Source organism: Lycium barbarum, chromosome 10 (genome assembly GCF_019175385.1).
Source record: "Lycium barbarum isolate Lr01 chromosome 10, ASM1917538v2, whole genome shotgun sequence".
Classification (NCBI taxonomy): domain Eukaryota; kingdom Viridiplantae; phylum Streptophyta; class Magnoliopsida; order Solanales; family Solanaceae; genus Lycium; species Lycium barbarum.
The window spans coordinates 18,371,407-18,443,495 of NC_083346.1; the positions used below are offsets into that span (position 1 = coordinate 18,371,407).

Sequence of the window (72,089 nt, forward strand, 5' to 3'; positions counted from 1 at the left end):
TCACCCCTACCCCGTGAGCAGAAAAACAAAGCTATCTATGATCGATTGTGAGGTTCATCTCTCAGAGCCAAGTCTCTAGCAGCTTTATTGGCTTCTTCATACACATAGTAAATGGCACAAGTTATACGTTCCAGCAGGTCGGAAATTTCTTTCAACTTGTACGTGGTTATTTCATTTGGCTCAGGGTGACCATTAACATATTGGACAAGTATAACATTATCGGACTCCACAATCAACTTCTGTGCATTCGGTTTTCCTTCCACGCATCTGACTAACCCATTCCTCAAGGCCTCCAGTCCAGCAATCACATTGTCTTCAACATCAATGGTACCACTATACCTGCCTAAACACATTCCAGTATCATCTTGGAAGATGCCACTATATCGTCCTGACTGGTCACCTTCTTTACCAATCCCACAAACGTTTAGCTTAATCCAAGCTGGTGGAGGAGGAACTGCGCTGCATCTTAAACGACGAGGCCCACGATATTCACCAAAATATTCTGCAAATCCCTCACTAGACCTATCACTTTGCATAGCTTCCAAAAATGATTCTTCAAGATACCTGCAACACTGAAGTTAAAAGTTACATCTTTAGGATGACGTACACCTTACCCTCGTATGATTCCTTCAGCTCACTTCTACAGTTGTTGTAAGCAAATAATTTTGAAGTACTCTGAATAATGCAACCACAAAGATCTAGATTCTCCAACTAGCACTTAAATAATTCACATGTATAAAACACATCTTATCATGAGGGGAAAGAAAGGAAACAAGCATACAGAGAGAGAGAGAGAGAGTGAGAAAGTAAAGGGGTAATGACTTAACGATCTGCTAAGTTGAAACACCTTTGTTTCCAGGAATCAACAATTGACAGAATGAGCTAGCTCTGCCTAAGAGAACTGTATTCAATAATAAATGGAAAGTTTGGTATCTAGTCTCACATCTAATTACCTTTGCCAATCCAACCAATGTCGATCTCCGTCTTCTCTTTCATGTTCTGTGATCTTAGTCACTGAATCAACAAAATAAAAACATCTGGTCAGTGCAAGTGTCGTAAGAGCAACCAATAAATTCTCCAACTTGAATCAAGATTAGAAGGAAATTCAGTACCAGGGAGTGATGCTTCCATGTCCATGTTGGGACCCACGTCAAAGAAATGCCAAGCAAATCTTGAAAATACACTAATATAGATCTCCTCATGGCTAACTTTTATGTCAATCTGTGTAGTGAAGGGGAGAATTCTCTTTAGGCGTTGCAGTGTTTCTCCATCCTGATTACGTGTTGAAATACGGGTCGCCAAACAGCGTAATGAGTTTGTCAATAGGAAAATCTGGTTAATACAAGATGAAGACCAGTTCGCTCCCAACAGATTTCCGATAAGATAACTATATGGAACAGGCATATAGAACATTGTTGGTCTTCGAACTAGCCTCTTACAATTTTCATTAATGGTCAAAACCTCAACACCCAGTTTTCTGAAAACTAGCATATCAGCTGGAGACATTACAGGATCGTATACTTCTATATTGTCAATCCAATTGGGAAAATCTCTCTTTAGTAGGAGAACTACAGCAAGCTGAAACTGTGCATCAAAACTGGATTCCATGCTTCCCAAAGCATAGATGACCACCTGAACATGTGAATGAGAGCCTAAAAGGCGAAACAAATGTTGTTGAAAAGTTTCATTCCGTTCGAGATCCAAGCGCATTCCAGCATACAATTTAGAGTTCTCAACATTCTTCATCATCAGTTCAATCTCTTTAAGCAGCCTTTCTGCCTCATCTTGTATGTGAAAATAAACATTGGACTCCATATTCTCACCGCAATACATCTTTGCACCCCAAGTCCAGCTTGATGTTGGTCTCTAGCAATTAAAACACTATTGAAACAGCTAACAATGCAGCCACTCTCTTGTGTTTTGGAGTTTAATATAAACCTGTATGTAGAAAAGAATATTACTCCAAATCGTTAAGAGTATACTTCCAGCACATTAAATGCTGCATGTTTGAAGCCACGTAGATATTTCAAGAAGCAACTCAGTTGAAATGAACATGCCCCTCCCTTTCTTTAACCCATAATTAAGTCAAAAACCAAGTTCTTCTAAACTCAATTTCTTCGATTTAGATGTGTCTACAAATTCACAAAAGAACCTTGTACTAATGCGAATCTAATGCAAAGGAAAAAAATGGAATTTTTCTTTTAGGATTTTCCTTTCAGTCTAAAGTATTACGGAGTCCGTAATTCAGCTGGATACTTCTACTAATTAACAAGCAATTCAGCCGCAGAAAAACAGTTTCTCTACAATAAAGAATTTCTTCTTACACTATAATAAGGATATGTAAGATGTGGCCTTATTTGGCATGTGCCAATTTACTTGGTCACAAGTGTTTCTTGGAGCAAAAGTTTGGTGATGTGGAGGAGAAAACTTTGGTCATTTCTCTTTCCTTTTTTACCCAACTTGGAGGCCAAGTTTTGTCCCTATAAAGGAGGGTACTTGTCCAACACACCAATTTGAAAAAGAACAATTAGTTGAGTTTGTTTTCTTCTTTATAGAGAGTTGTGTTGGAAAACACTTGTGTGAACCCTTTCTCTTGGGGTTTTTGGATATTAGTGTATTCTAATTTTGTACTTTCTTTTCTGTTGTGTACTATCCGTTGGTGTTAGTAAATTTGCTCCTCTTTTGGTTGTGGATGTAGGTCAAGTTGACCGACCCACGTTAAATCTTTATCTCCTATTATCCTTGTTATTTTCTTTAATTGACTGCTTTGTCTAATTCGCAGTATCCCGGACACCCGATCCTAACAAGATAGACATAATGCTTTGACCTTCCTACAAGTAAATTCGTAGGCGTCAATTTTGCTGAGGAATATTTTTATGCCCGAAACTTGGGTTACCGAATTTTCCAGCTGGGCTACTAGTATCAAATGACAAATTTGGTTTCTACATAGACAAATATATGAAAAACGAACTATTAAACAGAGATGAGTATAGGGTGATGGAAACATACAGGGAAATGGTAGATCCTTCAGTGGAATTCAAACAATCACTATTTTGAATGCAAATTAATGGAATCCTCACAGAACATATACGATTTAACTTTACAATCAAACTTCTTTATTTTGACCATAAATTTGGACATATAGTCTTAGTTTTTAGAAAAAAATAATTTACATATTTAGAAACTATACAAGAGATACTATAAATCAGAATAATTAATAATTTAAAATATTTATACAACAAACATACATTTTCTTATTTGACTCTCCAAAAGCGAAAAGTATCACACAAATACAGACATAGTGTCCAGTAAAAGTAAGAAATATGAGAGTAAAAGAGGAGATAATCACCGGAAGTGTGGGAGTGTGCCTCGAGTCGTGATTGAAGTAATTGCTTTCTCTGACCACATCCACCAACACCGTAGCGATATGAATCTATGCGAAGGCTTCAAATCAACGACAACTTTTGGAATTGTAGTTGTCGTCAGCTTCCACAAAATTCAATCAAACAAAATCTATACAAAAGACTTCCCACGAGGTCTTTTTTTTTTTTTTTTTTAAAAAACAAAAAAGAAACCCCAAAAATTTGAGGAAATCCGCAGGAGAGGGGATAGAGAGAGCTCTATCGGGAAAGAAGAAATATATAAGAGAGCAAGGCGTCCAGTAGAGTAGGCGGCGAGATGGCTAAGTGTTGGGCATAGGAGGTGGTGGGAAAATAACGCGCTAAAGAAGAACCAAAGTAGTGCAAGTCCTCGATGGGTGCCATAGCGGCACACCCCTCGATGTCTCTTTTTACACCGGCAGCAAATAGGATTATGAAAAACCCTCTTCCTCACATTGGTCTGAGCTGGGATGTTAGTGGTACTTGAAGCAGGGCTTGATGAACTACAGTCGAAGAATTGAAAAATTAAAACTCTCGGAGTCTGAGAGTTCGTCTCTGGGGTCCCATCAATGGTATCCCTCGGGCCTGAAGTTGTATTTCTCTTAGTAGACATTTTCTGAAAGAATGCAATGCGCATGAGTCAGAATAACTCCTGATAACTCTATCTGAAAGCAACACACCGATAATGATTAAATTCACATCTTCTTCATACCCTGAGATGAGGCGTATTTGGTAGATTGGGAAAGAACACATGAGTTCGAGTGATTTCTGAGAACACAGCTCTAATGCACGATCTAGAGTTGAAAGAAGTGGGACAAACTTAAATGTCTTGGTGGTCAACTATTTATATGTGTGGCGCGCACACACATATAAAAGTGACCCCACTGGACACGGTTTCATAGACTCCCTAAGACACTTGAACCTAGGCTCTAATACCAAGTTTTATCACGCCCCGAACCATGGCCTGGACGTAACACGACACTCGATGCCTGACTGCATGTGACCGAGCGAACCACATGGCTTGCTGAACTATCATGAGGCATAACATAAGCGGAATATAACGTGAATGCATAATGAGCCTTTATAAAATATGGTAAGTCATAATACTTAATAAAATACTTGTTTAAACATGAGTGAGCCAAAATGGCTATACGACTCCAAATGTCTGACGTGACATAACTGACTTGTCTAGTCTATGAAACCTCTATCATGATCCAACTGGAAAACATACTTACTGGGACAAGGCCCCCAGCATACCTTTAGATGCATAATTAATCATAAAGCAAAATTTGACTAAACCCCGAATGAGATGGGGCTCACTAATAAGCTGATACGAATGTTGTCCTACTGAGCAGATATGTCGTCCTGTATATCAGTACCTGCATCGTGAAATGCAGGCCCCCGGGCAATAAAAGGGGACGTCAGCACATTGAATGTACTGGTATGTAAAGCAACTGAAAGAAATAACATGGGACATGGAATAACATGATAAGAACTGAAACTGAAAACCTGGAGATGAACATGAGCATGAGTACATATGTATATATATATATATATAACATCAGTAAAAACATGATAAGTAGGGAGAGCATTTCATAAACCGACATATGATAAAACCACGTGGATACGTGGAGTCTGGTACCTCGCCGGACCAGTTGAGCCCCTATACCTTGCCAGGGTATAAGGTAGTAAAGTACCTGATGGAACCATTCAGTGTAAAATTAAGGTATCGTCCTAACTAGGCGGAGCGATCCTTGTCCTATGGTGGCTACATAGTTTCAGGCTATCTGAGCCTTCTCGGTAATGCGTGCAACTCCCAAAAACATAAACATAATATAGTTGGCTAAGAAGCCATGACTTTCGTGAATTAGCTTGTAAATATGGTTTCATGAAATAGCTTGTAAACATGTTCTTGATTTATAAGTAATACAATAGTTCATAATCATATATTTGTAATTGACTTGAAAACATGCTTGTAACTTGCAAAATAAAATCATAAAGTTTCATATGAACATAATGAGAACACATGAGGAAGAATTCAGGATTCATGGATTAAGCTAGGGTTCCTAATAACCGTAATGGAAGATTAGGAATACAACAACGAATATAGATACAAACTTCATGTACATAAATACGTAAATACGGGCTACCAATATGTTGGGTTTAATGCCCTAAGATTTGAATTTCATGATTTTCAAGGTAACGAAGCATGGGGAAGAACATAGAGATTCCCACATGTGGATGGAAGTTCTACATACCTTAATTGTTCCAAAACTTGAATTAAAGACTTGGATTTTGAAGAAGATTTCCTAAATCTTGATTCTTGAATCTTGAGATGGGTTTTCTTGAAAACCCTAGATTAGGAATGATGATTTCTTGTTTAGATTACAAGGATATATGTTAGAATTGAGTTGGAATAATTAGAATGGACTTACCTTGGTGTTCTTGATGTTGGAAGAGAGTAGGAAGTCGTTTTAGGGTTTGAGGGAGTGAAAAATAATGAGTTGAACTGATATGGACGAATATATAGTGTTCTGGAACATTGCAATTTACGTCCAGCAAAATACTGGCCGTATTTCAGTTTACGGGCCGTATTTTGCCCCATGGACTGCACTGCATCTCTTCAGTAAAATGGCCATAACTTTTTGTACAAATGTCCGTTTGACCCCCGTAAGATACCGTTGGAAAGGTATTTCAATGCTCTACAACTTTCATCAAGGAAGTTTTCCCAAATTCCAAACACGGTTTGAAATACGGGCCGTAAAGTGAAATACGTCCGTATTTAACCCTATGACCTCAAAATGTCAAATTCCAGAATGTTCAGAAATTCTTGGTTTCAGTTCACGACTTGGTTTACGGCCCGTAAAGTGAAATACGATCACTGTTCATGGGCGTAAACCACCATATCACAACTGAACGGAAAACATTCAATTCCCACATTCTTTATCTGATTTTCTAAGTTTAGGATCGTGGTCAAAACTTTCGTTAAAGGCACGGGGTGTTACATTACATTACTATTCATGTTAAATTTTCGTTTTAAGTTTAATTAATTGATGTTGCATTTTTTAGAAAGGACTTTTAGTAGTGTACTAATTTTGTTGTAAACTCTTATTTGCTCATTTAGTAAGATTGTATAAGAATTGAGAATGTTTTTATAGTTTTCACAATTTGTGGGTTTTTTATGTCTATAAGAGAAAATACAACTTAAAATATCCAAATTGCATGTCCAAACATGCTTTGAAACCATGGTTTGAAACCGTGTTTCAAACCATGTCCAAATGGAGCCTTAGAAAGTTGACAATTCAAACATTCAACGTGTTAAATTTAAAATCACAAGATTCAACGTATTTTTTGCTACTTTACCCATCTTTAATTTAAGACCACAATATTTAAAAGTTTCTTTATTTTTTAGATTCCGTGTCAAGTCAAACTAAGAAACACATAAGGAACTCAAACTAGAAACACAAAAGGAAATGGTAGATCCTTGAGTCGAATTCAAACCATCACTATTTTGAAAGCAATTTAACGGAATCTTCACGGAACATATACGATTTAACTTTATGATCAAACTTCTTTTATCTTGACTGTAAATTTGGACATATAGTCTTTGTTTTTGAAAATATAATTTATATATTTAGAAACTATACAAGAGATACTATAAATTAAAATAATTAATAATTTAAAATATTTAAAGGGCAAACATACATTTTCTTGTTTGACTCTCCAAAAAGCGAAAAATATCACATAAATATAGACAAAGTATATAGTAAAAGTAAGAAATATGAGAGTAAAAATCACCGGAAGTGTGGGAGTGTCGCAATACCCGGCACAAGGTCTACTTAAAAGACAAAAATTTGAGGAAATCCGTAGGAAAGGGAATCCGCGACTTAAATAGGACAAAAAAAAGTTGAATTAAACTAGTACAATAAAAAAACACATTAATAGGTTTCACGCACGAAATTCGTGCGTGAATGTTATGATGTCATTATCCTTTTCTTTTTCTTCTTTATAATACACTTCTACATTTAATAATAAGTGATCCATAGGTTATTCATACATCCATTCTTCTTCATTATGCCATTTTTATTACACCTTTTTTATTAGACTCTTAAGTTTTAATTTAACAAGTATCTTTTTATTTTTTGGGGATTGAATAAGCATCTTAACTATAATTAAAAGGCTAAATTATTGAGAAGCACTTTTAACTTTTGTTATTAAAAAAAGAAAAAGCTATCTCTTCACAATGAAGTAATTGCTTTCTCTGACCACATCCACCAACACCGTAGCGATATGGATCTATGTGAAGGCTTCAAATCAACGACAACTTTTGGAATTGTAGTTGCCGTCAGCTTCCACAAAATTCAATCAAACAAAATCTATACAAAAGACTTCCCACGAGGTCTTTTTCTTTTTTTTTTTTTAAAAAAAACAAAAAAGAAACCCCAAATATTTGAGGAAATCCGCAGGAGAGGGGATATAGAGCTCTATCGGGAAAGAGGAAATATATAAGAGAGCACGGCGTCCAGTAAAGTAGGCGGCGAGATGGCTAAGTGTTGGGCATAGGAGGTGGTGGGAAAATAACGCGCTAAAGAAGAACCAAAGTAGTGCAAGTCCAAAACTTTAGTACTCCCTCCGTCCCATTTTAGTTTCTTTACGTGATATAATTTGATTAGACATAAAATTTAAAAATAAAAATAGAATTTTTAAAATTTGTGATCTAAAATAAACTATAAATATTTGTGTAATTATCAATTAAAGGAGAAGTTTTCAGTTAAATTATTTTTAAATATAGAAATATATCATTTTTTTTTAAACAGACTAAAAAAAAGTGTATCACATAAATTTGAACAGAGAGAGTATCTTACTTTCCTCTTTAGTCCATTTCAAAAACAGTTTCTCTTTCTATATTTAGTAGGCGTTTGGCCATGCGTTTTCACTCATGATTTGAAACCATGGTTTTAACGCTTTAAAATATAAAATTTAACCTATAAGTTTATATTTTATAAAAAAACTCATAAGTTGGTAGATATTTTTAACAATTACCCCCATAAATCATTTACCAATCTCATTAACTTCCACCAACCTTTATTTATATCTACTAACCTTTAATTTATGTGGGATGATTATATTAAATAGTAGTTACATTACTATTCATGTTAAATTTTCGTTTTAAGTTTAATTAATTGATGTTGCATTTTTTAGAAAGGTCTTTTAGTAGTGTACTAATTTTGTTGTAAACTCTGATTTGCTCATTTAGTAAGATTGTATAAGAATTGAGAATGTTTTTATAGTTTTCACAATTTGTAGGGTTTTTATGTCTATAAGAGAAAATACAACTTAAAATATTCAAATTGCATGTCCAAACATGCTTTGAAACCATGGTTTGAAACCGTGTTTCAAACCATGTCCAAATGGAGCCTTAGAAAGTTGACAATTCAAACATTCAACGTGTTAAATTTAAAATCACAAGATTCAACGTATTTTTTGCTACTTTACCCATCTTTAATTTAAGACCACAATATTTAAAAGTTTCTTTATTTTTTAGATTCCGTGTCAAGTCAAACTAAGAAACACATAAGGAACTCAAACTAGAAACACAAAAGGAAATGGTAGATCCTTGAGTCGAATTCAAACCATCACTATTTTGAAAGCAATTTAACGGAATCTTCACGGAACATATACGATTTAACTTTATGATCAAACTTCTTTTATCTTGACTGTAAATTTGGACATATAGTCTTTGTTTTTGAAAAAATAATTTATATATTTAGAAACTATACAAGAGATACTATAAATTAAAATAATTAATAATTTAAAATATTTAAAGGGCAAACATACATTTTCTTGTTTGACTCTCCAAAAAGCGAAAAATATCACATAAATATAGACAAAGTATATAGTAAAAGTAAGAAATATGAGAGTAAAAATCACCGGAAGTGTGGGAGTGTCGCAATACCCGGCACAAGGTCTACTTAAAAGACAAAAATTTGAGGAAATCCGTAGGAAAGGGAATCCGCGACTTAAATAGGACAAAAAAAAGTTGAATTAAACTAGTACAATAAAAAAACACATTAATAGGTTTCACGCACGAAATTCGTGCGTGAATGTTATGATGCCATTATCCTTTTCTTTTTCTTCAGTATAATACACTTCTACATTTAATAATAAGTGATCCATAGGTTATGCATACATCCATTCTTCTTCATTATGCCATTTTTATTACACTTTTTTTATTAGACACTTAAGTTTTAATTTAGCAAGTATCTTTTTATTTTTTGGGGATTGAATAAGCATTTTAACTATAGTTAAAAGGGTAAATTATTTAGAAGTACTTTTAACTTTTGTTATTAAAAAAAGAAGAAGCTATCTCTTCACAATGAAGTAATTGCTTTCTCTGACCACATCCACCAACACCGTAGCGATATGAATCTATGCGAAGGCTTCAAATCAACGACAACTTTTGGAATTGTAGTTGCCGTCAGCTTCCACAAAATTCAATCAAACAAAATCTATACAAAAGACTTCCCACGAGGTCTTTTTTTTTTTTTTTTAAAAAAAAAAACAAAAAAGAAACCCCAAATATTTGAGGAAATCCGCAGGAGAGGGGATATAGAGCTCTATCGGGAAAGAGGAAATATATAAGAGAGCACGGCGTCCAGTAAAGTAGGCGGCGAGATGGCTAAGTGTTGGGCATAGGAGGTGGTGGGAAAATAACGCGCTACAGAAGAACCAAAGTAGTGCAAGTCCAAAACTTTAGTACTCCCTCCGTCCCATTTTAGTTATATAATTTGATTAGACATAAAATTTAAAAATAAAAATAGAATTTTTAAAATTTGTGATCTAAAATAAACTATAAATATTTGTGTAATTATCAATTAAAGGAGAAGTTTTCAGTTAAATTATTTTTAAATATAGAAATATATCATTTTTTTTTAAACAGACTAAAAAAAAGTGTATCACATAAATTTGAACAGAGAGAGTATCTTACTTTCCTCTTTAGTCCATTTCAAAAACAGTTTCTCTTTCTATATTTAGTAGGCGTTTGGCCATGCGTTTTCACTCATGATTTGAAACCATGGTTTTAACGCTTTAAAATATAAAATTTAACCTATAAGTTTATATTTTATAAAAAAACTCATAAGTTGGTAGATATTTTTAACAATTACCCCCATAAATCATTTACCAATCTCATTAACTTCCACCAACCTTTATTTATATCTACTAACCTTTAATTTATGTGGGATGATTATATTAAATAGTAGTTACATTACTATTCATGTTAAATTTTCGTTTTAAGTTTAATTAATTGATGTTGCATTTTTTAGAAAGGTCTTTTAGTAGTGTACTAATTTTGTTGTAAACTCTGATTTGCTCATTTAGTAAGATTGTATAAGAATTGAGAATGTTTTTATAGTTTTCACAATTTGTAGGGTTTTTATGTCTATAAGAGAAAATACAACTTAAAATATTCAAATTGCATGTCCAAACATGCTTTGAAACCATGGTTTGAAACCGTGTTTCAAACCATGTCCAAATGGAGCCTTAGAAAGTTGACAATTCAAACATTCAACGTGTTAAATTTAAAATCACAAGATTCAACGTATTTTTTGCTACTTTACCCATCTTTAATTTAAGACCACAATATTTAAAAGTTTCTTTATTTTTTAGATTCCGTGTCAAGTCAAACTAAGAAACACATAAGGAACTCAAACTAGAAACACAAAAGGAAATGGTAGATCCTTGAGTCGAATTCAAACCATCACTATTTTGAAAGCAATTTAACGGAATCTTCACGGAACATATACGATTTAACTTTATGATCAAACTTCTTTTATCTTGACTGTAAATTTGGACATATAGTCTTTGTTTTTGAAAAAATAATTTATATATTTAGAAACTATACAAGAGATACTATAAATTAAAATAATTAATAATTTAAAATATTTAAAGGGCAAACATACATTTTCTTGTTTGACTCTCCAAAAAGCGAAAAATATCACATAAATATAGACAAAGTATATAGTAAAAGTAAGAAATATGAGAGTAAAAATCACCGGAAGTGTGGGAGTGTCGCAATACCCGGCACAAGGTCTACTTAAAAGACAAAAATTTGAGGAAATCCGTAGGAAAGGGAATCCGCGACTTAAATAGGACAAAAAAAAGTTGAATTAAACTAGTACAATAAAAAAACACATTAATAGGTTTCACGCACGAAATTCGTGCGTGAATGTTATGATGCCATTATCCTTTTCTTTTTCTTCAGTATAATACACTTCTACATTTAATAATAAGTGATCCATAGGTTATGCATACATCCATTCTTCTTCATTATGCCATTTTTATTACACTTTTTTTATTAGACACTTAAGTTTTAATTTAGCAAGTATCTTTTTATTTTTTGGGGATTGAATAAGCATTTTAACTATAGTTAAAAGGGTAAATTATTTAGAAGTACTTTTAACTTTTGTTATTAAAAAAAGAAGAAGCTATCTCTTCACAATGAAGTAATTGCTTTCTCTGACCACATCCACCAACACCGTAGCGATATGAATCTATGCGAAGGCTTCAAATCAACGACAACTTTTGGAATTGTAGTTGCCGTCAGCTTCCACAAAATTCAATCAAACAAAATCTATACAAAAGACTTCCCACGAGGTCTTTTTTTTTTTTTTTTTAAAAAAAAAACAAAAAAGAAACCCCAAATATTTGAGGAAATCCGCAGGAGAGGGGATATAGAGCTCTATCGGGAAAGAGGAAATATATAAGAGAGCACGGCGTCCAGTAAAGTAGGCGGCGAGATGGCTAAGTGTTGGGCATAGGAGGTGGTGGGAAAATAACGCGCTACAGAAGAACCAAAGTAGTGCAAGTCCAAAACTTTAGTACTCCCTCCGTCCCATTTTAGTTATATAATTTGATTAGACATAAAATTTAAAAATAAAAATAGAATTTTTAAAATTTGTGATCTAAAATAAACTATAAATATTTGTGTAATTATCAATTAAAGGAGAAGTTTTCAGTTAAATTATTTTTAAATATAGAAATATATCATTTTTTTTTAAACAGACTAAAAAAAAGTGTATCACATAAATTTGAACAGAGAGAGTATCTTACTTTCCTCTTTAGTCCATTTCAAAAACAGTTTCTCTTTCTATATTTAGTAGGCGTTTGGCCATGCGTTTTCACTCATGATTTGAAACCATGGTTTTAACGCTTTAAAATATAAAATTTAACCTATAAGTTTATATTTTATAAAAAAACTCATAAGTTGGTAGATATTTTTAACAATTACCCCCATAAATCATTTACCAATCTCATTAACTTCCACCAACCTTTATTTATATCTACTAACCTTTAATTTATGTGGGATGATTATATTAAATAGTAGTTACATTACTATTCATGTTAAATTTTCGTTTTAAGTTTAATTAATTGATGTTGCATTTTTTAGAAAGGTCTTTTAGTAGTGTACTAATTTTGTTGTAAACTCTGATTTGCTCATTTAGTAAGATTGTATAAGAATTGAGAATGTTTTTATAGTTTTCACAATTTGTAGGGTTTTTATGTCTATAAGAGAAAATACAACTTAAAATATTCAAATTGCATGTCCAAACATGCTTTGAAACCATGGTTTGAAACCGTGTTTCAAACCATGTCCAAATGGAGCCTTAGAAAGTTGACAATTCAAACATTCAACGTGTTAAATTTAAAATCACAAGATTCAACGTATTTTTTGCTACTTTACCCATCTTTAATTTAAGACCACAATATTTAAAAGTTTCTTTATTTTTTAGATTCCGTGTCAAGTCAAACTAAGAAACACATAAGGAACTCAAACTAGAAACACAAAAGGAAATGGTAGATCCTTGAGTCGAATTCAAACCATCACTATTTTGAAAGCAATTTAACGGAATCTTCACGGAACATATACGATTTAACTTTATGATCAAACTTCTTTTATCTTGACTGTAAATTTGGACATATAGTCTTTGTTTTTGAAAAAATAATTTATATATTTAGAAACTATACAAGAGATACTATAAATTAAAATAATTAATAATTTAAAATATTTAAAGGGCAAACATACATTTTCTTGTTTGACTCTCCAAAAAGCGAAAAATATCACATAAATATAGACAAAGTATATAGTAAAAGTAAGAAATATGAGAGTAAAAATCACCGGAAGTGTGGGAGTGTCGCAATACCCGGCACAAGGTCTACTTAAAAGACAAAAATTTGAGGAAATCCGTAGGAAAGGGAATCCGCGACTTAAATAGGACAAAAAAAAGTTGAATTAAACTAGTACAATAAAAAAACACATTAATAGGTTTCACGCACGAAATTCGTGCGTGAATGTTATGATGCCATTATCCTTTTCTTTTTCTTCTGTATAATACACTTCTACATTTAATAATAAGTGATCCATAGGTTATGCATACATCCATTCTTCTTCATTATGCCATTTTTATTACACTTTTTTTATTAGACACTTAAGTTTTAATTTAACAAGTATCTTTTTATTTTTTGGGGATTGAATAAGCATTTTAACTATAGTTAAAAGGGTAAATTATTTAGAAGTACTTTTAACTTTTGTTATTAAAAAAAGAAGAAGCTATCTCTTCACAATGAAGTAATTGCTTTCTCTGACCACATCCACCAACACCGTAGCGATATGAATCTATGCGAAGGCTTCAAATCAACGACAACTTTTGGAATTGTAGTTGCCGTCAGCTTCCACAAAATTCAATCAAACAAAATCTATACAAAAGACTTCCCACGAGGTCTTTTTTTTTTAAAAAAAAAAAAAACAAAAAACAAAAACAAAAAAGAAACCCCAAAAATTAATGACATAATACCAAACATTGTGGAGAGATAGCTTCTTCTTTTTTTAATAACAAAAGTTAAAAGTACTTCTCAATAATTTAGCCTTTTAACTATAGTTAAAATGCTTATTCAATCCCCAAAAAATAAAAAGATACTTGTTAAATTAAAACTTAAGTGTCTAAATAAAAAAGGTGTAATAAAAATGACATAATGAAGAAGAATGGATGTATGCATAACCAATGGACAACTTATTATTAAATGTAGAAGTGTATTACACAGAAGAAAAAGAACAGGATAATGGCATCATTACATTCACGCACGAATTTCGTGCGTAAAACCTATTAATGTGTTTTTTTTTTTTTTTTACTAATTTGGTTCAATTTTTTTTTTATCCTACTTAAGTCGCGAATTCGTAGGGAAGGGTATAGAGAGCTCTAAGTACACTTCACATATCGAGAGTTTAGGAGGTTGTCGAAATAAACGCGCTAAAGAAGAACCAAAGGAGTGCAAGTCAAAGCCTATAAAATAATAAAACGCGCTAAAGAAAACTAGAGTGCAAGTCCAAAACAGATTTACTTAATTGATTTGGATATACACCAACAACAACAACAACTCAGTGAAATCTCACATCGTGGGGTCTGGGAAGGGTAGAGTGTACGTAGACCTTACTCCTATCAAGGTGGGACGGCTGTTTCCGAAAGACCCTCGGCTCAATAAAAGCATAAAAAGAAGTCAGATAAGGCTAAAAGATTCAAAGCGATAAGGAAATGAAATGAAATAATGCAAGCGACACAGATACCACAAGATAATCAAAGCACGGGAAATAGCATATAATAGCAGAAATCGAAACACAAGAAATTATATTGCGATAATGCGACTACTAATAAGAACGGATAACGAGACTATCTACTAGTCTTCTACCCTAATTTGGGTCATCCAAACCCTCTTATCTAAGGTCATGTCCTCAGTAAGCTGTAATTGCTCTATGTCGTATCTAATTACCTCTCCCCAATACTTCTTCGGCCTACCCCTACCTCGTCTGAAACCATCTATGGCTAACCTCTCAAACCTCCGCACTGGGGCATCTGTGTCTCTCCTCTTCACATGCCCAAACCATCTCAATCTCGCTTCTCGCATCTTGTCTTCCACGAAGGCCACTCCCACCTTATCCCGAATATCCTCATTCCTAATCCTGTCACTCCTGGTGTGGCCACACATCCATCTCAACATTCTCACCTCGATTTAAAAAAAAAAAGAATAATTCTCATGGTCAACCAGGTCCTTAGCTCCACCTCATATTTGACATTAAGGGGTATTCACGGGTCTGTTTGGGTCCGTTTTTGGTTAAAACCAAAACTAAATCAATTTAGTCAGTTTTTTAATTAGTAAAATCAAACCAAACAAAATATAATAAATATCCATCAGTTTGGTTATTTTCGGTTTGGGTTAGTTTTTAAGAAGCCTAATGGTATTTCTCTCTTCCATTATTTTTCCTACGATTAGGAAAGATTTTTCCATCCTTTTCTTTTAATCTGTTATTACCCTTTTATTGTGGAAGCTATAATTTTCTTAAATTATGGAGAAAATGTCCTAAGATCTATAATTTTTAATCAAGTGAATCTAGTTTATAAGAAATACAACTTCTTTTTAGGTAAATCTCATAAATGAGTTTGGATCATGAATTTTTACTAAGAAATGAGCTTATGGTGGTGTAAAGTTCTTTAACCTAAAGAGATAAAGAAAATTGTGAAGAAAAAATAAACAAAGCATTTAAAATTATTTATAAAACTAATATATTACATAGATATAATTATAAAAAATTGTGTATATTATTTTATAGGTTTGGTTCAGTTTTTTCTTCAGGTTGTTTCTAATAAAACCAAACCAAACTAAATATTATCGATTTTTTAAAATTTAAAACCAAACCCAAACAACTATCGGTTTATTTAATCGATTTGGTTCGGTTTTGCGGTTCGGATCGGTTTTTAACCAAACCGTGAACACCATATTTGATAGTATTAAACATAAAAATTTGCTGAAATGGAGCTCCAACTCGTTCAAACCCCCTCCCCGTATCTTCTCCTTTCTTACCAGAGCCACAACAAGAAAGAAGCCCGATTCACTTAATAAACTCACAAATAAAGAACCCACCTTAAGCACAAGTCTCTAGCAGCTTTATTGGCTTCTTCATACACATGGTAAATTGCACAAGTGATACGTTCCAGCAAGTCAAAAATTTCTTTTAACTTGTAGATGGTTATTTCATTTGGCTCAGTGTGACCATTAACATATTGGACAAGTATAACATTATCGGACTCCACAATCAACTTCTGTGCATTTGAGTTTCCTTCCATGCATTTGACTAACACATTCTTCAAGGCCTCCAGTCCAGCAATCACATTGTCTTCAACATCAATGGTACCACTTTCCACTATACCTACCTAAACACATTCCAGTATCATCTTGAAAAATGCCACTAAATCGTCCGGGTTGATCACCTTCTGTACCGATCCCATAGATGTTTAGCTTAATCCAACCTAGAGGAGGAGGAACAGAGTTGCATCTCAAACGACGAGTTCCGTTCTTCAAGGAGTTTCACTATACCTACCTAAACACATTCCAGTATCCTCTATCGTCTAAAGTATTAAGGAGTCTGTATTTCTGCTAATCCCTCTTCCTTTTTAGTCCGTTTAAAAAAGAATGTCTCTTTACTTTTTTGGCAGCTCTTTAGTTTCAACTTTCCACATGACATGTTTAAGATCACAAGATTAAAGAGCATTTTAGTACATTGTACATATCTTTAGTTTAACACCAGAAGATTCAAATGTCTTCTTTACTTTCTTAAACTCAATGCCAAATCCAAATCAAACAAACAAATTGAAACGGAGGAGTAATTAACAAGCAATTCAACTGCAGCAAAAGAGTTACTCTACTGGACTTTAAATGAAGTGACAATAAAAGAACTTGGGAGTCCACCTCTCCACAATACAAAATTTCTTCTTACCCAATAATAAAGAGAGATATAATTCTTTGACCTTCCTAACAGGTAAATTCATAGGCATCTAATTCTATTCTGGCGAAGAATATTTTTATGCCCGAAACTTGGGTTATAGAATTTTCCTACTAGAGGGCTTTTAATGTGTGTTTGGTATGGAGGAAAACATTCCAATTTTCTCATGTTCATTTGCTCAAAAATTTTGGAAAACATTTTCCTTAAGAAAATACCTTGGTAGGAGTAAGGTCTGCGTACATTATACCCTCCCCAGACCCCAAGATGTGGGATTTCACTGGGCTGTTGTTGTTGTATTTTCCTTAAGAAAATAAGTTTCTTAAAAATAGGGAAAATGACTTCCCTAATTAAAGTAAGAAAAACAAGTTCACAAATGACATTTCTCCAACCACCCAATGCACCCCCAACGACTCCCACAACCCCACGCACCATCCCTCCCCCCCCCCCCCCCAAAGCTCCCCCCACCTCCTCAAAAAAAAAAAATAGTAGGGTAAACAAACTTATCAAATGACAAATTTGGTTTCTACTACCTTTTCGATAAAGTAGGGCAAATCAGGGGCGGAGCTAGGGTACGGTAAGAGGTTCATCCCAGCCCCCTAAAAAATTACACTATATAAATATATAGAATCAGAACTATTTTTTACACAGGGGTGGACCCACGTCTATCATGCTGGTGGCTCTAGCACCCCTTGAACCTGACGCAAGCTATGTATATTTTTGTAGAAATTTCTTTGAAAGTAGACAAAATAAATTAGCAGCACCCACTATCAAAAGTAACTCGTGGGTGCGTTGGTCTGGAGCCCAGTGCAAAAAGTGGCATTTTGCAGCAGTAGAACGGTTCGATTCCAGATAAAACCTTTTTAAAATGATTTTCTTCCTTTTCTCCAAAACACTCTTTCTTGTTTTATAGTATTATATTATATTTTCTTTGTTGACTTGTCCTTTTAGTTTGCTTGACTTCTCCTTTTTTTTTTTTAGCTCTTTTATTCAATTTGTTGTGGTAAAGAAAGAGAAAAGAAATAGCCTTTAAACCCTTTTATTCCCCAAACAAAAACACAGAAGTTCTGCTTCATCGTCTTTTGCCTTCTCTGTCTACTGTGTTGCTTTCCAATTGGAGTATTAAACATTAACTGTAATATTTCCATTAATTTTTCATTTTTGTGTTCAAATAGTTGTGCACTCATACTTTGTGATGGATAGCAATTTTGTATTCAAGGAAGGCCATTAAATGTAGATTTATATTTAAATTTGATAGCTAGGGCCGCCAATGAAGCTTTGAGGTATCTGATTCATTTGAAGCTGATACTTTGGACGTAGAACACACATTTTTGTGTAAAAATCTCTAAAATTATAATACTATGAACCCATATATATATATATATATATAGACACGGTTGGGTTGAACTGCGAGCTGCAATATGAAGCCTGCATTTGTCACTTCCTTAAATTTCTGGATCCGCCACTGTTTTTACATCTATATAGCATGTGTTGAATCTCCTTAGCTTCACTAGTATCAAATGACAAATCTGGTTTCTACGTAGAAAAATATTTGGAAAAATGAACTATTAAACAGAGATGAGTATAGGGCGATGGAGACACAAAAAGAAATGGTCGGTCGAATTCAGAAATCACTTTTTCGAATGCAATTTAACAGAATCCTCACAAAACACACATGACTTAATTTTACAACCTATGAGGAATAAATAAATAAATAAAAATAAGAAAAATGGGAGTAAAAAAGGAGATACTGCAGTAATAGAAATCTGGTAGAGTAGGCGGCGAGATGGTGGAAAACGCGCGCAAAAGAAGAAGGAAAAGAGTGCTAAGTCCAAAACTAAAATATAAACTATTTCCTCTCATTTTTTATTAGGTGACACATAATGGTGGCAAAATTTTGCCCATAAAATCATAACCCGTCCAACCCGCTGAAGATTGGGCTGGTTATTGACCCGCTCACTTTTTAGCTCATACCACTTCAGCCATTAAAATTGGGAAAAATACGTATATATTGATATTAAGGAGAAGTATTTACGAAAAGTGATGATAGTTTTCTATTTATAAAAAATAACATTACAAACCCTATATAAAACATACTTTTAAAAAAAAAAAAATCTTAATTTAAAAAAAAACGATTTTTTTTTTAAATTATATTATATTTTATTTTAAAAATTATGTTTTTTATTTTTTAAAAATTATATTTTTTAAATTTTTTTTTCGCTCAAAAATTTATGTATGAAATATGTATATCTCGCTCAAGGCTTAAAAAGTTCGCTCAAAATTTAGTGTATGAAAACGGTATGAAAAATGTATAAAATGTATATATCTAGTTTAAGGCTTAAAAATCCCTTTCAAAATTGTGTGTATGAAAACAATATGAAATTTGTATCTCGCTCGAGGCTTAGAATTTCGCTCACATTTTCGTGTATAAAGTTCATGTTAGATTTCTGTAAAATTAATATAACAATAACAACATTGTATACAACTTTGATACAACATTCAAGACTTAAAATAATCGTTCAAATATTGGTGTATGAAATGTGTATGTCTTGCTCAAGGGCTTAAAAGGTTCGCTCACATTTGTGTATGAAAAAAGTATAAAATATGTATATCTCGATCAAGGCTTAAACATTACGCTCAAAATTTTATTTATGAGAATGGTATGAAATGTGTATATCTCACTCAAGACTTACAATTTCATTCACATTTTTCGTATATAAAGTTCATATTAGGTTTTTGTAAAATTAATACAACTACAACAACATTGTAACAACTTTCATACAATATTCAAGGCTTAAAATTTTCGCTCACAATTTTGTGTATGAAAACTATATTAAAAATTTCGCTCACACATACACATTTCATACACAAAAATTTAAGGTAATTTTTTAAGCCTTTGAGCAAAAATTTTTTTTTTTTTAAATATATTTTTTTTAGAAAAAAGTTTTAAATAGTTTTTTTAAAAGAAATATAAAAAAATATTTTTGAAAAACAAATTAAAAAATGAAAAATATATGAAAATCCATCATGTTTTTTAAAATATCATTATGCTTTATAAATAAAAAAACTATTTATATATTTTGTAATAAAGAGTCTTAAGTAGGTACCCTATGTCATTTTCCCATTAAAATTTGAGCTAATATCTAGCCCAAATGGATCCATGAAAAATCTTGTCAAAATATTTTCAAAAATATTTTTTTATTCGTTTATTATATATAGTCGTAATAAAGAAAAATGATAATTTTACTAGATACTAAGAAATTATAAAAGGACAAATAAAGCAATTAAAATTTAATAAAAATTGGGCGGGTTGGATTTTCACCTGCTTTTTAAGCCATTATAGCCCAAATATTTATTAACATAACCCAGTTTGACCCACCCAAATTTAGTACAACGAGCCCATTTGCCACATCTAATGACACATATTTGATCGGATATAAAATTCAAAAATAAGCTTTTGATACATAAATTAAGCTTATACAAAGTAGCTTTATAGTATATGTTTTTATTTTTTCTTTCTTGATAAATCAATGAATTGTGTAACATGTTGGTTTAAAAAAACATGTTGGATAGAATTGCGATGCCAAATTTAAATAATTTTTAATTTGAAAGTATTTTTTAAAAAAGTAGTATATGTCACATGAATTAAGACAGAGAGTGATAGGTTATGGGCAATTTGCACGATTGCCCTTATTTCTTTAATTTTTACCCTTCGACTAAAAACTTATGAGTTTTAGATTCCAACCCTTGCTCAGTCAAAAATAAAAAAATAAAAAAAATCGCAAGATAGAATTTTTCTGCAAAATTCTGCCTTAAGATAGGCAAAAACTCTTCCTTAAGACAGAGTTTACTACCTTATAAAGCAGAGTTAGGCTTAAGGTATAAGGCGGAGTTTGCCTTCAGGGGTGAATACAAAACTCTCCCTTGCATTTTTTTTTTTTTTTTTTTAAATATTTGACTGAGCAGGAGTTCGAACCCGGAACCCATGGGTTGCCGAAGGGCAAAAAATAAAGACCAACAATTTGAGGGCCAAAAATTAAAAACCAGTGCCTTTGAAGGGCAATCCGCACAAAAACAAATGATAGGTTATTGCAGTGTCCATGAGCATAGTATATACAAGCAATAAAGAAGTTTTTTCCCGGATTGCCCTTCGAACACATCGGTCTTTAAATTTTGCCCCTTATATATGTAGTGTTTATTTTTTGTGTCTGCTGCTCATTTAATAAAAATATTCAGACCTGTCTCGCTCGGCATAAGTTCTGTAACATTTATCTTCAGAAACTGAATTTTTGTCTCGCTCGACATAAGTTCTGTAGGAATTAAGTTATGCAGCATAAGTTTTGTAGTATTTTCAGACTATGTTAGATTGTTGAACGTTTTGCCGTGTCCGCATAACTTGTGGGATGTTTGATACATATGTCATTCGAAATGTAAACTCTGCCTAGCGAAATCTAAAGTTATATCACTCCAAAAGTGTTAGAAGGATAAAAATTAAAGACCACCCCGAAACACGAGCATTTGTGAGAGTCACCCAGCAATAAAAGCACGAAAAATGTTATAGTCCAAATTACCTTTAGAGTGTGTTTGGTATGGAGAAATGTTTTCCAATTTTCCCATGTTTGGTTGGCCAAAATATCTTGGAAAACATTTTCTCTAGGAAAACAAGCCCCTTGAAAATGAGGAAAATGACTTCCTTAATGGAAATAAAAAAAGCAAGTTCCACAATTAACATTGCAAGTTCATTGTCTCCTCTCCACTCACCCAACACCCCCAATCCCTATACCTTGCCCTTCCCACACCCCGCCACCCCTTTGCATATCTCTTTGAACCTCTCTTGGATTGATCCATGTGTGGATATCCAATGTATGAAGTCACGTCTCTTTCTCCCTTGCATTTATTCTAGTAATTAAATGTCTTTTAATTGTTAGATTTTCTTTTTTTTCTTCTAAATCTCTTCCCCCTCCCCTTCTATTTCTAGGTATATCTTTGTTATTTGATTTCTTGACTATTTGTTGCTTCCACGTATTCGGTTGTTATCATTTGTTATCAAGAGAGCAGTGAGACATAAAGGAGAATATGAACATACCCTCTTTCTTCAACCCATTCAAAACCAATCTTGCATGATTTCAAATTATTAAGTTCAAAATCCAAGTTCTTCTGAACTGGACTTTTTCAATATAGGGGCGCTCAGTCACCTACTTTCTTTAACCCATCCAAAACTAATCATGTAGTGTTTGCAATCATTGAGTACAAATAGAAGCTCTTCATAACACAATTTCTTCCACCAAAGTGTGCTCCTGTCACCTATTTGAACTGCCAGTTCAAATTCAAAAAATGAAAATTGATACGCTGAAGTGCCAGATCACAAATTTAACCCAAAGAGAGAGCATGAATTTTTATAATCTCCTCTTTGAATCTAAACACGGAGTTTGTCTTTAGCTGGATGCCTTTATATTATTAACAAGCTATTCAACTGCAGCAAAAGAGTTACTCTTTTGGACTTGAAATGAAGTGTCAATAAAAGAACTTGGAAGTCTACCTCTCTTACTATACAGAAAGGCTTCTTACCTTATAAGGATAGACATAATGAAGTTGTCTTTGATAGAGAGTGCTTTAACCCTCAAAGTGGGACTTTCTAGCGCGAATTCAGATTAGTCGGGCCTCAAAGTGGGCACCGGATATTGGGTGGGGAACAAAAAAAAATAGGCATAATAGGCATAATACTTTAACCTTTTCAATAGGTAAATTCGCAGGTTTCTATTTTAGGAAAAGAAATTTGTTATGCCCCAAACTTAAGTTGCAAAATTTTCCCGCTAAGGAGCTACTTGTATTAAGTGACAAATTTGGTTTCTACATAGACAAATATATGAAGGATCTTTTAAACACAGAAAATTATAGGGCGATGTCGAAACCTTAGGAAATGATAGATCCTTGAGTCGAATTCAAACAATCACTATCTCGAATGCAATTTAACACATACTCCCTCAGTTCATTTTAACTTGTCCGTTATGATAAAAATAAATGTTCAGTTTTACTTGTCCAGTTTAGCAAACCAAGATGGAATGTATCACTTACTTCCTAATTTATCTTTATTATTAACTATAATCATTTCCCAATGTTTTTCTTAGGAAAATTAAATTTATTATATTCAAAGGGTGAAATAGTAAATTTATCATTTTATTAATTACTCCATCTGATTCAAAATAAGTGTCCACTTAGCCTTTTTAATTTGGTTCAAAATAAGTGTCCACTTACATAAGCAAGAAGGAATTTACATTATTTTTTCAGATTTATCCTTATAAACAATAAATAATCAAGAGTCTTATTAATTAAGGATAGTTTAGTCAAAATACCTATTTTTTATATGTTTTTAATATTTTTGTTGTGAACGATATTGGGCCGAAGGGCATCTTTGGAGGTATTGTTAAGAATGGACCTGAACCAGTATTTGCAAAGCAACCCAACACTAATTAAGTGGCCATGTTTCAGGTCCGGGTTGATAAATAGCGATCGGTGGGAGCAAAATATGTTACATATATTATGAAGAAACTGTTTGTTCCTCTCATAAAGAAACTGTTTGTTCCTCTCGTCTCCTTTCTCAGAGTCTAACTTCTCATCTCCATTCTTATCTCTATTCTTGTAATTCAGTAGTTTGAGTGTTATAGTTGTAATTTGACTATCATTAATTATATATATTTGTGTTGAGAATTATGGCTTGTCACAATTTTCTCAAAGGATGTGTTAAAGGCCAATTGACGCTTCTTCTGAAACAGAAGGAGTACATTTTAAGGGTATGTCCAGTCAAACATGGATAAGTAAAAACGGACAGAGGGAGTACATTTAATTTTAAATAAATAGTAATAGTATAAATAAGAAAAATGAGAGTGAAACAGGAGACAGTGACAGCAACAGTTGAAGACTGGAAGTGTAGCGCAGCTGCTAGGCCTCAGTAAAGTGGACAACTTTTGGAATTGTAGTTGTTTTCCGCTTCCACAAACTTAATCAAGCAAAATTTATATAAAATACTTTCCAGATGGCCAATTTAATTACATTTCCGCCGGAAAAAGAGTGGCAAGTTTTAGGAGGTGGTGGAAACTGAAAAAAGCCCGCTAAAGAAGAATAAACGGAGTGTAGCTCCAATACTAAACTAAAGGTGAATCTACTCCCACTTATTATTATTTTTTTTAATTATGGGACAGATATTTTATTGGATATAAAATTGAGTCGTTTGCAACTTTTGGCCCTATTTTGTGCTGGACTTTAATTTTTCCCCTCAAAATAAATAATTTTATGGACATGAAAAAATTAAAGATCAGCCCATTTGAAGGGCAAACCCTGCAGTTTCTTCTACAAATTTAAGAAATATGTGAAGGCTTTTGACACATAAAATAATTTTATAAAGTTAATTATATTAACTCTTATTCTTACTACAAATAATTAAATGAGTATTTGAAAGCTTCACATATTTTTTTTATATTTTTTTCGATGTAAACCATGGACTTCATAACACGCGGGTTTAAAATAACGAAAAAGGGTCAATATTACGCTTAAACTATGTGAAATATATCACGTCCTACCCTCTATTAAATTTTTGTGTAAAAAATGTTGTTGCTGTAAGTTTTTTGAATCACGCTTGTCCCTCAAAACTAACTGAGCTTCACCTCAGATACGGCAGCATTCAAAACTAACTGAATATCATCTCAAAATAAAGAACCAAACTTTTCCCTCTACTCCATTGTCCACAACCACCCTATGTACAGGAGCTATAATGGCCTTAATTTGCTGCTGTAGTTTATTTGATTTTTCAATAATTTCAAATATCTCGCTCTTGCCTCAGCGAAAACAAGGTACTTATTTTCCATTGTTGGGCTGAAAACTTTAGTTTAAATAGTATAATATTGTCAAATTAAATAGACAAAGACCACTAAATACATTCAATGAACATTAACATAGATCAAGAAAATTGCTTCTGTTTGCACAAATTAGATAACATATAAGGCTTGCCTTTGCCTTCAGAATGCATTTGTTTTTCTCTTCTTTTTTCCTTTTCCAATTGTTGCATTCATCATCATTTGACAAACAAAAAGACCTGGTAATGAGAAGTCGGAAAGATACAGAAGTGTCTGCTCTGTGATCCATGTCTGCATCAGTCTGCTGCAACATCACTTGCCATGAAATGCAACTCGTGTGTGAAACTTAGTCGAACCTAGAAAGCTTCAACCCTACCCCATGAGCCGAAATCAGAGCTATCTATTCATGATTGTGACGTTCATCTCTCAGAGCAAAGTCTCTAGCAGCTTCATTGGCTTCTTCATACACATGGTAAATTGCACAAGTTATGCGTTCCAGCAAGTCAAAAATTTCTTTCAACTTGCACATGGCTATTTCATATGGCTCAGGGTTACCATTAACATATTGGACAAGTATAACATTACCGGACTCCACAATCAACTTCTGTGCATTCGGCTTTCCTTCCATGCATCTGACTAACCCATTCTTCAAGGCCTCTAGTCCAACAACCACACTGTCTTCAACATCAATGGTACCACTATACCTACCTAAACACATTCCAGTTTCATCCTGGAAGATGCCACTATATCGTCCTAGCTGATCACCTTCTGCACCGATCCCATAAATGTTTAGCTTAATCCAACCTAGAGGAGGAGGAACAAAGTTGCATCTTAAACGACGAGGCCCGCGATATTCACCAAGAATCTGTGCAAATTCCTCTCTAGACATATCGCTCCGCATATATTCCAAAAATTCTTCTTCAAGATCCCTGCAACACGAAAGTTAAAAGTTACATCTTTAGGGATGAATTACACCTTACCTTTCTATTATTCCTTCAACTCATCTCTATCACTAAATAGCTACCCGTAAGCAAATAACTGCAAAGTACTTTGCATAATCCAACCAAGAAAATCTAGATTCTCCAACTAAAACTTAAATCATTCGCATGTGTAAAGCACATCTTATCACGAGGGAAAATAAAGGAAATAATCATACACAGTGAGAAGTAAAGGGGTAATGGCTTAACGATCTGCTAAGTTGAAACACCTTTGTTTCCAGGAATCAACAATTGACAGAATGAGCTAGCTCTGCATAAGAGAACTGTATTCAATAATAAATGGAAAGTTTGGTATCTAGTCTCACATCTAATTACCTTTGCCGATCCAACCAATGTTGACCTCCATCTTCTCTTTTATGTTCTGTGATCTTAGTCACTGCATCAACAAAATAAAATCATCTGGTCAGTGCAAGTGTCGTGAGAGCAACCAATAAATTCTCCAACTTGAATCAAGATTAGAAGGAAATTCAGTACCAGGGAGTGATGCTTCCATGTCCATGTTGGGACCCACGTCAAAGAAATGCCAAGCAAATCTTGAAAATACACTAATATAGATCTCCTCATGGCTAACTTTTATGTCAATCTGTGTAGTGAAGGGGAGAATTCTCTCTAGGCGTTGCAGTGTTTCTCCATCCTGATTACATGTTGAAATAGAGGTCGCCAAACAGCGTAATGAGTTTGTCAATAGGAAAATCTGGTTAATACAAGATGAAGACCAGTTCGCTCCCAACAGATTTCCTATAAGATAACTATTAGGAACAGGCATATAGAACATTGTTGGTCTTCGAACTTGCCTCTTACAATTTTCATTAATGGTCAAAACCTCAACACCCAGTTTTCTGAAAACTAGCATATCAGCTGGAGACATTACAGGATCGTATACTTCTATATTGTCAATCCAATTGGGAAAATCTCTTTTTAGTAGGAGAACTACAGCAAGCTGAAACTGTGCATGAAAATCGGATTCCATGCTTCCCAAAGCATAGATTACCACCTGAACATGTGAATGAGAGCCTAAAAGGCGAAACAAATGTTGTTGAAAAGTTTCATTCCGTTCGAGATCCAAGCGCATTCCAGCATACAATTTAGAGTTCTCAACATTCTTCATCATCAGTTCAATCTCTTTAAGCAGCCTTTCTGCCTCATCTTGTATGTGAAAATAAACATTGGACTCCATATTCTCACCGCAATACATCTTTGCACCCCAAGTCCAGCTTGATGTTGGTCTCTAGCAATTAAAACACTATTGAAACAGCTAACAATGCAGCCACTCTCGTGTTTTGGAGTTTAATATAAACCTGTATGCAGAAAAGAATATTACTCCAAATCGTTAAGAGTATACTTCCAGCACATTAAATGCTGCATGTTTGAAGCCACGTAGATATTTCAAGAAGCAACTCAGTTGAAATGAACATGCCCCTCTCTTCTTTAACCCATAATTAAGTCAAAAACCAAGTTCTTCTAAACTCAATTTCTTCTATTTAGATGTGTCTACAAATTCACAAAAGAACCTTGTACTAATGCGAATCTAATGCAAAGGAAAAAAATGGAATTTTTCTTTTAGGATTTTCCTTTCTGTCTAAAGTATTACGGAGTCTGTAATTCAGCTCGATACTTTTACTAATTAACAAGCAATTCAGCCGCAGAAAAAGAGTTTCTCTACAATAAAGAATTTCTTCTTACACTATAATAAGGATATGTAAGATGTGGCCTTATTTGGCATGTGCCAATTTACTTGGTCACAAGTGTTTCTTGGAGCAAAAGTTTGGTGATGTGGAGGAGAAAACTTTGGTCATTTCTCTTTCCTTTTTTACCCAACTTGGAGGCCAAGTTTTGTCCCTATAAAGGAGGGCACTTCTCCAACACACCAATTTGAAAAAGAACAATTAGTTGAGTTTGTTTTCTTCTTTATAGAGAGTTGTGTTGGAAAACACTTGTGTGAACCCTTTCTCTTGGGGTTTATGGATATTAGTGTATTCTAATTTTGTACTTTCTTTTCTGTTGTGTACTATCCGTTGGTGTTAGTAAATTTGCTCCTCTTTTAGTTGTGGATGTAGGTCAAGTTGACCGACCCACGTTAAATCTTTATCTCCTATTATCCTTGTTATTTTCTTTAATTGACTGCTTTGTCTAACTCGCAAGTGTTGTAAAAATACGCGCTAAAAAAATATACCCTTCTATATTTAAAAACTATTTAATTTTATGAGATAATTTACAGTCACATAAATATCTAAAATTTATTTTGGACTACACATTTCAAAAATCTTCCTTTATTTCATAAATTTTATGTCAAGTCAAAAAAGAATAATCTTTTTGGGATGAAGGGAGTACCTAATTAAGTAGTGCAAGTCCAAACTATAAATAAAATAATATAACAACATCACCAGTTCTGAAATTTTTAGCAATATAAAGAATGACCGTTATATATGTATAATGATTTGAATAATATTTCATATTATAGGTAAAAGATGCATAAAATTTAACTTTTTATTTTTAATTGCTAAATTCTAAGATTAATCATGCTTTTTGTGTGTGTGTGTGTCTATATATATATATATATATATATAGGTCTTAAATCATTAAAATATTTTGGCAAAATCTCTAAACCTATTATTGGTAATATTAGAGATTCTATTTCTAAATCTCTGTTTACATATGAATTGAATCTGAAGAAAAAAAAGTTGGTTGGACGAGATTTGAGTGGTGAAATCGTATCCATCATGGATGAACAACGAAGCTTTTGATTTTTATTTTTCTGTGGGTCGGATGGCTTTGGTTAAAATAGTTTAAATGGGTGAGTAGATTTTAATTGAAAAAAGCATGTCATGTAGGTACTTTTATGTAGGGACATGAGGATTTAACGGATGAAGGGTAAATAAGGCTTGAAAGTTGGATGAAGGGTAAATATGCCTGAAAATTGGATGACAATGACAACTATGTCCAAAAATTATAACGAAGGGAAAATATAATTTTTTTTAAAGTAAATAAAACGGGCTAAAGAAGAACCGAGCAAGTCCATAACAGATATTTGATTGGAAAAGTTTAAGAAATATAAAAAGGCTGTTGACACATAAATAAGTTTATATATAGTATTAAAATATTCTTATCACAAATAAATGACGAGCATTTGTGAGAGCTTCACGTATTCTTTATTTTTTGGGTTTAAAATAACGAAAACGGTCAAAATTGGTTGTTCTGGAATGTAAGGGGAGTTAATAAACGGTATAAGCAGAAAGAGTTGAGGAACAACATCAATAATAATCACATTACTCTAGCTGGTATAGTGGAAAACTAGAGTTAAAGCACCTAAGGCTGCTATGATAGCTAACAGTCTAGCCAACAAATGAGAAGTTTTAACTAATTCTGAGTATGCAATAAATGGCAGAATCTGGCTTATGTGGGATGCTAAACATTACCAGGTCAACCCTATCAGGAAAGAGGATCAGTTCATACATTGCCACGTAAAAGGAATTACAAGATATATTGAAGCGGTACTTACTGTTGTGTATGGTTACAAAATCTTGGAGCAGAGAAGATCTTTATGGGAGAATCTGCTAGATTTTGGCAAGGGCATTACACAACGTTGACTCATTTCTGGTGACTTTAATGCAGTATTATATGCTGATGATAGACTCTTAGGAAACCTGATTGCTTATGCTGAAATCCAAGATTTTGCTAACTGTATATCCCTATCTGAGTTGCCATGGAAGGGTGAATACTACACGTGGTCCAATAAGCAACAAGGTGAGGACAGGGTATGGAGTACAATTGATAGAGCTATTGGTAAGTATGAGTGTATGATGACTTGGGGACATGTAAAGATCAATTATGGATTGCCTTCTATTTCAGACCATACTCCTATGATATTATCTCTGTATCCAAATCAGTGGAGTGGTAAAGTTCCATTTAGATTCTTTAATGTTTGGGCAGATCATCCTAATTTCCTGACCATGGTCAAGGTTCAATGGAACAGAACCAATATAGACTGGAAAATGCAAAAAATTTGGCTAAAACTGAAGGCTCTCCAACCTCAATTAAAACAGTTGAATAACAATGAATTCAAAGGGATAAGTCACAAGATAGTACTAGCAAGGGTAAAGCTAACTGATATTCAAAAGAAGATTGCAGCTTCATGCTCTGATTCTTTACTGGAGCTTGAGAAGATCTTACTGCAAAATTTAATTATTTAAAAAATCCTAGCGAACAGACTCCAGAAATTTATGACTTCTATCATTAGTAAGGCCCAGGCTGGTTTTATTCTAGGGAGGAAGCTTGGTGATAATATCATCCTGGCCCATGAACTAGTATAGTGCTATACTAGGAAACACATACCAACACGATGCATGCTCAAAGTTGATCTCCAAAAGGCATATGACTCTGTCGAATGGATATATTTGCACCAAGTAATGGTAGAGATTGGTTTTCCAAACAGATTTCTAACCTGGATTTTTGAATGTATAAGAACAGTAAACTACTGTTACACCTCGGAAAATTTTTCGTTCATGCACAGTGAATTGACTGACAAAGGGCATGATGCATACAATGTTTTGATAAGTAAGAAATAATATTTAATGATTCTAAATGAGATTTTGGAGAAGAATTATAATGTCCCTCATATTGGTAATGAAGTGTTAAGTAAGTTTCAAGAAGGACCCATAAGCCAAATATGGGCATAAGCCATCCAAAATGGCGATTTAAGGAAACATTTTCGGATGATCTGATTTGGAGGGGACAAAACGCCATTATAAGTTTGGAATTTGGACAAACACCAAGAATGAATGTTGTAGATAATTGAAAGAGCTTTCCAACCATAGGTCGTGGGCCCTCACAGCATATCGGGATCAAAAGTTATGGACATTCTACGACAGACAGTTCGGGGGCAAAATATCACATTCTGGCGCACTTTGCGGCGCAACATGCGGCTCGCAAACACGACATGCGGCCACGCAGTTTCACCGCAAAGTGTGCCAGTGAGGGTTGGTCAGCTGGCAAGCTTTGCGACACAACATGCGGCTCGCAGAGCATGCTTTGCGTCTCGCAAAGCGTGCCGCATCTTGTGTCGGTCCAGAATTTTCTGGACCACTTTAAATATACCCAACTCGACCAAAATCACATTTTCATCATTTTTGGCCAAGAAAACCTCTAGAACCCTCTATAACATTCATCCACAAGAAAATTCAAGGGAAATCCATGATCAATAACACCAAATCCATGAACCCAAGCGTATGAAGCCTAGCCAAGTTCATCTAATTCAAGAAAACCCAAAAGAGAGGAGATAGGGTTTTGGTGCTAGAAGGGAAACTCCACTCAAGGCTTGTTCAACCATCATCCAAGGTAAGTTTCATGACCATTACATATTGTTTAAGGTATTGGATGGTTAAGGAACTCGACTTGTAGAGAAGCATAACAAATGGGTCATTCAAGAGTGAATAGTGTCATGTTTGAATGGTAGAGAATTGAATCAAGAATGTTAGGGTTTTGTGAGTATGAATACGTTATAAATGATATGTAGACCATGAGATAAGTGTGATATGTGGGAAAACACGATAGCGAACCTATAACCATAAATGTGAAGAAATTGGAGAGAAATGGTGGACTTTGCCTAAAGTATATAAATGATGATTGCTGCTTGCGATATTGAGAGTCGTGTTGTAGATGTTTGGGAATTGATATGAAATGGGAGAAAAGTAGTATAAACAAAGGAAGTGCTGCCTAATTTTCTCTAGAATTAGTAGTGCGTTCTTATGGTTGATTGACTAATGTTAGTACGAATCCTCTTTTGAAGGTAGAGACGCGACACTGAAGAAGAATGAGCGAACGCTAGATTGCTTAAACGAGAAAGGTATATGAGGCTCAAATCTTCTTCCAAAAGGCATGAATCCTTCAAGTTTTCCATAATCCCTCTATAAGATGAAGCTTATGAGCCCTTCTATATACTGAGTCACCTATGAGCATGATAATGATGATAATAAGCGAGGGTGTAGAGATTCGAGAAATTGTGACACGATGTTCCTACGATGCTAATGATGTTATTATTGCTAACACTCGCCTTATGCTTTATTTCCTTCAAGGCGAGGTAAGATACTCATAAAGGTCCATAATGCATTCGGGGTTCACGACCTTACGTCACCCCGACATAGTGTGGTTGTCTTAAAGCCTAATGTATGCTCCTAATGCTAATGTATGCTATGATGATAAGATAATGAATAATGCTAACTTGAAATACGACTATGAAATACATGGAACACTAAGAAATGATAACATGATGCTATGGCATGAGATGTATAATAATGACGTGTTATGATTGATGTTGTGATGATACGATTCCACCGCGCCTACATGGCCGGATATGTCACCGCGAATGCGGGCTACATATGATTCCACCATGCCTATAAGGCCGGACATGTCACCGCTAATGCCGGCTGCCGCGCCTAGAGGGCCGGGCACGATCACCACTAGTGGGCGGCATATGAGGGTTACCCGGACGCGGGTGACGATCCAGATTATGATGTGATGATGTACGCGATGATGTATGGGATGAGATAACATGTATACTATGATTGTATAAAATGTGACATAAGTAAGTAATACATTTGCCTATGACACGTGTGCAGGTTGTATCCTTGTCTCATGACCCATGATCTCTCTATTATGTTTGTTTATTTCATTCCTGCCTTACATACTCAGTACAATATTCGTACTGACGTCCCTTTTCTTTGGACGCTGTGTTCATGCCCACAGGTATACAGGGAGGAGATCTTGCTCCGGATTCTTAGAGGCCGTTAGCTGACTGAAAGCACTCCATTGTCCCGGAGGTGCCTATGATGATTATTTTGTGTACAGTTGTAGATGTCATCTCTTAGAGGCTCGTAGATAATAAATGTGGGTCATGTGGTTTCACGACGCGGATTTTGTGTAAATATATCCATATATGTTGTTGTATAAAAGCATTATGTTTTGAAATGGAAAGCAGTTTCTTTTGTAAAATAAGAATGAAATCGATAAATGAGTCTAAGAAGTAATATTACGAGCGGTGTTCGGTGGTTAGTCCCGGGTACCCGTTGCGGCCCCTAGCTGGGTCGTGACAACTACACTGTTTTGATTAATGGGGAAACTACCAAACCCTTTGATGCTGCTAAAGGTTTGAGACAAGGGGACCCTATGTTCCCCCTTTCTCTTTGCTATACCCATGGAATATCTTAGTAGAAGCATGACTGGTTTGAAGGATAATCCTGGTTTTATTTTTCATCCAGATGTGAAAAACTTGGGATCATACATATTAGTTTTGCTGATGATCTCATCCTTTTCACAAAAGGTGATCTCCAATCAGTTCAAGCTCTGTACAGATGTTTCTTGGATTTCTCAAAGGCTTCTGATTTGCAAGCTAACTTGGGTAAAAGTGCTGTGTATTTTGGTGGTCTCCCTCAAGCTACTCAAGATGCTATGCTTCATCATCTAGGCATGGGGCTTGGTGAATTACCTTTCAAATAACTTGGATCCCTCTGTCAACTAAGAAAGTCACAATTATGCAATGGAAACCTCTTATTGATAGAATTATTGCTAGAGTATCATCATGGACTGCAAAGAAACTCTTCTATGCTGTAAGAGTCCAAGTGGTTCAAACCGTGTTTGTTGGGATTCAAGCATTGTGGGCTCAGATATACATTATCCCTGCAAAGGCGTTGAAACTGATTGATGGCTACTGTAAGAGTTATATATGGTCTGGAGCTAATGAGATTACCAAGAAATCCTTAATAACATGAGCTAGAGTCTGCCTCCCTAAAGCTTCAGGTGGTCTCAACTTAATTAATCTTCAGCTATGGAACCAAGCTGCATTAGCAAAGACATGTTGGAACTTATCAAATAAGAATGATAGATTATGGATCAAATGGATCCATGCCTATTACATTAAAGAAAGGGTATTGGTGGACATGGTCATTCCACCCCAAGCTTGTTGGATGGTGAGGACAATCTTAGCTGCTAGAGACACATTGATACAAATTCAAATAAATTCTACACTTGGAAAGAGTGTGATTAGACAGATCTATATGCAGCTACTTGGAGATAATGAGAAGATGCCTTTGAAATTCTTGATGTTCAAAAATCCTGCAAGGCCAAAATCTGTGTTTACCGTATGGATACACCTTCACGGATGACTTCTCACTACTGATCGACTGCTAAGTTGGGGCCTCAAAGTCGAACCAAAATGTGTTTTATGTGGCTAGATTGATGAAGAGCACCCATTCATTGCCTGCACTTTCACAAAACATCTATGGTCAATGATCTTTACATGGTTACATAAAACAAGACAGAACTGGGATCATTATGTGGAGTGGGCTATCTCTTAGACAAAGGGTAAATCTCAAAGTGCCACCATCTTCAAACATGTCTTTGCTGAATTTATTCATGCAATTTGGAATGAAAAGAATCTGCGAATCTTTGAAAAGAGGTATAAAGACGGAGAGTGTCTTGCTAGAGAAACTGCTTATGTTTGTAATGTTAGGTATCCCTCTGGCTGTCGACTTTTGCTACATAGCTTAGCTTTTAACACAAGACTAGATTTGTATAGAAAAGTTAAGAGTAGCTTTGAGTTTTATTGGGTAGTAGGCTGTAATAGGATAGCTAGCAAAGTATGTTGCTAAGCTATGATTTTGTAATTCTTGCATTGGTGATTAATAAACAAGATTAGTTACAAAAAAAGGGTCAATATTGTTGTTAAACTATGCGAAATAAATCACTTTTGTCCTTCGTTAAATTTTGGTATAAAAATGTCATCACTGTTAATTTTTTGGACCGCGCCTGCCTCTTTAAACTAACTGTGCTTCACCTCATATTTGACTGTATTAAACGAAGAAGTTTGCTGAGATGGAGCTCCAAGCTCATACAAAACCCCCTCATCATTGATTTCTTATACCAATGGATTTGCCCCCGTGTTCTCCTTCCTTACAAGAGCCACAACAAAAAAAGAAGCTCAATCTCCTTAATAAACTCACGAATAAAGAATCCACCTTAAGCATATATTTTCCCCTCAATCCTGTTGTTGGAAATATTAACAAAATCAATCAGGAAATGGAATAAAAGGATAGAATCAACTTATCATATTAAATCGTTGCATCGTGGCAAGCTATTGCCTTAAAAGCTATTTTGGCACGACTCCAGTGCAAATCGTTAAGACCGGTGGTTTCCCAAGATTCTACAGCACTCCCAAACACCTGCAATGGTGGCTGGAAGTTTGAAGTTTGGTCAAACAATAGCCCAAAATAATTTATGAAGAAGAGAGGAAGAAAATGTTTTTTTTATGTCAACAATTCACTAAGAAGATTGGTTATATAGGCCAAAAAATCTGAAAGGTCAAAGAAGGACTTAATGACCATTAACCTGACCATTTAAACAAGCCAATAAATCAACCATTAAAAGAGAATTGAAGAGTCAGTTACAAACATGAAATAATGAATCATTATATAAAATAAAGTCACACTGAATGTGTAATGAACCCACCTGCTATAGTGGATGGGGCCAGACGCAGTAATCGTCCTATATAATTGTCCAAATACTTGGACAATTACGTGGTCCCTAATCCTAAGAAAGAGTAGCACGTTGTTCCTATACATATCCAAAGAAGTTAGAATGTTAGGCTCATGTATGAATTTGGTTATTTTTCTTTTTTTCTTAATAACTAGTCTGGAACTTCTCCCCTTCTTGTTTTTCTTGTTTTTTTTTGCTACTATTTCTTGCAATTTCAGCAACCTTTATTTAGCTAAGTGTTAATTATTCAGTGTAATAGTTGTTCTTGCATTCAATCAAAGCCAATTCATACCATTTTGGTGCTCTCGTTGACCCTTCCCCACCAATGGGTGACGGCGTTCACAATACTCGTATGAAAACTTTGGATGAGGCCATGAAATTGGTTCACAAGCAACTGGCTACTCACACCACGAATTTTGAAACCATTAATGCCACACTTCAAGGTCAACAGTCTCTTTTTCAAGACATCCTAACACAGCTTACCCAGATCCAGCAACAGTCTCCTACTCATACACTATCTCCTCCGGTAACGAGTCCTTCTCAACCTTTTCTAGGTCATTCGTCTAACACCCCTCCTAATCCTGTTTTGCGACCTTCTCCCACAAACCAGTTACACACCCATGCCATTCCACAAAATACCCTCCAGTTTGCGCAAAATCAACTTGGCCCTTTTCGTCGTGACAAACTAGCGTCTATTAACCTACCAAAGTTTGACGGTTCCGATATGGAGAGTTGGCTTTTCCAAGCCAATCAATACTTTGATATTTACAACATCACCACAGAAAGTCGCCTTAGCCTCTGTTTTTTCTATTTAGAGGGTGATGCTAGAGATTGGTATCAATGGATTGTACAAAAATCACCAACTCATTAGTTGGGTTCATTTTGCCAAAGCTTTGGCGATTCGGTTTGGATCTAAATCACTCGAATCACCTGAGAGTTAGTATCTCTTTCGTTTTGAAAAGCTTGCTAATCAGACAACCGACGTCCAGTCGTAGCTGCTTTACCACTTCTTCACATCGGGCCTCCGTCATGATATTAAGAACAATGTGTTATCGTTCAAGCCCACAGACCTACATGATGCTATTGGACTGGCCTTTACGCAAGAGCAAAAACTTTTGGGACCTTCTTCTACTTCCTTTGTAACCCAGCCCAATCAATTTCCTAAACCTTTTAACCCTCCAACTCAGCCCCATTCTCCATTTCCTAAACCCGCTTCTCTCAGCTCCTCTTCGTCTTCGTCTTTGTCTTCTGTCACACCCCTACCAAGAGTATGATGGGCTCCGACCCGTAGGCCGGGAACCACCTGATTTATCCGTTACTTTAAACATTATAAATCATAACTCAAAGAACACCTGCACGCAAAAAAGATCCAACATAAAAATATCCGATCATTCAGCACATATGTTCATATGCGGACCGACAAGGTCGCCACAACATAACATATATCATAAAGCCGGCAAGACTGACAATAAAGTATCAAGAGCTCAAAATAAGGTCGACAAGGCCACCAATATATTATACAACAATATGAATCAGTGGAGCCATAAAACATCTAACTGTACACACACGTCTACGAGCCTCTACATAAAATAAAAATGATCATAAGGACTATACTAATTAGACTGCAGATCTAAAGTAAGTGGAGTGCTCCTGAGAATTTGCTGATAGAGTACCTACGGATCTGATCCGTCTCCTCGCCTACCTGCGGGAATGAGCGCAACGTCCACAAGAAGGGACGTCAATACGAATAATGTATTGAGTATGTAAGACATGAATAACAACATAATATAGATATGAAAGGTAACATGAAATATGAGAGATAACCTGTACATCTGGATGCCTCATAAGACAGTGTCATGCATGCTTAGCCTTTAAAAAATTATATTTTTTATACATATATATAGTACTATGCCCGCCATTAAGGCTCGCTGTCATATATATATATAGTATCATGCCCGGCCATTAAGGCTCAGTGTTATCATCATTAGCCCGCGTCGGAGGCAATATCATAACATGCCCACTATAGTGGTGTGCACATCTACGTGCCATGCCCGACCGACTATAGAGCGGCGCGGTTTGAGAAAAAAAAAATATATATATATATGTGTGTGTGTGTGTGTGTGTGTGTGTGTGTGTATATATATATGTGTGTGTGTGCGTGTGTGTATATATATATATGTGTGTGTGTATATATAAATAAAAATACATGCATGAGAGCCCAATGAAAAGCCACAACTATATCAGAGTGAGGTAAGTTCGGCAGCCTTCGATTATATTATGGATCAATCGTCATCGTTTACCCTACCTTGAAGGAACAAGGGTCATAAGGTGAGATTACCAACAATGAAGGAAATTAAGAAATTGCAAAGTAAGCTCAATCACCTCATAATAATATATAGCTCATGTACTTGAAAATCTCTATGAATAAAATCATCTCATATCATGAAATCTGTATGCCTTGGAGCTTTGATAAATAAATCCCTCATAATCATCGTCATTTTTATCATAAAAAAAGTATTCATCTCCCTGTACACACACGTCGACGAGCCTCTACATAGAATACAAATGATCATAAGGATAATACCAAATAGACTGCAGCTCCAAAGTAAGTGGAGTGCTCCTGAGAATTCGCTGATAGAACACCTACGGGTCTGATCCGTCTCCTGCCTACCTGCGGGAATGAGCACAGCGTCCACAAGAAGGGACGTCAGTACGAATAATGTACTGAGTATGTAAGGCATGAATAACAACATAAAATAGATATGAAAGGTAACATGGAATATGAGAGATAACCTGCACATCTGGATGCCTCATAAGGCAGTGCCATGCATGCTTATACTTTTTTTAAAAAAAATATTTTTATACATATATACAGTACCATGCCTGGCCATTAAGGCTTGGTTTCATATATAAATAGTATCATGCCCGGCCATTAAGGTTCGATGTTATCATCGTTAGTCCGCATCCGGGGCAATATCATAACATGCCCACTGCAGTGGTGTGCACATCTACGTGCCATGTCCAACCGACTATAGCGCGGTGCGGTGTGAGAAAATACATACATGTATATAAAGCATGCGTGAAAGCCCAATCAAAATACACAACTATATCAGAGTGACGTAAGGTCGGTAGCCTCCGATTATATTATGGATCAATCATCATCGTTTATCTTACCTTGAAGGAACAAGGTCATAAGGTGAGATTTCCAACAATGAAGGAAATTAAGAAATTGCAAAGTAAGCTCAATCACCTCACAATAATATAAAACTCATGTACTTGGAAATCCCTATGAATCAAATCATCTCATAATATCATGAAATCCGTATGCCTTGGATCTTTGATAAATAAATCCCTCATAATCATCGTCATGGTTATCATAAAAAATATAAATTATTCATCTTTATCCCCATAAAAACTTTAAGAGTCATGAATCTCTAACACTCTAAAAAACTCTAAGGACGAAAATCATTCTCCCAAGTCTCCAAAACTAAGGTAAGAATATCTTAATCATTGATTATCAAACCTAACAATAAACCCATGATTCTTAACATGATTTTTGTGACAAAAACCTAGGGTTGCAACATAATTCTTTCCAAAGGGATTCAAGCTAGGGTTTGGGTGTCCTTCATTAGAAAAGAGAATTGTTACACCTTGTTTAACAAATTAAGGTATGTCTCTTTTGAAAACCTCATTTTGGAATGCATGACTTCTTTTCTTGAACGTTCTTTATTGAACAAAAAGGATGAACTTCTCATACAAAATCCTAATGTATGTCTCTCTTTTAAAAACTTATTTTTGGATGAAAATCACTTCTTGAAACTATTGTTGGAAGCATAAGTTTTATTCAAGATTCTTTAATGAGTAATCTTTTCATGGTTTCTTGAACCCTAATTCATGACTAAATGGTGGTTAATGTGTGTGAGGGGACAAACCCACATTAAACCTAGATTGTAACAAAACCTATATATATGTATAAGATATAATAAAGGTCCGCCTCTACGAGAGATGTTTATTAATGTTAGTTAAGAGTTGGTAATGACATTTTCATTGGTGAATTAGGATATGGAAATCTTTGTAAAGAAGTTGTACGTTTGCAAAACATTGATTGGAATAACTGATTCTTTCGATATGGCATAATGAACTTTAATGTTATATGTGGTGTGACTGCTGTGAGACAATTTGTGAATCGGCTTCTATGCTATGAACTTTATTTTTATGTTTGGCCTAGCTACTCGGGAGGAAGGGTAGCCACTGTGGATCCTAGTGTGGTAATTGCCTATCCATTCGGGAGAAGGAGTGGCCACTACCGGGTTCGCTACCCGGGGTGTAATTCAAGCCTAGCTATTCGGGGGAAAGGATAGCCACCGCTGGGTTCGCTACTTGGGGTGTGATGTATGCCTAGCTATTCGGGAGGAAGGATAGCCACCGTGTACAACATAGTCCAGTGTGATTTATGCCTATCTATTCGGGAGGAAGGATAGCCACCGAGAATTATATGTTCCGGTGTAGTGCGCTATGCGCGATATGATTTATTCTTTGGCCTGTATTGGCATGTGTGACATTCGTATTCTCTCATGGAACTGTTGTTGACAATCATGATCGATTTGAAAGGCATAATTGAAAGTTGTAACTTGACAAAAGGCTTTATCATCGGTTTTGGTAATTCTTATTGAGATACACAAGCTGAATACCTGTTTTTATATTGATTAATGGCTTTGTAAACTGTTTAACAAATGATATTAAGAATCATAAAGTGGAATGACTATTTCTATACTATCTTTATCAGAACTGATTTCTTTATATATTATTATATTTCATTTTTATAATACTTATTGTCCCCGAGACACTCATTGAGTACGAAAGTAGTCAGGCATACCATTGTTGTTTTTGATGGTATGTTAGGTAACAGAGAAGAGAAAGTTCGTGATCCTCTTGAAGCTTAGGAGAACTTGCTGCTGCTATTGATTTAGTGAGCCCACATCCTTGTTCGTGGGACACTTCCTATTTCATTTACTATTCTATATTTTCGGGCTGCGTCGCGAAGTTAGATGATTGTTGTGTCTCGTAGAAACTCCGTAGATAGTGATCAGAATTGTGGGTAGATTGTCAAAGTCTCGTAAAACTTACTGGGTGGTTGCCACGTTTATGACTGTTACTCATATTAGACTTCCGATGATCTTATTTCATAATTATGATCCTGATATGGGCAGTTATTCATGACTTTGTTTAATTTAATAAGGAAAGATTATTAAAAAGAAACTTGATGTTACATTTATTTTATAAACTGCTGGAGGTGAATGTTGAACCTGGTGGGTTCAAGTGTTATTATAGCATTGTTTAGGTTCTTCCGATGTTGTTCATGACGTCGGATGCCAGTCACGTCTAGGGTGGGTTTTGGGGCGTGACAAGCGTGGTATCAGAGCCTAGTTTTAAATATATCCTAGGAGTTGTTTGTGTCTGTGGAGCTGTGTCTAGTGGAGTCTTCCTTGTGTAGCCTGATCACCTGCATGATCGAAAGACGACCAGGGAATTTATAGGTGTTTCTCATTCTTCTTTATTCTAGATTGTGCTATAGAGCTTGAACTGCCATTGGGATCATTCAGACGTGTCCAATAATTCGTGCCCCGCAGAAATGGCGTTAACTCCTGCGAGGACTGGTAATCAGGAAAATAATAGTGCTTCTAACTCATCATCTGGCGGATGAGCCGCCACAGTCACTAACTGTACCACTGCTGGGTCAAGAACGGTAATTAGTTGGTTGGGTTTGCCGAGCAAGAGAATTTGAAAGGAGAAGAAAGGCTAGACAGGAAACAAAGTAAGAAGGCCCGATCTGCGGGTGGTTTCACTGGTTCGTATGATGGAGAGCAGCGGAAAGGAAATTCTGCTCCTCAACAGTTTGTTTCTCAGTCTAATATGGGCGTTCCATCTGGTAGACAAGGTCTGAGGAACAATGATCAGAACAAATATTCGCAAGATAGTAACCGACAATCATTTAGATGGGAGGATCGTGTCTGTCACCATTGTGGGATTAGGGGTCATATCAAGAAATATTGTAGGAAGTGGCTTCGTGAAATGGCTAACTCTTCAGGCCTAAGGAATACTTAGTCTGATGGAAATGCTAAAAACACCAGTGCTCGTGGTAATGGAACTGGTAAAATGGCTGCTAACACCGCTAATAGGGGACAAGCTCGACTTTATAGTTTGACTCCTAGGGTGACGGCAGAAGATCCTGATACTGGGGTCACAGGTCTTCTTACTATATGCTCTTTTAAATCATATTCGCTGATCGATTCGAGTTCGACTCTTTCTTATATAAGTGAGTATCTTCCCCTAGATTCTTTTTGTGTGGGACCTAAATAATTGCTAGAAACCTTCTCTATGAATACCCCTGCTAGCGCCCATTATTACTTTAAGAGTTGATAGAGACTGTGTAGTTGTACTTAAGGGACGTGAGGCTACTACTGAGGTGTTTGAATTAGAGATAGCAAACTTTGATGTGATTTTTGGGGATAGCCTAGATTTCATAGTATCATGAACTGTAGATTGTCAATCAGAAATAGTTAGGCTTGAATTTGCTTATGGATCCGTTATAGAGTGAAAAAGTGATATTGTTAAAAACTCGGAGTAGACTTATGTCGTATCTTAAGACTTTCAGGGTAAAATAAAAAAGGGGCTTAGTTCTATCTGGTTGTTGTAGTATTACTCAAGCCGTGTTACCTTGAATATTATTCCCTACTACAGGTATGTGTTGAACCTTTTGGATGTGTTTTCCTGTGAAAGTTTAGAGTGAAGTATAAATCTCACAATGGTGTTTAGGCTTGGATGATGCATTCGTTACATGGATAGTCGTATGATATCTATGAGGATGTTTCACCTTTCTAGAAGAATTCTTGAAATTCTGAAATTTGAGGTTTAGTGAAGAATCCTGGCCATGACTTTCATTCGGGGACGAATGATCTTAAGGGGGGGGGGGGGGGGGGATAATGTAACACCCCGTAAACTTGAACTAGGTGTGAATATGTAAAAATCTAGTGTTAAGATGTTTTTATCTATATGAATCCATTCTTGACGAATTCGAGTGGAGGATGGTCGTTTGGAAGTCAAACCAACTAGTGAAGTTCTTAAGGGCTCTTAAATTCGCCTAAGTTTTGGTAGGTCTGTCTTCTGGACAATTTTCGTGAAAATGTATTGAGAATTTGGAAAAACTTCCTCAATCAAAGTTTTAGATCTTTGAAATAGATTTCCAACTGTAGGTCGCCCATCCCGAGAAACTTTTTGTACAAAGAGTTATGCCCGTTTTACTAAAGCCTGTCTTCGCTGGAAATTAGGTGACTTTTACGGAGCAGATCGACACTCCGTCGTTCTGATCGACGGTCTGTCCTTTGAACCGTCGATTGTGCATTGCCCACTGGAAATTTGATGAATTCGACGGAGCAGTTCGATGCTCTGTCGATCTGATCGACGCTTCGTCGTTTGAACCGTCATTTGCGCCTGCCGGGCTGAAATTATATAAGTTGCAAAATTTTAGTTTTTCTTCCATTCTTTTCACTCTCAAAAACCCTAAGGACGAAAATCATTCCCCCAAGTCTTCAACACTAAGGGAAGAACATCTTAATCATTGATTATAAATACTAACAATAAACCCATGATTCTGAACATGATTTTTGTGACAAAAACCTAGGGTAGAAACAAAATTCTTTCCAAAGGTATTCAAGCTAGGGTTTGGGTTTTCTTTATTAGAAAAGTGAATTGTTAAACCTTGTTTAAAAAATTAAGGTATGTCTCTTTTGAAAACCTCATTTTGGAATGCATTACTTCTTTTCTTGAACGTTCTTTATTGAACAAAAGGATGAACTTCTCATACAAAACCCTAATGTATGTCTCTCTTTTAAAAACTTATTTTTGGATGAAAATCACTTAGAGAAACTATTGTTGGAAGTATAAGTTTTATTCAAGATTCTTTAATGAATAATCTTTTCATGGTTTCTTGAACCCTAATTCATGACTAAATGGTGGTTAATCCTAGATTATAACAAAATCTATATATATGTATAAGATATTATAAATGTATCCCTCTACGAGAGATGTTTATTAATGTTAGTTAAGAGTTGGTAATGACATTTTACTTGGTGAATTGGGACATGGAAATCTTTGTAAAGAAGTTGTACGTTTGCAAAACATTGATTGGAATAGCTGATTCTTTCGATATGGCACAATGAAGTTTAATGTTATATGTGGTGTGATTGTTGTGAGACAATTTGTGAATCGGTTTCTATGCTATGAACTTTATTGTTGTGTTTGCCGTAGCTACTCGGGAGGAAGGGTAGCCACTATGGATCCTCGTATGGTAATTGCCTAGCCATTCGGGAGGAGGAGTGTCCACTACCGGGTTTGCTACCCGGGGTGTAATTCAAGCCTAGTTATTCGGGGAGGGGGGGGGGGGGGAGGATAGCCACCGCTGGGTTCGCTACCTGGGGTGTGATGTATGCCTAGCTATTCGGGAGGAAGGATAGCCACCGCGTACTACATAGTCCCGTGTGATTTATGCCTAGCTATTCGGGAGGAAGGATAGCCACCGAGAATTATATGTTCTGGTGTGGTGCGTTATGCGCGATATGATTTATTCTTTGGCCTGTATTGGCATGTGTGACATTCTTATTCTCTCATAGAACTGTTGTTGACAATCATGATCGATTTGAAAGGCATAATTGAAAGTTGTAACTTGACAAAAGGCATTATCATCGGTTTTGGTAATTCTTATTGAGATACACAAGTTGAATACCTGTTTTTATATTGATTAATGGCTTTGTAAACTATTTAACAAATGATATTAAGAATCATAAAGTGGAATGACTATTTCTATACTATCTTTTTCAGAACTGATTTCTTTATGTATTATTATATTTAATTTTTATAATACTTGTTGTCCCCGAGGCACTCACTGAGTACGAAAGTACTCAGGCATGCCATTGTTGTTTTTGATGGTATGTTAGGTAACGGAGAAGAGTAGGTTCGTGATACTTTCGACACTTAGGAGAACTTGCTGCTGCAGTTGATTTGGTGAGCCCACATCCTTGTTCGTGCGACACTTCCTATTTCATTTACTATTCTAGATTTCCGGCCTGCGTTCCGAAGTTAGATGATTGTTGTGTCTCTTAGAAGCACCATAGATAGTGGTCAGAATTGTGGGCAGACTATCAAAGTCTCGTACGACTTACTGGGTTGTTGCCACGTTTATGACTATTACTTATATTAGACTTCCGATGATCTTATTTCATTATTATGATCCTGATATGGGCAGTTATTCATGACTTTGTTTAATTTAATAAGGAAAGATTATTAAAAAGAAACTTGATGTTACATTTATTTTATAAACTGCTGGAGGTGAATGTTGAACCTGGCAGGTTCAAGTGTTATTATATCATTGTTTAGGTTCTACCGATGTTGTTCATGACGTCGGATGCCGGTCACGTCTAGGGTGGGTTTTGGAGCGTGACACTATAAGTCACTTTAAATTATGTGAACTAGAACTCATAATTGGGGATATAGAGTAGAACATACATACCAAAAGAACTCAGACGCTCTCGATAAAATATTAGAAGATATACAAGATAGTGATGAAGAAATAGAATTAGACTCAATAATAAGCCAAAAAGAATTAATGGAGTCTAATGCATCTAGTTCTAGTCTATTTCAAAGAACAACAGGAGAACAATACACATTAGATACGAGCACAGTAAATGTACCTAGAAGAAGAGTTTTTAGAATAGCAGGAGAACCTATATACAATATAAAACCATCAGGAAAAAGAATGCCTATAGAAGAACTTATTATTCTCCAAGAAGGAGGTAATAAAGGAAAGATACTAAATTTTTAGCAGCTCATGATCCACAAAGATGGAATTCAATAATAGACCTTTGGAAAGGAATAGTAGGGACTATATAAAAACTTGTAATGATACAGATGCTGAAACGATGTATAAATACTTAGAGACATTTTTAGGAGAATCAGCTAAAGCTCTATGGGAAGCATATAAGGAAGATTTTACGATGGAATTTCAATACTTAGTATCCATGGGAGAAAATCCATATAATTTTACTAATAAAATATATACTTTAATTAAAGGAGAAGATCCAAATAGTGGATTAATAATACTACAAAGAAATGTTTTAATTGTATTAGAACAGTTAAGTATAAGTAGTTGGTTTCATATTAAGAAATTTTTAAATGATTATTTTTATTATTGCACAATTAGTGGAAATGCTTTTGACCAAGAATTACGAAAGAAATTATTTAATAAACTACCAGGAGCTCTAGGAAGAGAAATAGAAGAAAAATCGAATAAAAGAGATGGAGTAGCACAAAATCCTAATTTAAAATGGTCAATAGGACATATAATACAACATATAATGGATATACTACAAGAAAAGTGCACCCATATACAAATACAAAAACAATTAAAATAAAATGAAATGAATTTTTGTAAAAGTGTAGTATACACTACTCAGAGTTACGATAAAGACAATTATAAAAAGAAAAAGTATAAAAAAATACAGAACCCAATATAATAGAAACTACCCTCAATACAATAGAAAGAAATATTATCTTAGAAAATCATCAGCTAGAAAACCCTATTTAGACAGAAATCGACATATCAGAAAATACAGAACAGATTGAAATTACAAAAACAAATTGGAATGTTTTACTTGTGAAAGTATAGAACACTTAGCAAATATATGTCCAAAAAGAATAAATAATAAGACACGAAATTCACAGCTAATTGAAGACTTTCAAGAAACCTTAATAAATGTAGATGAATATATGTCAGACACAGAAAGTATATACTCCATAGTAAGTGTAGATACTGAAGAAAAAATTAAAACAGGCTCATCAGACTCAGAAGCAGAAGAATTAATTAAAGAAATAAGATTAGAAAAACTAGACCTAGAACAAATTCGAATGGATAATTTAGCAAATATGTCAGGAGACTGTAGTCATGACTTTGAAAGAAATAAAGGTTTAGATAGTAATGCATGTTTCTCTTGTAAATGGTTTCCTAGTAGAGATAAAAGGGAAAAATGTAAAAATTGTTTTATAGAAGGATGTAACATGTGTATAGAAAAATAATTTAAGATAAAAATACATAAAGGGGAAAAACATTAAAAAATAGAATTTCCTACTATTAGTCTAAGAATAATAAACATTAGAAACTAGGCTAAATGAATTAGAAACCAGATTAGGTAAACTAGAAAAAGGAAAACAAAAATAAGTAGATAGCAAAGATGAAGAAATAGGTTTATCTAATATACAACCACTAAGAACAATACTAAAAGATTCAGCAGCAGAACTAATGAGTATAGAAGATCATGGAACCTTAGTATGTAATGAAGACAAAAAATTAGGAACAATAAAAATACTTGTTAGAATCAAAATAGATGACTATGGAATAGAGACATTAGCATTAGTAGATTCAGGGTGTTCTAAATGTATAATAAATAAACGAATAGTCCCGCCCAACTTAATAGAAGTTCTAGATAGAAGTTGCAGCCATGCAAATAGATGGAACTCATAATATATATATATATATATATATATATATATATATATATATATATATATATATATATATATATATATATATATATATATATATGTATGTATGTATGTATGTATAAAACATTATATTCATAAGGCATACATTAGCTTTATCAACACTTGTTCAGAATTTTATAAACCTAGTTATAAAATGGATAAAATATAGGTAAGAGACTTAAATATAAATATAGACTTTGTCATCGGATTAGACTTTATGCTATATAACAATGGAAGTTGCGTGATTACAAGAGATGGAGTAATTTTTCTAAAAAGTATTACTTATACAGTAGTACAAGCTCATAAAGCTAAAACTAGAATCAGACATAGGAAGATCCCTACTCCAGACCAAATAAACCTGCAAAAGAAAGAAGAGAGTTGTTGTAAAGATTGTCAAGACAACAATACATGCTGTAAAAGCAAGACAGAAATAAAGAATTTAATTCTAGAAGAAGAAGAAATACTAGATGATGATAATTTAATAGAAAAAAATTATATTCTAATAGATATAGAAACAGAATTATACAATTTTAAAACAGGGATAGAAAGGATAGTAGTAATAAAAAACTAAAAAGATTTAGATAATATAATAAAGATACTAGATAAGACAGAAATTATAGGAGAAAAACCTTTACAACATTGGAAAAATAACAAAATTATATGTAAATTAGACATAATAAATCCGGAATATATAATTAAAACAACCTCAATAGAAGCAACTAACAAAGATGTGGAAGAATTTAAAGTACAAATAAAGTAATTATTAAATCTAGCAGTAATAAAAAGATTTACTTCTAAACAAAGATCTGCCGCATTTATGGTAAGAAACCATAGTGAGATAGTAAGAGGAAAATCTAGAATGGTAATAAATTACAAAAGACTTAATGATAACGCCAGAACAAATGGGTATAAGTTACCGGACAAAATAAAATTAATAAATAGAATACAAAGTAAAAAGATCTTTAGTAAATTTGACTGTAAATCAGGATATTGACAGGTACGAATGCATGAAGAAAGTATAGAATGGACTACATTTACCTGTCTTGAAGGACATTTCGAATGGTTAGTAATGTCATTTGGATTAAAGACAACTCCACCAATTTTCCAACAAAAAATGGATAATATATTGGGAGACTACAAAAGATTTGTCCTAGTACATGTAGATGATATATTAGTATTTAGTAAAGGCATAAAAGAACATTTAGGACACCTACAGAAGGTATTTAGATTATTTGTAGAAAATGGGATAATAATTAGCAAGAAAAAGATGGAATTATGTAAAAACCATATAAACTTTTTAGGAGTATTACTAGGAGATGGAAAAATAAAATTGCAACCTCATATAGCTAAAAAGGCCTCAGAAATGCCAGGTAAACCAGATAATGTTAAAGAATTACAAAAATTCTTAGGAATAGTAAATTATGCTAGAAGTTTTATAAAAGACTTAGGAAAAATAGCTGGACCATTATATTCGAAAACGGGAGCAAATGGTCAAAAACACTTTAATATATAAGATGTCAGATTAGTACAAAAAATTACAGAAAAATAAAAAATATTCTAGACTTAAATATACCCCTAGAAACAGACTATTTAATTATAGAAACAGATGGAAGCTTCGAAAGATGGGGAGCTGTATTAATGGCAAAACCAAATAAATATAGCAATAAAAGTGAAGAAACGATATGTGCTTATCAAAGTGGTAAGCTTCGAGAAAAAGGAAATATGAGTAGTATAAAAGCTGAAATTTTAGCTATAATATATGGGTTAAATAATTTTTGACTATATGTACTAAATAAACCGGAAATATTAGTAAGAACAGACTGTGAAGCTATAGTCAAATTCTATCAAAAGATTATTGATAAAAGCAGCAGTAGACGAAGATGATTAAATTTTATGGATACTATTTCAATTTATAATTTAACATTCGAATATATAAAAGGAAAAGATAATAACCTAGCAGACCAACTAAGTAGATTAAAAATTACATCTAATTAATTTTCTATTTGAACAGCATGAGACCATCAAGTTCTCAAACAACAAACAAGGGAAAAGGCATAGCCTCAACCCAAGACACTTACAGACAAAAGGTACTAGGTAACTTTCATTTTAGACCTCTATCTGCATTAGACAAACACGCCTTAGAAAGAATACATTTTGGAATTATTAATTTAGTATTCTTTCCGCCACCTAATTTAACTTTTAAGGTATTACCAGAATATGTAATAGACAAACAACAAACATGTTTAGTAGACAATTTGTGGATATCACATAACAAAAAAGACTCTAGTCATCTTGTAGCCACTCTAAATGCACTTCGTCAGTATTTTATAGACAAAAATCTAGATAAGAAATTTAAATTTTATATTGTAGTCCATGGTAGAACTAATGGTATTTTCCAAACTTGGATAGAAGTTTTAGACTCTATTAAAGATATAAGAAAATCTCTTTTTAAAGACTAATGATTTCACTGAGGCATTAAATTATGCTAGAGGAGTGTTGGACCAAATTACTATATTTCTCCAGCTCTCAAACAAAATCCAGATAGAATCCCTCAGTACAATGTACAAAAAGACACAGACAAGGTGAATTTTTGCGATCACTGCTCTACTATGACTGAGACCGTCAGAAGACTCAACCAACGAAAAGAGACACTCATCCAAGAAAAAATGAAACTCTTGGAACAAGCAAGACTGTTAGAACAAAGACTATAAGCAGTTAAATTCGAAGTAGCTCAATCCCAGAGTTCTCCATCTCAGACAAAAATGGATGAGACGGGTGTGCATTCCCCAATGAAGGCAAATAGATCCACTGCATCGGATAGAGATACAGCTAGTCCAGTTCAAACGGTAGCCGGTAAAGACTCATCAAATCCGTTGATGGCTATCACTTTGCCAAAAAGTGAAGATAAGGGATGTTCGTATCTCTAGACAAGACGAAGACTACCAAAGACACTGATGCAAGGAGTTACTTCTACCAAGAAAAGCATACTTGCAAAAAAGAAAAAAAATGACACCATACAAAGTATAGTTAAAGAGACTTTGGAAAGATTTTTCCAAACAAAAGCAGAACAAGACAAGCATATAATTGAGAATCCTAGTCCAAAAGGATGTCACCAGTCCATAGTTCAGATGAACGAGATATGATAAATTTCCAGAACAGTGCATTTCAGGATTCTCAAGACCCAAACGACGACGATTCGGGAATGAGTTTTGTTCTCTCTCTCTCTCTCTCTCTCTCTCTCTCTCTCTGTCTCTCTCTGTCTCTCTCTCTCTCTTTCTCTCTCTCTCTCTCTCTCTCTCTCTATATATATATATATATATATATATATATATATATATATATATATATATATATATATATATATCTGTTAGTGGAAGAAATAATTATGAGACAAAAGTAGTGAAAGAAATAGTTACGATGACATAAAAGACTGAAAAATTCGTTGAACAAAAGCAACGGCTAGAAGACATTTTGCGAAAAAAGAGAAAGCTACAACAGTAAATGGACAGCTCAACAAATAGACAAGAAAATAAAGCTTCTTTTAGAAAAGTTCACGTGACGATGGGGCCCAAAGAGCACCCGAACTCAAAAGATACTTTAGTATTTTAAAATCCGAAGTTGAAGTCCGCCAGACGCCTATAAATAGCAGCATTTGTGGAGAAGCAAAGACATCACCAAGAAGAACACCAATCACATCTCTCTCTAAAACACTTCCATATTCCCCTTCTCTTTCATCAAATGCTCCAATCCCTTTCCCAGTCCAAAAACTTTGTAATATAAGCTCCTATTGTAAAATAGTATTAAGTTTTTAATACCTACCCTCTAGTGTGAAGTAGTTTTTGGGGTTCCGCGAAAGGGAAACCTCTCTCATTCTTCAAACCATATAAGTTTATTTGCTATATATTCTGTACTAATCTCCCTATTATGTAAATTATTTTGTGATTTTATGAATATTATGTTTAAATAATTATTTCCTTGTCATTATGAATATGTTATTCTTAGTACATGGTTATTCTCTTAACTTCTTAATAACCTCGATGGATTAACCTGTAAATTCCTAGGTTTTAAAGAGGCCATTTTAATGTCCAAATGATAAAAGACGATGCTGGCCATAGTTACCGGGGTGTGGTTAAAGAAGACTGTTATTAAGAACAAAGGTTAAGAGAAAGAGATGAACAGTATAACAAGATTCATGACTGGACAGAGTCCAGATTAAAAAAAGGGAGAGATTGGCAGAAAATTAGAAATATAACTACATGATAAGAGGAAATACAGGAGTGAGGAAGTATCGAGTAGGATTGTTAAATTTGAAAAACAACATTAATTGTCCTGCTTTGTCCTTTGTCCTTTTCTTATTGAAAGAACTCATTGAAAAAATTACTACCCCCTCTCAATATATATATATATATATATATATATACATACATACATACATATAATATTCACGTATATAGTGCCTTCTGGTCATGGGTCAATGTACATAAATATATTATGAATGTAATGCATGAATTAACTGTATGCATAAAATTGGCTACATAAGACTGGACCCATAAACAGAAGGATCACTCATAAACGGGGTACATGAACATCAAAGACTGAAGTACTTCTAATGCTTCTAAGAGTAGAGTAATATGGAAGCTCGCTTACTCGCTTGTTGATCATATCATAGGATCATCCCAAAGGAAAGAAAAGATAGCCTCAACATACCTTGAAGTATACTCAATCCTCAAACTTCTACCTCTCGAACTTGCAAGTCTACAATTAAGATAACATAGGGCTTAATTAGGCTATTTGCCTCTCTTATTAACCATCTTTAAACGCATAACGAACTTAACGAATTATAGACAATAATTTCCTTTGTAAGCTTACAACTCTTCAACTTTCCATTCAATCCAACATCAACCACAATACCCATAACACGGTGACAACACACACACACACACACACACACACACACACACACACACACACACATATATATCAAAATATACTTAAATTCATTTCCAATCATCTCTTAAAATAACCTCAAGTCACTATCTGGTCCTTCATCAACTTACCACTCCCACAAATACTTTCTCCTTACTTAAATAACTAAAACTCTTGATAATACACTCAAATACAAGGGTAGAAATCATTTTCATACCTTGAGGGGTCAAAAATCCCAAGAATCACTTCAACTTCAACTCCCTAAGTTTCACAACCTTAAAGAAACCCTAAAAGCAACCTTCTTCTTCAGATGAAAAACATTGGGAGAGAATATATTAAGGTTTTACTATTTTGGAATGGAGGAAAATATGAAATAGGGTTGTGAATCACCTATTTATACTCAGAATTAAAAACAACTACAGTGGTCCGGTTCGACGAGCGGGTCAACGGCCCGTCGACGTGTGGACGAACCATCGACTTGCTCTATCAACCTGATCCTGAAGATGCAAGGCTACGGGACCCTGTCGACGCCACACATTAATGGTCCGTAGACCATGTCGATGACCTATTGACGATGACTGGTGTTCTGCAGATTTTTCTTATTCAATTCCGATCGCGTCGATTCAATCCGTTCAACTTCTAACTCGATAAATCGCCAGGAATATTTTCTGGTACCCTTATACACAGGGTAAGGCACTTTCCATCTCCAAAACTCAGGCACGAGTCTCAATTCCAAGGGCATACCCGACTACGAAACCATAGGTTCTACTACTACGAAAGCAAGGGGTATGACATTCTTCCTCTCTTTTCGTCCTCGAATGTTCGAACAATCCTAGGTTATAAAAATTTTGGCAAATTTCCCCTGTGCTTATACCAATCCTTCCTACATACAACAACCCAAAATAATGCCACACAGGGCCACATTTTACAACATACAATACCATGGCCTCACACGACCAATCACGATAACTGAAATGAAATAATACCTGGGGGCAATGATGCCTCAGACTGAACCTCCTATACTTTTAGGAACAAATGCGGGTACTCAGTCTTCATTTCCTCTTCTGCTTCCCATGTCACTTCCTCAACATTCTTATTCCTTCATAAGGCTTTAACTGAAGCTACATCCTTGGTCTATAGCCGACAGACCTGTCTTTCCAATAGAGCCACTGGAACCTCTACGTACGATAATTGCTCGGTTACTTGGATATCATCCATTGGTACAGCTCTTGAAGGATCTTCGATACATTTACGAATCATAGATACATGAAATAAGCGGATGCACCGACTCTAACTCAGATGGAAATTCTAGCTCATATGCCATTGTGCCCACTGTACCAATGATCTTATATGGACCAATATATCGAGGTCAAATTACCCTTCTTACCAAACCTCATCATCCCTTCATAGGCGAAACTTTCAGGAATACCCAATCGCCTATCTCGAACTCTATCTTACGTCACCGATTATCCGCATGGGATTTTTGTCGACTCTGAGATGTTAACAACCTCTCTCTAATCACTTTCACCTTATCAACTGCTTCTTGAATCAAGTTTGGTCCTACTAACCGATTCTCCCCGACATCGAACCATCCTATGGGTGATCTACATCTCCGCCAATATAAGGCCTTATAAGGAGCCATTTGAATGCTGGAATGGTACTGTTGTTATATACAAACTCGATAAGAGGAAAATGATCATCTCAACTGCCTTGAAATTCAAGTACACAAGATCTAAGCATATCCTCAAGTGTCTGTATAGTACGCTCTACCTATCCATCCGTTTGGGGGTGAAATGCAGTATTAAGACTCACCTGAGTCCCAATCTCTGCTGAATGGACTTCCAGAATTTAGTTGTGAACTGTGCTCCCCTGTCTGAAATAATGGCTATAGGAACACCATAAAGTCGTGCAATCTCCTTAAGATAAAGCTTTGCATAATCCTCGGCTGCATAAGTGGTTCTGACAGGTAGAAAATGGGCTGACTTTGTAAGACTTTCAACTATGACCCATATCGAATCACACTTCCGCTAAGTAAGAGGAAACCCTGTAATGAAGTCCATATTAATTATGTCCTACTTTCATGTCAGAATCACCGTAGCCTGTAATAGATCTCTAGGCTTCTAGTGCTCTATTTTGACCTACTGACAATTTGGACACTGAGCAACAAATTCTCCTATATCTCTTTTCATACCATCCCACCAATAAACTTTTTTGAGATTATGGTACATCTTTGTTGAGCCTGGATGAAAAGAATAGATGGAGTAATGTGCCTCCCCCATAACCTGCTGACGGAGCCCTGCAACATTAGGGACACATAATCTCCCTCGATACCTGAGTACTCCATCACCTGTAATCATAAAGGGTGTCTTTGCTTTCTTAGGTGTTGTATCTCGGTAATAAACTAAAAAAGGATCCTCATACTGCCGCTCTTTTATCTCTACTACCAAGGATGACATCGTTATATCTTGAATAGTAACTCCCACATCAACTAAATCTATTAGTCGAACTCCGAGGCTAGCTAATCGATAAACCTCACGGACCATTTTTCTTCTTTTTAGCGACACGTCTGACAAACTACCCATAGATTTATGACTAAGGGCATCGACTACTACGTTAGCCTTCCCGGGATGGTACACAATATCCATATCATAGTCTTTTAACCACTCTAACCATCATCTCTAATGCAAGTTCAAGTCCTTCTGCTTCAAGATGTACTAGAGACTTTTATGATCAGTATAGATATCAACATGGACACCGTATAAGGTGTGCCTCCAAATCTTCAAAGCATGAATCACTGCCGCTAACTCAAGATCATGGGTTGAATAATTCTTCTCGTGCTTCTTCAACTGTATAGAAGCATAAGAGACAACCTTACCGTGCTATATTAACACACAACCTAATCCAGTACCTGAAGCATTACAATATACCACATAGCCATCTGCTATTTCTGGAAGAGTCAAAACTGGTGCTGAAGTCAACTTATCCTTCAACGTCTGAAAACTCTGCTCACAAGCATATGTCCATTAGAGCTTAGCTGATTTCTGAGTCAACTTAGTCAATGGGGATGAAAGAAAGGAAAATCCTTTTACAAATCTTCTATAATAACCTGCCAAGCCCAAGAAACTACGTATCTCTGCTGGTGCCATGGGCCTTGGCCAATCCTTCACAGCCTCAATCTTTTATGCATCCACTCTAATTCCTTCCTCCAAAATAATGTGACTCAGAAAAGCCACAGAGTTCAACTAGAACTCACACTTAGAAAACATGGCATACCACTCTTTTCCTCGAAGAATTCCAAGCACTGTTTGTAGATGTTATGCATGATCAGTCTTTAAACAACGAATAAACCAGAATATCATCTATGAACACAATTCCAAACAAATATTGAAAGGGCCTGAATACACGGTTCATCAAATCCATGAATATGGCTGGGGCATTAGTTAGCTCGAACGACATAACACGAAACTCATAGTGGCCATATCTAGTCCGGAATGCCGTCTTCGGAATGTCCTCTTTCTTCACCCTAACCTAGTGATATCCTAATCTCAAGTCTATCTTTGAGAAATATTTAGCACCTTGCAACTGATCGAACAAATCATCGATCCTCAGGAGCGGATACTTATTCTTTACAGTCACTTTATTCAATTTCCTATAGTCAATACACATTCGCAAAGAGCCATCCTTCTTTCTTATGAATAACACCGGCGATCCCCATGGTGATGTACTAGGCCTGATAAAGCCCTTCTCGAGCAAATTTTTCAATTGCTCCTTCAGCTCTGTCAACTTCACAGGTGCCATCCTATAAGGAGGGAAGATATTAGATGAGTGTCTGGCAATAGGTCAATAGTAAAATCAATCTCTCTCTATGGGGGAATGCCTGGAACCTCATCGAGAAACACTTCTGGGAACTCATTAACCACAGGAACAAACTGAAGAGTCGGCGACTCTGCTTGCACATCTTGAACTCGAACTAGGTGAAAAATATACCCTTTCTGATCATCTTCTCTGCCTTAAGGTAGGAAATAAACCTACCTCTAGGAGAAATAGCATTTCCCTTCCACTCTGGGACTGGCTCACCTGGAAACTGGAATCGAACTATCTTTGCTCTATAATCAATATTAGCATAACAAGAAGCCAACCAGTCCACACCCATAATAATATCAAAATCAATCATATCTAACTCAATAAAATCTGATACAGTGTGGCGGTCACAAACTATAACAATACAGTCTCGGTATACTCGCCTAGCTATAACCGGATCACTAACTGGCGTAGACACCTCAAAAGGTTTAATCAACTCGAGCTCTTTCCCAAACTTTCCATCAATAAATGGTGTAACATATGATAAAGTGGAACCTGCATCAATCAATGCATAAACATCATGGGAGGAAACTGCTAATATACTTATAACAACATCAGGGATAGGTCTCGTGGTCCTCTCTACCAGCCAATGCAACACGCGGTGCTGAGGACCGCTTGAGTCGGATGCTCCACTCCTCCCTCTACCTCGCCCTGATGGCATCTAAAAAACTTGCCCTGATGGGCGCAGTACAGAAGAAGAGCCACCTACAAACCCTGTAGGCTAAACCATACCTGTACCACCTCTTATCGAGCACTTCCTCATCCTGTGGCCTGGCTGCCCACAAGCATAGCAACCATCTGAACCCAACCGACACTGACCTGCATGTAACTTGCCATATTGGGTACATCGCGACAAGGGTAGCCTTACCTAGCCTGACTCTAGTCGGTACTGAGAGCCTAATGCTCTATAACTCTAGCCCGTTCCGGGATAAGAAGACCGGTCGAACCTTGGACCTGAAAACCGCGGAGGTGCACTCCCTACCGGCTAATAAGAATATGTGGAATGTTGCTGTCTCTGTCTTCCCCTGAACTCAGCAACCATATCAAAAGATCTAGTGCTCTTACCATAGACCCGATCACGCTCACGCTTTATCCTCCGCTGGCCTTTATAATCCTCCAAATTCTATGCATACGCCTGTATACAGGAGATATCCATGCCTGGCTATAGTGCAGCAGTCGTACACTTATCTATCAAATGTGGCCCTAGACCGGCCATAAAGCAATAAACTCTATCCTCCATATCAGCCACCATGGATGGGGCATATCTAGCCAAGAATAAAAGTGTACACAATACTCTTGAACATTCATATTGCCCTGCCCAATACGTAGGAACCTGTCTGCTCAGGCCCGTCGAACTTCTGGATGTAAATAATGGTAAAGAAAAGCATCTGAGAACTCTCGCCACACAGCTGGAGCGGCATTTTCTCCCCTAGATAACTCCCATGCCTGATACCATTGTATCACAATATCCCGAAGTCTATATGAAGCCAACTCCACCAACTCGACCTCATCTGCGTGCATAAACCTCAAGGTCCTCTGCATACTATCAATGAAATCCTGGGGGTCCATATTTTGATTTACCACAGAAAACTCGGGAGGACCTAACCCAAGGAAGGTCTTAACCCTAAAACTACCGACCCTGTCTTCCTGGTCAACACTAACTCCCTGCCGCTGAGCCTGGGTGGCGACTAATATGGTAAACAACCGAACAACATCCTGCATATCCTTGCCCTCTGCATCCAGCTGATGAACTAGGGTAGGTGCTGGAGGCGGGGTATGCGATGTCTCAGATGGCCCCTCACTCTGAATCTCATCCTGGGCCCTTGTAGCCCGCCAATTACGACTAGTGGCCTCATCGACCGCTTTCTTGCTCTTCTGGGTAGCTATAGCTTTCTTGCAGGTCATCGCTGAAATCAGAACAATTTATCCGAAGCGAACACTTAACACATGGCTCTATCGCACAATCTAAGAGAGAAGGAATGACATCATCCTAAATGTCCTGTAGCCTCATGTTTATAAGTGTGGTGCACAACAAGCCCATAAATAAGACTCTACTAGACTCGGTCTGTAGACAACCCTAGGACGGAACTGTTCTGATACAAATTTTGTCACGACCCTAACCGATGAGTCATGATGAGTGTCTGACCTTTAGCGACCAAACACCCCTATACTCATATCTGAATCTTACTATATATTAAGGGCCCAACATAGAATAAACTGATCTTACAAGAGGTAAACATCAAAACCCTGTACAATCTGCATATATGCACAATATGAGAAAGCACAACGCAAGCCATCTAGGTTGCTACATATACTGTACACAAAAGAATAGTAGACGACAAGGCTACATCATCTGACTACTATATACAACTCTCTACAGACCTCTACAGGAATGAAAGCTGTAGAAAGGACGGGACAGGGCCCCGTCATACCCATATGCGTACACAACTCCCCTCTCAAGCAACAGGGAGTCAGTACAGATAATATACTGAGTATGCAAGGCATAAGAACAACATATATACATAATAATCATGGATAAGATCTGAACTCATAAACTGAAATGACTAATTACATGTACTTGTATGAACCAGTATCTGTTTGTATCTGCATAAATCTGTATAACTAACATTCCCCTGTAGGCACATAATATGAATGCTCATGCCTATAAATAAGGGTCATATATCTATATATCTGTATGTGCGTGTATAACGCCTGTGAAGCCTCCATGGCATCTCATCACATCATATCGGCCCCTTTGCGATCATAATCAATATCATCATCAATGTGCACCAGCTGATCAGGTGGTATTGTGTATATAACGCCTATATCCTTTCTCATACCCTATATATACATATACATACATATAATACTCGCGTATATAACGCCTTTTGATCATGGGTCAATGTACATAATTATATAATGAATGTAATGTATGAATCTATTGTATGCATAGAACTGGGTACACAAGATTGGACCCATGAACAGAAGGATTACTCATAAATAGGGTACATGAACATCAAAGACTGAAGTACTTTTAATGCTTCTAAGAGTAGAGTAATATGGAAACTCGCTTACTCGCTTGTTGGATCATATCGTAGGATCATGCCAAAAGAAAGAAAGGATAGCCTTAACGTACCTAAAGTATACTCAATCGTCCAACTTCTATCTCTCGAACTTGCAAGTCTACAATTAAGATAACGTAGGGCTTAATTAGGCTATTTGCCTCTCTTACTAACCATATTTAAACGCATAAAAATCTTAACGAATTATAGACAATAATTTCCTTTGTAAGCGTACAATTTTTCAACATCCCATTCAATCCAACATTAACCACAATACGCACAACACGATGACAACATATATATATATATATACAACAACAACAACCCAGTGAAATCCCACATCTTGGGGTCTGGGGAGGGTAGAATGTACGCAGACCTTACTCCTACCAAGGTAGAATGGCTGTTTCCGAGAGACCCTCGGCTCAATAGAAGCATAAAAAGGGAGTCAGATAAGGTTAAAAGATTCAAAACGATATTGCAATGAAATAATGCAAGTGACACAGTAAAACAGGATAATCAAGGAATTCAAAGCTATATGGAAATGCAAATAACGAAAGCGGCACAGATAAAATAGAGTAATCAAAGTACAGAAAGTAGCAAATAATAACATAAATCAGAGCACAAGAAATTATAATGCGCTAATGCGCCTACTAATAAGGAAAGATAACGAGACTTATATACTAGCCTTCTACCCTAATGTGGGTCCTCCACACCCTCCTATCTAAGGTCATGTCCTCGGTAAGCTGTAACTGCGTCATGTCCTGTCTAATCACCTCTCCCCAATATTTCTTTGGCCTACCCCTACCTCTTCTGAAACCATCCATGGCTAACCTCTCACACCTCCGCACTGGGGCATCTATGTCTCTCCTCTTCACATGCCCAAACCATCTCAGTCGCATTTCCCGCATCTTGTCTTCCACCGAGGCCACTCCCACCTTATCCCGAATAGCCTCATTTCTAATCCTGTTGCTCCTAGTGTGCCCACACATCCATCTCAACATTCTCATCTCGGCAACTTTCATCTTTTGAACGTGGGAGATCTTAACTGGCCAACACTCCGCCCCATACAACATAGCCGGTCTAACCACCACTCTGTAGAACTTGCCCTTCAGTTGTGGTGGCACCTTCTTGTCACATAGTACTCCTGAAGCTAGCCTCCATTTCATCCACCCTACCCCAATACAATGTGTGACATCATCGTCAATCTCCCCGCTGCCTTGCATGATAGACCTAAGGTACTTGAAACCACTTTTCTTTTGGATGGTCTGAGCACCAAGCCTAACTTCCACGCCAACCTCCTGGGGTGTCTCACTGAACTTACACTCTAAGTACTCTGTCTTGGTCCTACTCAGCTTAAATCCTTTAGACTCCAAGGTATGTCTCCAAACCTCCAGCTTAGCGTTAACTCCGCTACGAGTCTCATCGATCAGGACTATGTCGTCCGCGAAAAGCATACACCATGGCAGCTCACCTTGAATTTGTCGCGTCAATCTATCCATCACCAAGGCAAATAAAAACGGACTAAGAGCTGATCCTTGATGCAACCCCATCACAACTGGAAAGTGCTCTGAGTCCCCTCCTACTGTCCTTACTCTAGTTTTGGCTTCCTCATACATGTCCTTGATCACCCTAATGTATGCTACAGGTACACCTTTAGCCTCCAAACATCTCCATAGGATTTCTCTTGGAACTTTATCGTAAGCCTTTTCTAGGTCGATGAATACCATATGCAAGTCCCTCTTCCTCTCCCTATACTGCTCCACCAGTCTCCTCACAAGATGAATGGCTTCTGTAGTTGAGCGTCCCGGCATAAATTCGAACTGGTTCTCTGAAATAGACACGCCTCTCCTCACCCTCATCTCCACCACTCTTTCCCACACTTTCATAGTATGACTTAGTAGCTTGATACCTCTATAGTTTTCGCAACTCTGGATATCCCCCTTGTTTTTGTATAGAGGGATCATTACGCTCGACCTCCATTCTTCGGGCATCGTTGCCGTCTTAAAGATGACATTAAACAACCTAGTCAGCCACTCCAAACCTGCCGAGCTCGCGCTCTTCCAAAATTCCCCAGGGATCTCGTCAGGTCCGGTCGCTCTTCCCCTGCGCATCCTACTGACAGCACCCTTAACCTGCTCGACCTTAATACTCCTGCAATACCCAAAATCGTGACGCCTCCCTGTATACTCCAAATCTCCCAACACGATGCCTCTCTCCCCTTCTTCATTCAAGAGTTTGTGAAAATATGACTGCCATCTCTGTTTAATGAGAGTCTCCTCTACCAATACTTTTACATGCTCATCTTTAATGCACTTCACTTGATCCACATCGCGCGCCCTTCTCTCCCGCACCCTGGCTAGACTGAACAATTTCCTATGCCCACCTTTCTCTTCTAGTTCAACATAGAAGCATTCAAAAGCTGCCGTTTTTGCCGTCGAAACCGCCGACTTCGCCTCCTTCCTCGCTATCTTATAAAGTTCCCTATTCGTCCACGTCTCCACCTCATCCTTGCTTTCTATGAGCTTCGCATACGCCATCTTCTTTGCTTCCACCTTCCCTTGCACTTCTCCATTCCACCACCAGTCCCCTCGATGCCGACCACGACTACCCATCGAGACTCCCAACACTTCCCTTGCTACAACCCTAATACAACTAGCCATCCTATCCCACATACTGGTCGCATCCCCACTACTATCCCAGGCCTCCATATCCTTCAATTTATCTTCCATCTCCAGGGCACTAGCCGTGGTCAAACTCCCCATCTGATCCTAGGTCGATCATCCCCGACCCTCTTCTTTCTCGTCATCTTGATCCCTAAATCCATCACCAAGAGCTTATGTGGGGTTGTAAGGTTGTCCCTCGGAATGACCTTACAGTCTTTGCACAAACCTTTATCATCCTTCCTAAGAAGTAAAAAATCTATCTGAGTCTTAGCCGCCGAACTACGGAAGGTTACCAAGTGCTCTTCCTTCTTTGGAAAACTCGAATTGGCTATCACCAACCCAAAAGCTCTTGCGAAATCCAAAAGTGAAACTCCTCCTCCATTTTTGTCCCCGAAGCCAAAGCCTCCATGCACATCATCATAACCTCCCGAAATAGACCCGATGTGCCCATTGAAATCCCCTCCCACGAAAAGTTTCTCAGTAGGTGGTATGCCTCCCACTAACTCGTCCAAATCCTCCCAAAAGCGCCTCTTCTCCTCCTCGCGTAAGCCCGCTTGCGGCGCATAAGCACTAATAATGTTCAAAGTGGTCCCTTCAATGATCACCTTAATCGACATCATCCTATCGTTGACTCTCCTAACCTCCACCACTTGATCCCTTAAATCACTATCTACTAAAATGCCTACCCCATTCCTATACTTCGATCTACCAGAGAACCAAAGCTTATACCCGTCTACCTCCTTAGATTTAGGTCCTACCCATTTGGTCTCTTGGACACAAGCTATATTAATCTTCCTCCTCTTAAGGATCTTAACTAGCTCTATGGACTTTCCCGTTAACGTCCCAATGTTCCAAGAACCTACTCTCAGTCTAGATGCTCCTTTAACCCACTTACTCCTCCTAACCCTCGTCCCTGAACGAGAACATGACCCTAGTCTACCATCAATATCCAAAGCCACGAAAACGCGTTTGAACTAATAACTTAGTCAAAGGTCTAAAGTCAGCAAAATGTAGCTACAAATGTATGAACAAAGCATAGATATGAGAACCGGAGGTACCAACTCCAGTCGAAATGAAACTGATCGCCGCCGGAAAATACAGTTCACGTCGGAGTACTGTTAACGTCGGAGTACTGTTCATGTCAGACGTACTGTTCACGGCGGGGGTACTGTTCACAGCGAAAAAAAAAACCTACTGTCCGAAAAAATTCGCCGGCGACTGAGCAGCGGCTATATTTTTAGGGTGCAACGACGGGGGCGACGAGAGACGACAAACTACCTTTCAGACGAATCGATTTTCGACGAACAAAAATGACTTCCAAAAATTCAAGTACGAGCTTGGACTTCCTCAAAATTCAAGGCTTTTGCCGAGCTTCTAAGTATTTGAGCTCTTGAGGGTTGTCAAATTGAAATTCAAATCCCAAACTTACAAGAGAAGGTAACCAAAAAATCCGTTGCCAATTGGAAAGAAAGAAGTACAGTTACCGTTTGAAGAATGACCTGGATGTATATGTTGTTACATAGAGACCCCCAGGGTTCGTTTTGGAGCGCCTGTATCATATATATATATATAGATCAAAATATACTTAGATCCATTTCCAATCCTCTTAAAATAACCCCAAGTCACTATCTTGTCCTTCATCAACTTACCACTCTCACAAATACCTTCTTATTACTTAAATCACTAAAACTCTTGATAATAAACTCAAATACAAGAGTAGAAATTATTTACATACCATTAGGGGTCAAAAATCCAAAGAATCACTTCAACTTCAACTCCCTAAGCTCACAACCTTGAAGAAAAAGCAACCTTCTTCTTCACAAGCTCGGGTTTACGGGGTCCGAGTGTTGTCAAATCTTCACTAATATGATGAAAAATATTGGGAGAGAATATATTATGGTTTTTCTAATTTGGATTGGAGGAAATATGAAAGAGGGTCGTGAACCACCTATTTATACTCGAAATTAAAAACAACTACAACGGTTCGGTTCGACGAGCGGGTCGATGGCCCGTCAACGGTCTGTGGACTTGCTCCATCGACTTGGACCTGCAGATGCAAGGCTGCGGGACCCTATCGATGTTGTACATCGACGGTGCATCGACCATGTCGACGACCCGTCGATGATGACTGGTGCTTAGTAAGCCCAGAGTATTTCCAGCAAGATTTCATTCCACCTGCCTTTGGATGCATCCAACTGTTTCCTTAAGTTCTAAATAATAGTCTTGTTTGTTGATTCTGCCTGTCCGTTCGCACTCGATTGATACGGAGTGCACATTATTTTCTTGATCTGCAAGCCTTCAAGGAAACCATTGACTTTGTTGCCTATAAACTGTCGGCCATTTTCACATGTGAACTCAGTCGGGATGCCAAACCGGCATATGATGTGATCTTATATGAAGTTGATAAACTTTTTTTACCGTACCTTTTCGAAAGCTTGTGCTTCAACCTATTTAGAAAAATAGTCAGTCATAAACAAAATGAAATGAGCCTTACCTGGTGCGTAATACGAAGGGCGGACAATGTCCATGCCCCATTTCATGAATGGCCTTGGGGACAATACCAGATGAAGCAATTCCCCCGATTGATGGATCATTGGGGTGTGCCTTTGACATCGATCAGATTTCCAAACAAAATTCTTTGTGTCTTCCTCCATATGATCCCAGCAGTAACCGGCACGAATTAGCTTCCCAACTAATAACTCAGCTCTGGAGTGATTTCCACAGCTTCCTTCATGGACCTCGTGCACTGCATAGTTCGTATCTTTGGGCACCAGACACTTGGCTAAAGGACCGTAAAATGAACGTCGGTATAATTTTCCTTCGATTAAGCTATATCTTGCCGCCTTGTTCTTAAGAGATGATGACTCCTTAGGATATGCGGGTAATTTCCCCTCCGCTAGGTAGTCTATATATTTGTTCGGCCAGTCCAAGCTAAACTTTCCATGTTGACTTCGGCGTGGCTGCTTTCAATGACAGAGTTCATTAATTGGACCATCGTACCTGAGTTGAATTCTTCCGTGCCTACCAAAGAGCCCAAGTTAGCCAATGCATCTGCCTAGGTGTTTTTTTTCCCTTTGCACATGATGCATAGTCAATTCTTTGAATCAGTGTAGAACCACATGTATCTTTTCCAAGTATTTTTGAATCCTATAATCTTTTACATCGAAAACCCCATTAACTTGATTCACGACCAAAAGTGAGTCATATTTTGCTTTGATGATCTCTACCCCCAAGCTTCTGGCCTGTTCCAAACCAGCAATCATAACCTTATACTCGACTTCATTGTAGTCAATTTTAAAGTTCTTATGGACTGCCGAATGATATCCCCCGCAAGGGATTTAAGTACAATCCCAAGCCTTCCCTTTTACATTAGAAGCTCCATCCGTGTAAAGGTTCCATGTTACACCCCGTAGTTTTGTATGTTGCGAGTCCCGAAAGGGTCGGGTACGTTACACACTAAGTCCCCAAAGGGCTAGGTACGTTATGATGATGATACTATTTATGTATATGTATATGCTTGCATATGATTTTTAAACTCATGCAAATATGTTGTACATTCTCAGAAGGCAGGTTACCTCTATTCTCTTTATATCTCCATCCTACTTTTTTATTGATTCCAACCTTACATACTCAGTAATTTTACTCATACTGACGTCCTATTGCACGAGACACTGAATTTTGTGCTGCAGGCTCTGATAGAGTTATTGGAGAGCAACCGCAGTAGGACTTCCATCTTCAATAGTGTCAGCAAGTGTCACCACTCTGAACTTGCTATCTTTTGTACTTTTCAGCTAGTGTAATCAATGTTCATATGTACACTCTTAAAGGTTCATAGATATAGTGGGGTCTGTAAATATTGTGTATGGTCGTTACGGGGGAAGGCCCTAGCCGATTATCCCCATCCGAGTTGGGACATGTCGAGGCTCAAAGCGCTACCCCTTCGCATGCTACCTCCATTAGTTGTGGAAGATCATGATAGAGCTCCAGTCCCTCTGGATCGTCAGCCTCCAGCTCCCCCCTGTAGTTTAGACCAGACTTGCGAGATGCAGTCCAGTTATTTACTGATTGGTGGCTACTCAGACTAAACGACAGGCTTGCCTTCCGGACAGGGCTGTTAGTTCTCGCGTGCATGACTTTCTTACTTTGGACCTTGCAATTTTCATGGGGAAAAACTCGAAGGATGACCCTCAGAACTTTGTAGATTGAATGGGCTGCGCTTTGAGGGTAATACATGCTTCTGATATAGAATCAGTGGAGCTAGATTCTTATAGGTTATGGGATGTGGCGGCAGTTTGGTATGTGTCCTGGTAACAATTGAGAGGGCAGAATGCACCTCCAACAATATAGCCTGAGTTCACCAGAGCCTTTTTAGATCATTATTTGCCGGACGAGGTTCGCAGGGCCAAGGCTGATGAGTTTCTATTGCTTAGCCAGAATAATATGAGCATTCGAGAATACAGCTTGAAGTTTAATTCCTTGATTAGATATGCTCCGGCGATGGTAGCTCAAATGAAAGATAGGGTACATCATTTCGTGACTGGACTTGGACCTCACTTGATTAAGGACTGTATTACGGCTTCCTTACATGGTGGTATGGATACTGCTCGTATTCAGCCATACACTCAGAATTTGGAGGACCTTGAACATAAACAATGGACTAAGCAAGACCCCAACAGGGGTCGTTATAAGCGGGCCAGTCCGCAGGTTATTCAGGTGCTTATCAGGAAGGTTATTAGACCTATTCTTATAGAAGATTAGCTCCTTCAGTGGTTAGTGCACCTTCTCGATTTTCAAGGTAGTTTATGATCGACCCACTTATTCTAGACTGAGTTAGAGTTTAAGGGTACCCACCCCTTTTTATAAAAGAGAATCTAGCCAGGTAAGGCCCCTATTGCCTCGTTGTGATCAGTACAGTAAATGGCACTTTGGTCAGTGCCGCCAGGGCATAAGGGTGTTTTATTCATGTGGGCAGCCTAGTCATGTTATGGGAAACTGTCCATCTTATGGTAGAGGAGGCCCGGCTTAGCCGACAGGCTTGATCGCAGGCTCTTCATCTTCTATTCACCCTCTTGAGCAAGGTTCTACTTCAGCGTCAACAGGTAGAGGTAGGGGAAGAGTTCAGGTGTCTGGTTTCGGCAGCAGCCAAAACCCTATTTATGCACTTACAAGGGCGGCAGGATCTTGATTCGTCCCCAGATGTTGTGACATGTATTTTATCCATCTATTCCTATGATGTTTATGCGTTGATTGACCTGGGTTCCACACTATCTTATATCACTCCTTATATTGCTAATAAGTTTTGTATTAAGCCCAAATCTTTTCCCAAGCGTTTCTTAGTTTCTACTCTGGTCAGGGAACTTGTTGTTACAAAATTTTATTGTAAGTGTGTGGTTACGATATGTGGCCGTGAGACTTTTGCTGATTTAGTAAGATTAGAAATGGTGGATTTCGATGTCATTATGGGTATGGACTGGCTAGCCTCTTGCTATACCAATGTTGAATGTTGGTCCAAAACTGTGAAATTTCAGTTTTCGGTGAGCCGGTTCTCAAATGGAAGGGCAATACTCTGACTCCAAAGGGCAGGTGTATTTCCTACATCAAGGCACGGAAAATGATTTCCAAACGCTATATTTATCATTTGGTTCGAGTTAGGAGCATTGAAGCTGAACCGCCAACTTTGCAATCCATTATTGTAGTTAATGAATTTCAAGATGTATTCCCCGATGAACTACCGAGTCTCTCTCCTGGAAGGGAAATTGAATCTACTATTGATGTGTATCCTGACACTCAACCCATCTCTATTCCACTCTATCGCATGTACCCAGCTGAATTGCAGGAATTAAAGGTGCAATTAAAAGACTTGCTAGATAAGGGCTTCATTAGGCCCAGTACATCTCCGTGGGGAGCGCTGGTATTATTTGTGCGCAATAAGGATGGCCCACTAAGAATGGATATTGACTATCGACAATTGAATAAGGTGACTATCAAGAACAAATATCCATTTCCTAGACTTGATGATTTGTTTGACCAGCTACAAGGTGCCAAATGCTTCTCGAAGATTTACTTACGGTCAGGATATCATCAATTACATGTAAAAGGGGAAGACATTCCAAAGACAACTTTTCGAATGAGATATGGGCATTTTGAATTCTTAGTTATGTCTTTGGGATTGACAAATGGTACTGCGGAATTTATGGCGCTAATGAACATAATATTCTAGCCCTTCTTGGATGTTTTTATTATTGTATCCATTGACGATATCTTGGTGTACTCTCATTCGGAGACGAAACATGTTGATCATCTCTGAAAGGTGTTGCAAACATTGTGAGATCAAAGGCTGTATGCAAAATTTTATGTGAATTCTGGCTAACTTCAGTGGCTTTTCTAGGCCATATTGTGTATGATAAGGGTATTAAAGTTGATGATTGGAAGATTGAAAGCGTTAAGAATTGGCCCCGACCAATAGCCGCTTCAAAATTCAGAAGTTTCTTGGGTCTTGGCTTGATATTATCGGAGATTTGTGGAGGATTTTTCTTGAATTGCAGCTTCCCTTACAAATTTAACTTAGAAGGGGGCCAAGTTTCAATGGTCAGAAGCGTTCTAACGGAGTTTCCCGAAATTGAAAGATAAGTTGACATCCGCTCCGATTCTTACCCTTCCAGAAAGCACCGACGGTTACATTGTATACTGTGATACATCGTGCACAGGACTGTGGTGTGTACTGATGCAAAATTGTAAGGTGATTGCTTATGCCTCCTGGAAATTACTGACACATGAGCAAAAATATCCAACCCATGATCTGGAATTGGCCACAATAATTCATGCTCTGAAGATATGGCAACATTACTTATATATAGTCCATGGTTATATCTATACAAACCATAAAATCTTTCAATATATATTCAAGCAAGAGGAAGTTGAATTTGAGACAATGGAGGTGGCTTCAGTAAAAGTTCTATGGCGGAATAAAGATAGAGAAGAGATGACGTGGGAAGCTGAAGCAGAAATGAAATCCAAGTATCCCCAATTATTCCCTGCCATAGAGGATGCTATTCCGGAGGAATCCTTGCAAGATTCTGCTTTATCCGCATGTCACTTTCAAGGTGAAAGTCATATTTAACCCCTTGAGAGTCAATGTGATGGCAAATATTATTCTGATTATTGCATGTTTATGTGTCACTGAGTACGGGTATCCTGCAGGACATGTAGATTGGTATTTGTGGTAGGTAGGAAATTAACAATGCTCCAATTGCAAAAGATACTTTACTAAAGCTCCGTAAGATTAGAAATGTATGATTATACCTTAAGTATTCCAACATTCGAGGGCTAATGTTTCTAAAGGGGGGAGACTGTTACACCCTTTAGTTTTGTATGTTGAGATTCGAGCTACATTTCAGGAGGTATGTGATATTATATGCACTTATCTTATGATTGTGAGGGTTTAAGTTCATATAATAAACTGCGGAAGGATTGGAGGGCAAGTGAATCAAGGAAATTAAGTTTGATCGATTTTGGAGAAAATATGGGGGGTAATGTTGGCCCTACTTGAGGAAGGAATGTCTTTTAGTATGTGAGGATTTTTGGGGTGAAACAAAGTCCAAATTAAAGTTTGGGAAGTCTAATTTCCAACGCAACAAACCATGTGTCGATCCAACATCGGAATAGAGAATTATGAGCAATTTAAGACGGATTGCCAGTGCAGAGCCTAACCCTACGCGAACGGAAAGAGTAGCACTGGGAAACTCAGCGTAAACGCGCCCTAGGGCAGCACGAACGCACAGAAAGATTTTAGAGTCGGTGCCAACCAACTCTAATCCACTATATAAGGGTTAAAACCCCCATTTTCCTCAATAATAATTTCCTAAAATATTCTAGAAAGATGAACAAACATATGAGAGCCTATATATAAAAAAAAAGTGAGGATTTTGAGTAATTTCAAATGACGAAGTATTAATCGTGATCCGAGTAACGTATAGCCGTGATTCTAGTTTTGTCTTGCGTTGGAGTTGGATTGGTTTCAATGTAACTATTGAAGATCTTTCTATTCTGGAAAAGGTAAGGTATGAATCTCTCTTTATTAACATTGATTTAAGAATATTTATGAGAATAAGAGTTTAGTTGTTGTGTTGGTATTGTTGGCTTATAAATTGAGGTTGCAGAAAGTGTTGGATGGAATTATCCATATTTTTCATGTAGGATCTTGATGATATCGTTGTGGATGTTGTTGGAATTTGTTACACCTCAAAAATCGCGTTATGTACGTTGTGAGTAAACTAACGTAAGCTCGGAGAGGTAATGGAACCATTGCAAGGTTATTGAATACTGTTAACAAGTGTTAAGCAAACGTCTAAAGGTTTCGGGATCAAGCAAATCGAAGAAAATAAGTTTGTCGAAAATTTGAAAAAAAATTGACAGAGTTTCGGATCAAATTTAGAGAGGTATATCGCTGGGTATATTAGGAGTTTTAAAGTGTTTCAAAAGCATAAAATGAAGCTCGTCAAGTCTAGTTTCCAATACAATAAGCTGCCCGTTGATACAACATTGGAGTAGAGAATTATGTACATTACAAGTTAGGTTGACAAAGAAGAAAAGCGCGCAACAGTAATCGACGTGCTACAGTAGCCGCGTGCCTGAACCAACTTTGTCCAATAATAAAAGGGTCAAAACCTCATGTTTTCCACTAAAAATCAGATTTTAGAGCTCATCAACATATAGGGTCATTTTGGTCATAAAAATTTGAGAAATTTGAGTGATTTTAGTTAGTCAAGGCTCAGGTGGTGCATAGTTGTGCCTATAGCATCGTTTTTTGGTGGAGTTGGCATGGATTTAAGGTGAACATCGGAGATACTACTGTTTTAATAAGACAAAGGTATGAATCTTTCCTTATTAATGTTACCTTAGGTTTATTTACGAAGGTAGAGAGATTAAATGAGTGTATAATTAATTTATCGGTTAAGATATCGGATAAACATCATGTGAGATGTCTTATGGAGTATGTTGATATTAGTGATGATGTTTTTGATGTTGGTATTTTTGTTGTTGTTAGTTGTTGGTAATTGTGATTTCAGGCTAGGGATATAAACAGGGGGATACTATCGAAATTTCGACAGATTCTAGAAGGAGTTAGTTTGAGGGCTTAAGACAGGCCAATGAAGATGATTCTAACAATAGTACAAATTTTTTTGAATATATATTTACAAGCCTATGAGGACAAGCATTGAGTAGTTAAAGTTAAGGCGACCAAAAAGGTATGTTAAGGCTTTTCCTTTCTTTCTTTTTTGCATGATCCTATGATATGAGCGAACAACGAGTAAACGAGCTTCCATATTACTCTAATCTTAGAAGCACTAGGAGTACTTCAGTCTTTGATGTTCCTGTACCTATCTTATGATTGTCCCTTCTATTCATGGACCCTGAGTTTTGTATCATTATTATGTTAGTTCACATTTATGCATTGCATTTTTTAAATATATGCATATTGACCCGTGACAAGAAGGTGTTATATATGCGTATATTATATGGATGTGGGGTATGGGGAAAGGATGATGCATTAAATACGCATAACCATCTGATCAACTGATGTACAATGATGATGATTATAATGGGACTGCTCGAATGGGCCTATATGATATATGGATTGGGTCATACGTTCCTTGGCGCTATTATATAGGATTTGGATCGGGCTTTATGTTCTGTGGCGCTATGGCCTATATATATCATATGCCTTCAGAGGAAATTTAAGTAAGCAAAGGTATACAGACATGTTCAGATAATCAGACTTACAAATGCATTCAGTCAGTCAGTTTAGCTTATGAGTTTTAGATTTTCTTCACAACTTCTATGTGTATGTTACTCTTATGCCTTACGTACTTGGTACATTATCCATGGGGGGCTGCGTTCATGCTCGCAGGTATAGATAGACAGAAAGGCGATCTAGCTCAATAGAGCCTCTTCTCAGCTGTCGGCGGTGCGCTCAATATAGCCCTTTCGGCTTCCATTCTTTTGATGTACAATATGTAGCAGTCGTGTCGGCTTGCACTGTTATTTTCTGTATATATATATGGTCATATACGTAGATGATTGACAGTCCTTAAATTTGTTTTTTGATATGAGTCAGCATGGTTCAACTATGAGTCTTGTGGGCCACCCACTTATCTAGTAAGGTGCAGGTACGAGAGTAAGGGTGCTTGGTCTGTAGTGTTCAGGAACTGATCACGACTCAGCGGATGGGTCATGACAGAAGTGGTATCAGAGCAGCTTCGTCCTAGGGTTGTCTACAGACCGTGTCTAGTAGGGCCTTATTTATGGGTGTGTTGTGCACTCACACTTATAAGCAGGAAGATACAAGACATTTAGGATGTTGCAATTCTTTCGATCTAAGATCGTGCGACAAAGCTATGAGAT

At 36.5% G+C, this 72,089-nt stretch overlaps 2 protein-coding genes across 5 annotated transcripts in view; both read right to left on the reverse strand.

Moving 5' to 3' along the window:
* The window catches only part of LOC132613643 (uncharacterized), a 4,536-nt gene extending 267 nt beyond the window's left edge, over positions 1 to 4,269 (reverse strand). Inside the window, exons 1-4 of the mRNA XM_060327762.1 lie at positions 3,350 to 4,269; positions 1,113 to 1,938; positions 954 to 1,014; positions 1 to 564 (exon numbers count right to left, since the gene is read on the reverse strand). The exon at positions 1 to 564 is cut by the window's left edge and continues 267 nt beyond it. Of these exons, the coding sequence (XP_060183745.1) occupies positions 36 to 564; positions 954 to 1,014; positions 1,113 to 1,833 (1,311 nt within the window). The 5' untranslated portion in view covers positions 1,834 to 1,938; positions 3,350 to 4,269 and the 3' untranslated portion in view covers positions 1 to 35. The remainder of the gene's footprint in view (positions 565 to 953; positions 1,015 to 1,112; positions 1,939 to 3,349) is intronic.
* A 20,868-nt stretch (positions 4,270 to 25,137) lies between these two features.
* LOC132613642 (uncharacterized) lies at positions 25,138 to 36,013 on the reverse strand. Of its 4 annotated transcripts, XM_060327761.1 has the most exons (7): positions 35,874 to 36,013; positions 35,555 to 35,659; positions 34,884 to 35,280; positions 34,188 to 34,307; positions 26,531 to 27,354; positions 26,372 to 26,432; positions 25,138 to 25,987 (listed from the first exon to the last, which is right to left on the reverse strand). In XM_060327761.1, the coding sequence occupies exons 5-7, from the start codon at positions 27,249 to 27,251 to the stop codon at positions 25,459 to 25,461; spliced, it is 1,311 nt and encodes a 436-aa protein (XP_060183744.1). In that variant the 5' UTR covers positions 27,252 to 27,354; positions 34,188 to 34,307; positions 34,884 to 35,280; positions 35,555 to 35,659; positions 35,874 to 36,013; the 3' UTR covers positions 25,138 to 25,458. The 4 variants fall into 4 exon arrangements, with proteins under 4 accessions (XP_060183744.1, XP_060183741.1, XP_060183740.1 ...); XM_060327758.1 differs by having other exon boundaries at positions 34,188 to 35,268; XM_060327757.1 differs by lacking the exon at positions 35,555 to 35,659 and having other exon boundaries at positions 34,188 to 35,280.
* Positions 36,014 to 72,089: the final 36,076 nt, after the last annotated feature.

Excerpts from the sequence above, each read along its gene's own strand:
- LOC132613642 (XM_060327757.1), bottom strand. The coding sequence starts at position 27,251 with ATGTATTGCGGTGAGAATATGGAGTCCAATGTTTATTTTCACATACAA. Across the intron at positions 26,433-26,530 it reads CATGGAAGCATCACTCCCTG|TGACTAAGATCACAGAACAT; the intron begins GTACTGAATTTC and ends TTGTTGATGCAG. Across the intron at positions 25,988-26,371 it reads CATTGGTTGGATCGGCAAAG|GGATCTTGAAGAAGAATTTT; the intron begins GTAATTAGATGT and ends TTCGTGTTGCAG.